This window comes from Diplotaxodon limnothrissa, linkage group LG7, assembly GCF_057381915.1.
Source record: "Diplotaxodon limnothrissa isolate DT_005_m linkage group LG7, D_limnothrissa_male_GT1.1, whole genome shotgun sequence".
Lineage (NCBI taxonomy): Eukaryota > Metazoa > Chordata > Actinopteri > Cichliformes > Cichlidae > Diplotaxodon > Diplotaxodon limnothrissa.
In genome coordinates, this window is record NC_140602.1 from 61,963,307 (window position 1) to 62,032,845 (window position 69,539).

A 69,539-nucleotide genomic window follows, 5' to 3' on the forward strand; every position below is an offset into this window, starting at 1 on the left:
AAGAACTGTACGGGGACAAAACAGCTGTGGGTACCTTGCGTGCCATGTTTTATGACTGCAGACAAAGGCCAGAAGAGCCTATTAGAAAGTTCACTTTACATTTAAGGGAGATCTGTAATTTATTACTTTGGTTTGATTTTTCAGTTTTAACGATGGATAAGCTTGGTGTTAGTCCTTTCCATCAAGTTTGCTTTGTTAAAGCTGTTTTCTGCTTACAGTATGTGAATATCAAATAAAGTCTTATGAATCAAATTATGTCAGTCCTTCATCACATGTATCACTTGTTTTTTTGGAGTGTTTTTTTTTCTTTGTTTTTTAATTTTGTTATCCACATGAAAAATTCCAAAACTGCAGATTTTAGACACTTTAGACCTAAAATGTATATTCATTAGGGGAAAAAACATTCATTTGTGATAGTAAACGTAAAACAACCTGAAAGACTCCATGTGACAGTCAGAACATTGAGCTTAACAACTAAGGTCCAGTTATTTGTTTTAACAAACATTTCAGGCACATCCTCTAGTCTATTTGTAGGATTGTTGGCTGTCCACTCAAGAAGTTCAGAATACAAAAAGCAGAATAAGAGATTTTTGACTACCTGACTTCTGTCTGTATTAAGAGTGGCCTTTGCTGCCCCTGGGTGGGTCCGGGATGGGCGTGAGGTTCTGGGGGAGCTCCGTCTCTGGGCTGGGGCCCGGGCCGGGCCTCGGGGGCTTGGGTCCTGGTTGGTGTGTTGCCGGGGTTGTGGGCGGGTGGGTGCATGGGGGCCCAGCCCTGGAGCAGGGTGCCGCCGGTGCGTCGAGCCACCTGGGGGGCTCTTCAACTGGTGGGGGAGATAGTCACATCTTGCAGGAGCTTTCCTCTCTTCAGGAACTCTCTCTGCAGGAGGGGGAGATACAGGAGAGGTGGAGGAAGATCTCAGCCTGGGCGTTTATTGTCTTATGTAGTCTGGAAGATGAGTGGATGGTGGGGTGGGTGCAGTTTTCTCTGTGGTGGGGTTGGGTGGACTGTCCCGGGCTCTGTGGGGCCGGGAGGCGCTGCTGCACTGGGCCCCGGTCTGGATGGGCCTGGGCCCCCTTTCCCTGGCGGGTCGCGGAGTGTGGGAGTGCCTACTGGGGTCAGCGGGGGAGCTGGCCCCAGGGAGGGGTTACCTGCCCCTCCCTTCCTTCCCTCCCCATCTCCAGCTGCCTCCCTCTTCCCGCTCCACCACAACCACCCACACATGCAGGGCCTTGGAGTAGGGGTATGTCACCAGGGTGCAGAGGAGGCTACCCCCCCCTCTGTCCCCTTCTGGCTGCCTCTGCCTCAATTTTATCCCACAACTTAGACATTCACATTACTCACACTCTCATTACACATACATATAGGATCTTGGGGGTGGGCACGATACACGGAGTCCAAATTACCATCAGGGTGTACACCTCACCCCTGGCGTCGTTGCCCACCTCTCAATTTTAAATACACGTAGACATTGAGGGCTATCAGGAGGGACTATGCGCTTACCTGCTGCTCTCTGGCAGGTAGCTCCATGCCCTCCTGGGTTTTAAATGCACCTTAGAACACACATGCATCAACACTACAATGAGCGGGTGGAGGGAGGTTTGGAGTCTTCTCCCACCCCCATTCTCTGCGGCCTGCTGGAGTGGGAGGGCTAGAAGGAGTTGGCCGTCCGACTGCGGTCTGGAGTGTGGGGCCTCCCTGCTGCTACGGAGTCGGGGCAGTCTGCCTCTCCCCACCGCAGGGAAAAGGGTAACACCACCTGGATCTGGGTGCAGTTCCCCCCTCCAGGGGCAAGGGTACCTAGACCCGGTTCGTAGAGTACGCTTGGGGAGTGTGATCGTGTGTACAGCGTCTCTTTATGTCTGTCTCCACGTTGGTTGAGTGTGGAGTAAGTGCATATGAGAGCATGAGGGGGGGAATGGATGTTTGTGTCTGTGTGTGCCTGTATGTCTGTGTCTATATGTCAGGTTGGGTATCAGACGCCACCTCTCTGGGGACATCTCAGGCCCTCCAAGGTTTGGAGGCCTATCTCCCCCCACCACCACTTCCCCTGCCAGTGGCGGACTCCCTCAGACATCGGTGCGTTGGTGGTTCTTTGTGTCTGGGGATGGGCGTCCAGGTACACGCCGGCTCACTCCTTGGCGGCCGCTTATCGGGGCCTGGGGCCTGGGGCTCGCTTGGGCCACTTCGGAGGTGGGGTGCCCCCGGCCTCTCGGCCTGGGGCTCGGTCACTCAGGCACAGCTGGCTGCCGGCGGAGCTCACGGGCGCGTCACTGCAACTCCCCCTGGCTTCTGCTCCGCGGCTGCTGGGTGAACCCTCATCTGGGACTCTCCTCAGCTCTTACTGGGACAGTGGCGCGGCTGCCCCTCTGTTGGTCTTCCATAGTCTCTTGTGTTCTGGGGGCCTCTGGATGTCTGGAGTTTTGATCTCCTCCATACCTGCTTCATGCCCTGGAGGACGGGGCTGTGGCCCCCCCACACCCTCTAGCAGATCGTTACATGGAGAAACCTTTGGAATACAAGCATGCTGATCCACACAGGTGTACACACGGGTATTCACAGACGCGGACTACAGCTTTCTTGGCTGCTGCCTCAAAGCACATTGTGCGCTGTCTATCTTGCGTGCTGCACAATATCGTTTATTATTTAGTATCTACTGATATCTACTGCTAGCTAGTTTATTGTGATTGTGCCGTTTTTTTTATTATGTTGCTCTTTGCTGTTTGCTTTCTCTTCTGTTTTTTTTCTCCATACAGGTGACCCAGGTGCTTTGTTTGTTTTTTTGTTTTTTGTTTTTTTTTTTCTTTCTTCCCCCCCTTCTCACCCTCTCTTCTCCTCTTTGGTTTTCTTTCTCTCCCTCTCTTTCTTTCATTCTTTCTCCCTGTCCTATCCCCCAGTCATGTCTGTCCCGTTTGTAGCAACCGAAAATAAAATAAATTCATAATTATAATAAAGGTCAATCAAATGGACCAATATGGCAAGGCCATGATGATCCACTTGGTAAAATAAATCCGCTTGGCATCTCTCTTGGCCTTAAGACAACAATTCTGATGGCTAAAGATCCAAACGGGACACAAAAAAAAAAAAAAAAAAGAGTGGCCTTTGGTGTCATATTTTAGCTGCTGCATTGGTTAATTGATTTAATAGACTTTAATATTTGAGACTGCTATTAAGCAGGTCAAAAATGAAGTTTCATGCTCATCTGAGGCTACATATATACAAACCCGATTTACTTCACACCAGATCATTTCTCATATGTAGGAAAAGGTAAGTTCATTGATGAAACTTAAAGGATCTTTGGCTCACGACTTCATCTGGATGGTACATCATAACCAGGTTAAGACATCTCTAAAAAATATATATTTTTGAGTGTTTTTAATTATTTATTTAAATTTTATTTTCCATTGTTCACTGTGGCCTGTTAAGCATTTTATCAAGATAGATTTCGTTAAATATTTACAAGAAATCAGGCATTATACAGTGTAAACTTCAGTCCAGTGTGATTTGGATGCTCAGCAGAAAATGTAGCCAGATATCAGCTGGGTTTAGATACAGTTCAGATAAGTTGGGAAATTCAAATTGTTACTGCAGCAGAGTACACAAGGCAGGAACAAATGAACACATGCAGCATACCTAACAGCAATAATGCTTTGCAAAAATAGAAGAAATATAGACTATGCAGGTACAATGAATAGATATGTACTTATATATGTAAATCACTCTATCTATCTATCTATCTATCTACACATACACACACACACGTACACACACACACACACACACACACACACACAAATACACACACATACATATACAGACATACATATATACACATATATGATGCAATTATACAGATTACTAGTAGAAGAAGAATGAAACATAGTGCAGTGTTTGGGTGTTAATAGTAGCAGGTATTTAGTATTGCACACTGATATATGTAAAGACCCCAGTGTGTTCATATGTGGTGTACATTCACTGCTGTTGTGCAGTGTACAGTCTGACAGCAGCAGCAGCCTGTCACTGAAGGGACTGCTCAGTGTTGTCAGGGTGACCTGTATGGGATGGATCGAAGATGGGGTATTTTAATCGAGTATATAGGGAAATGTGAACTCCTCTGACAATCTGAGTAATTGGATAACGCACTGTTATTGAAATTTCCAACTTCTGAGCCACAGAAAGACATAACAGGCTTCATTAGGTTACCTTCCACTTGTTGACAGCAACTAAATAAAACCAACATATCCACATAATAACACCTTAAAGCAGGGGTGTCAATCTTAAATGAGCTGTGGGCCACTGCTGGTACTGTCATGTCATTGGAGGGCCACTTTAGTGTTCAAGTAGTACAAAAACAAACAAACAAGAAAACACCCACAAATCTTTCAGAAAATGTAGTGTTTTGTTTGTTTGTTTTAAGTTTCAAATATTGTATAACAAAACTGCAAATGTGAATGCAAAAAACTTCTCACTCTTAACTAACTGAAACCTTGTTATTGAACTAACAAATAAAAAGGAAAGATACTCTCTTTCTGGCCAGACACGTGGAAGCATTTCTACAATAGTTTTGTCCATATTTAACAAAATAAAAATGCAGACATAAGTGAACACATTAGTTTTTGACTGCTAGTGAAAATTGTTTTCTTTACATATAACTCTCTCACTGAACTAATACAGCCAATCCCTCAACATGTTTTTACTCTCTGCTCATATTGCCCTCATTTTAAAACATTTTTGCTTTTTAAACAACTTATTTTCAATTTCCACAAAATCCCCCGTAACAAAAACTAACTTCAAAGGCCAAATTGCATTTCCTTTCTTCACGTCAACAGTAGGGGTGGCAAGTAGGGGTGACGTGGGCCGCAGGTGGCCCCTGAGCCGTGAGTTTGAGACCCCTGGTTTACCTACTGTCACTGCAGTGATATTAGCGTTTTTGTTTTGAAAGGTTACTAGGGGATGCTGGCAACAATCTTGGAAGAGAACAATACAATCTGTTATAAGGCCTTCACTGGAAAATATTTGGAATGTAATACCAACATGTCATTTGAAGATAACATGTAGTTAAAGAAGCTTGCAAAGAAAAGCATCTGGACTTCTTTAAGTTACTTGAAGACGTAACTTAAAGAAGTTGCAAGCTCCTTTGACTACGATGACCTGGATGACTGAGAACCTTCACAGACAAGATAACATATAGTATTTCAGTGACCAAATAGTATTTGGGTAAAAGTTACTGAATAGTGTTGGAATAAAGTGTGAAAATTGTGAAGGATTAAAATATCCAGGAGCTCAAATTACTTCACCAAAACATGTTTCAATCATATTTTATCAACACAAATTGCACAGGTTTATTGAATATGAATAACTTGTGTTAATTCACCTCAATAGTTTAAGTTCGTGCCAAAGCAAAACATCTGTGTGCAACCAGTGTCCACTATTGAATTATCTAAACCAACATGTTTTTTTTCAGTGCATAATCACATTTAGTGAAATAAACTATTAAACCAGAATTACATATTAGGATTTAGCCAAGTGTTAGGATGTAATGCAGAGTAGTATTTCTAGTAGGCTTTTTTTGATATGCCTGTTTTCATTTTATTTTCTAATTTTTAAAGAAGGCTTTAGAAAGGTCAAAATAAATCTTCTGTAAGGGAGTATCAGCTATTCTAGTAGAATTTATTTTACCAATGCAAGGGTGCATTAGTACCTTGTAATACAACATATGTATTTCATAAAGGGCGAACACAAATGTCCAAAGAGACTTCCTGGCAGCTGCCATTTTAAGTATAACCTCTGGTACGGGCACGTTCAGTTTGCAGCAGCTATACAACAGTGGCCTCTAGAGGTGTTTACACACTATGACCAAATCAGACAATGCAACACAACACGCAGGTCGCCCCAATGAATTGATTAGGCTGGTAGCAGTGACTTGTTAACTTATCATTTGTCAAGCATATCTCCCATGAATGATATGAAATAATTTAGAGACATAACATTGACATCACAAAGTAGAAGCTGCAATCAGTTTTTAGGAAAGTGAGTTTAATAAGAGTAGGTGAAATAATGCAGTAATTTTTTTAGATTTTATAATCCCTTTATAAATCATGTTGGCTACTGCCTATTTAGACAAACAAACAAATAAATAAACAGTCAGCAAAAACAAAAAAGTTAGTACCCAGGGATAAAAATGTTGAGTATGAAAGGGAAACCTAATGGACAGATGTGATGCCTGAACAGTGGTGGCTTTAAGTGATGTATCAACTTAAACATGCATCCACAGTCTATGTTACATAAGTACGATGATCGGTGGTGACGGCTGGCGCCACTTTGGAAGCAGAAACTGTTGGTTTGAAAGCCTTTTGTGTCTCCTTGTGGCGGGACTCTTATACTGTACTGTGAGATGTCGAGCAGTGACACCCCCTGTCACTCTGGCTCCTACCTCAAAGCACACTGTGCGCTGTCGATCTTACGTGCTGCACAATAATATTCAATATTTAGTATTTACTGTTATATTCACATAGATCATCGCGATGATGTTATTTATTATATTGCTCTCTTTTTTTTTGCTCGTTTTCTCTTTTTTCTTTCCTGACAGGTGATCCAGGTGATTGATATATGTATTTTTTTTGGCTGTTTGTTTTGTTGGTTTTTCTTTTTTGTCCTTTATCACGTTCCTCTTCCCCGCTGTTTTTCCTTTCCTCTTTCTTTCTCCGTTTTCTTTCCCGCAGTCAAATCTGTCCCATGTTTAGCAAGTGAAAATAAAACAAAATAAACAACAAAAGCAAAGGTGAATCAAATAGATCATTAAGGCAAGGCTGGGATGGTCCATTTGGTAAAGTAAATCTGTTGGGCATCTTTCTTTGTCTTTACACAATAATTCTGATGGCAAAAGAACCAAACGGGACACGCAAAAAAAAAAAAGAAGATGTCGAGCAGTGTCAGTAGTATGCTAGAAAGTGATACATTAACATTTCTGGGGTCACCATGAAGAGCTCACTTCCTTTCTTGCTCAGTGTGTAAAATGTGGTACTTAATGGATTGAAAAGAAAAAGGATGGCACCCTTGTAGTTCACACAGGTGGTGATGATTCAGGGTTTTAATTTGTAAGGTTTGAATTTTGAGCCATCGTAAATTTTAAACCAGGAAAGTATAATATTTAACACATGATAAGTCAAAGCTAATATAGCTGCTCATATATAGCTACTTATAATTTGAAGAGCTGCCTACACCAATGAGTAGACTTCCCAGAATGGAAACAGCACTCTTTGTGTGGTTTGAGAAAACAGTCAAGTTGTTAAGAACTCTGACTGAGAAGAATCCGCCTGTGTACAGCAGCAGGCTGCCTTCCTAGAATTTGGATATCCCCCGTGCGCTCGTCTCTGCATTATGTGCAATCCCTTTCTTAGAAAATTAAAACCACAGCAGCTTTTTATAGCTTTTTTCATTCACTATCAGCTTACACCAAAAGTCTACTCTGAAGAAGATTATTCAAAACATGCAACACAGTCACCAATCCCAGCAAATCCACCCCTAAGTCAGACTGTACAATACAGAAAATAAAAGAGCTACAGCTCAGACTCTACAGGCTTCAGTTAGCATGTTAAATGTGAAAGCTCAGTTAGAAAAAGACTGAACAAAAACGGCCTGAGTTTAGCAATTAACCAAAGTGACAAACATTGCTCTAAATAATACTCCCCTAATCCAAGTAGTCACCCAAACCTGGACGTGGATTTAGAGGCCCGAGGGCCATCTCACACGTTTATTCAGAATAAAACAAGTTTCAATTAAAATTAAACAAATCAAAATCTTGTGGACGTATGCCTTTTACATGTTGGTAAAATGTTTAGGATGAGATGGAGATATAACACTCATGCACCCTGAAAATTATGAAGGTCTAAATATGTATCAAAGGGACTCACTGAACATCAGTGGATTTCTATGGGGCAAACGTACTTAAACTAGCCACTGTGACCATTGAGGCAGAGCAGAATGAATGATACTGACGGGAACTATGAGGGTTTGTAGTTAAATTCCTGCTCTTACACACTGTAAAATCGAATTAGTTAGAACTCAAAAAAATTGAGTAAAGCTTAGCTAAAAATGACTAAATTAGGACAACTTATTTATTTTGAGTACTCTGTACAAGCTCATTTGTTCCCAGAACTCAAGAAAATTGGATCAAGTTTACGTAAGTTGACCAAGTTAGGGCAACTTACTCATTTTGAGTACACTGTACAGCCTTGTTAGTTCCCAGAACTCAAAAAAATTAAGGAAACTCATTGCCTCAAAAAAACTAAGTAAAGCTTACTTAAGATGCCTGTTAGGACAACTTATACAGTGCAAGTCTGCAGTATTAAGAATAACTTGATATTTCTGACTGTACAGTGCTAATTGTTTACTTACTGACAAACATTTCAAGTTCAACTAAATGAAAAAACAATTTGTGGTAACCTGAATATGATTAAAAATAATTAACAACACTTTTTGTCATGATGTTAAAATCAGACCAACTTTTATTTTCAAACACAACAAAGTATAACAGCCAACATACTGGACACTGTTCTGCTGAACAACAAACAATTATATTGCCATCACTGTTATAATCTTACAATGAAACAAGGTCGCAGATGTAATTATTCTGAAAATAAGTTTAGGCCTACCACAACTTTGTTTTGTACTTACATTACTTATATAATCAAAATAAAATATTTGTTGTTCTGTCACAAGTGCAGTCTCTAATTTAAACAACACATTTGTTTTGCATTCCAACACATGAGCTGGAATGTTGTAATGTTTTAAGGATGGCTTGTTTCCAGTCCAGGCATTACTGCCTGAATGACTATCATGGATCGAGGTGATCCAAATGTAGGTGCAGAAGAAAGTCTTTAACTTCCCTTAAGTACAGTGGCAGTGGATGTGGGTTGGAGATGCAATGAGCTTGAACCTGCAGGCGACCATCTTCACTGACCACACCATCTGTGACGGAGGACTCATCTCTCCTGGTGTCCTACAAGCAAACAATCATATTTTTTGGAACATGAACTGCTGAATTGCTTTCTTAAAACATTTTTTTCTGCATTTGGTATAAAACAGACTCCAATTTAGACAATCTCAGGCTCCCTCCCCACTGGAGAGGTGACATTCAATGTCCCAATTGTCAGTCTGGATAGCCCTGACCCCCACCCGACACACAATAATGTCATGAAAGCATCATTTTAAAAAGGGCTATGCAAACATGGCCAATAACTTTCATTCTAATGATGTGCAAAATGATTTGGGCACAAAACAAATTTTGCTGTTAGAAAACTTGCAGACTTCACTATATTCAGTGTAGACCCTCTAAACTAAGTTTGGGGGATGTGATCTTTCAAGAAATGCAGACCAAACTGTTGTTGTTTGTTTACTTACACAGCATGTCTTGTAGAATTAACTGGAGTCACCAGCAACAGCCTAGTGCAGTCATATCTCAAGTCTAATAACAGAAGACAGGAAAAGATCAGTAAAGAAACAACTTCCCCAAACCAAAAAACAAATAAAACAATAAGTAAAACAGGCTGATCTAAAGTATGATTAAAGTTCAGCCTGATTAATATAAATGTCACTGACAGTTGCTAATATATTGGAAAACCAAAATACTTACCACTGAGTTGATGTCTTTCTGTCCAACAGCAGGAGTGCTGGTCCCGAGCCTCAAAGACAGTAAGAAGCAAGCAGAGGGAGAAAAAACAGAACATTTTTCAGAAACCGATTTGATCCTTAATGGCTGTGCAATCATTGTAACATAGAGTTTGCTTATGTTGTTAAATAAAGGCTAGATTTGACATTAATAGATGCCACAGATGTTCAAGGTGCCACAAAGCATGAAAAAATGGACATCTCGGAAAACGTCGGGGCATTTTTGCAAATATGTGATGTCTTGATAAATCGAGCAGATATTTGAACTTTCGACAGCTACATTCTCGCCTGAAAATATCTTAAAAGTTGATTTTGTGACCCAGAAAAAGTACTAAGTTTTTTAGCCGCGCTCCTCCGCGCTTACAAGTACGCACAGGCTCCGACAACCGTGGCCGACATATGCGATCCTCCTTTCCCCTAGATTACCCTTTCTGGGTCACAAAATAACCTTTTAAGATATTTTCAGCGGAGAATGTAGCTGTGTAATGCTCAAATATCTACTTAATTTATCAAAATATCACATATTTGCAAAAGTGCTTCCACGTTTTCGGAGAGCTCTGTTACCCAGCTGACCGGGAGGTCAAGGCTTGATAAGAGTCCGCGAGCACAGCTAACTCTTGGCTTATTGTTTTCACACCCCCGAAGAATTTTGTCTGGGCTCTTATCTCACTTTTTTATTTCAAACAATCAACAGAAAATTTCACAGACATATTTTTATATAAGGTTTTTAAGGCTGTGGTGTTAATTTTTAAGTAACATGAGCCTAGCCGCAGCAGCAACGCTAGGCTAACACTAACTAGCTAGCACGATTATAAACCTGGTTCTAAACTAAGAGAAGCCACAAAATCAGTTTGAATAAGAGTAAACATTTACTCACCAAGTCAGTGTATCAGGTAAAGATCCACAGCAATGACAACAATAATCCCTTGAGCTGACGCTTTTCTAGGTTTGCTCAACATATTCCATAAAAAATGCTGGCACCATGAACATGCGGACTGATCCGTGCTAGGGAGGAGGACGGTAGTGACGTGGCATTTTCAAAACACATCTTTCATCCTTCCACACTGAGAAGAAAAACTTCCATCTTACTTAGTTTTTCTAAGTTAAGACAACTCAAATAAATTGAGTTTATCAGCATTTCTGTAGCGGACAGAACCACCTGCTTTAATCTACCATGATGCTCTGTGTTATGTTGTCATGGCAATATGAAGTCAAATAAATACAAATTCATAAAATGCACATTTGAAGGAGGACAAGAAGACAGGCAACTGGAAGAGCTTTTGAAGCAGGAAAACTTTTCTGGATTACTCTTAATTTAACTGGAAATTTTGCGAATACAAGTCAAGGAGGAAACAAGGAGGCAGGTTGGATTATATTTGAGGACAGGACACATGAAGGAGAAGCATGAGGAGAGAGGAAACAGCAGAGCGATGGTGCAGAGCTAATCGTGGGTCAAGTCGAAGAAGCAAGCATCAAAACTGTGAGTAAACATAACACATAAAGACTTAAAAATTACTGTGCTGATTAAGGAAACATTAAATTTGGTTAGTTTGGGGTCTGCAGCTTCAGGTTTGTGGGTTCAGTTGGTCTCAAAATTGAGGAAAGACAAAAAAATTTCTTTTGAAAGGTTGTTGGAGGATTTTTACTGTAAGAAATATCTGGGTGTGCAACTGCTTTTATTTAAAAAAAAAAGTTGCATTTTATTTAGTCACATTGGAAAGGGAAAATTGGAGGATCGGGACAATAATGTGGCCAGTTTTACTGTTTCCTTAATCAGAACAATAATTTTGATCTGAACTACAAATTTTGAAATGGGTTATTTTCTTTCTTCTCTACTGTGTTAAAGGTTGAGTTACTTGTCAGTCTACATTTATGTTAAAGGTAATTTTAAAAAATGCAGTTTATTCGTAATTTTGTAGAAAAAGGCTCCGCACCTGTGAAAAAAAGAAAATGGGTATCCACACCCCCAAAATTGCTGTAGATCAGAGTAGCTAAGCCCTGGTTAACTGCAATTATATAACAGAAGATGAAAAATATTGGAATGATTGAAAGAAACAAAGATTGCTTTAGGGTTTGAAGATTTGACTTTCTTATTGAAAGAGACGAAAACTAATCCATGTGTGACACTGAGAAAAAAACTGAAAGCTTAAAAGATCTGGAGGTCTGACTACTGTTATTCAAATGTGCAAAATTGTTTTAATGACATTAGAAAGAAAAATGGGATGTTTAAAAAGGTAATATATAAAGATGATTTTTATATTACTTGAAAAAATGATGTTGTTTAGCGCTTCTGTACTTAGAAAAATGCTGGGTCACTAGTAAGCTGAGATTTAATGTGATAAACTGAGGAAAGGTAATATAATCTACACACTCGCTATTATTGTTGCAATCCATACACCAGTTAATATTTAATCAATCGTCATTCATAATTGGTGATCTATGCAAGTTTTAAGGAATAATATTTGAATTGAGGTTGAATGATGCTCTGCCTCTGTGGTCAAGTACAGACATAGGCCTTAAGCAACCATGAGCCACTGATAAGTGTGACAGATTAGGAAACATGCATACAGTTCATTAGTTAGACTCCTATGAGCCACTAATAGGAGAAAATGAGCACGCAATAAAGTGGACTTGTTAGGGAGAGATTGCCATCAGAGTTAAAACACTCCAACTCAATTTTGATGATAGAAACAGCTAAAAAATGAGCGTCTTGTTGAAACTGATGACAAAATCCTGATCAGATACAGACAGACACATGCATACAACACACACTACTGCTCAAAGGTTTGTGGTCAGATTCAAACTGTCGTCTTTTTAATTAATAATTTACATTTACTTTTAACATAATATTACATGAAAATGATCAGAAATGTTTTCACAGATGTGTGTTAAATGAATCATTTATGTTAAATCACCCATGATGCATTAGGAAATGTCTACACACTTATACATGGGCCCATTTTTAGTAACCATCACTGCTGTGTGGACAGATCACATGGTTATAAACCAGGTGAAAACTGACTTCAAACCTTTGAGCTGTAGTGTAGATTGCAATGATAGTGTATAGTTATCTATTACAGAAGAATATATAGAAGTCTGAGGACAGGGAGACACTGTAAAAAAGTTATGAGCTGTCTTGCTGCAGAGAAAGTGGAGTCTGTCATCCTTGAAAAGCTCCCAAGATAGGCAGCTGGCAGGTTGAATGATGCTCTGCCTCTGTGGTCAAGTACAGACATAGGCCTTAAGCAACCATGAGCCACTGATAAGTGTGAGAAATTAGTGCACTTAATGCAGCGGTCCCCAACCCCCGGGCCTCGGAAAGGTGCCGGTCCGTGAGTCGTTTGGTGCCGGGCCGCGAGAGTTGAGGCTCAGGTGTGAAATGTATGGTTTTCAGGGTTTTTATCGGTATTCAGCGTTATTTTGTTATCGTTTTTATCGTTAACTCGGTGTCCCTGGGTCTTTTCAAGTGTGTTATGAATAAATCTTCTTTTTTTCCGGTACCGGTACTAGTTTTATTTTGTTGTATTTATCCGCGACACCTTAAAGGCCGGTCCGTGAAAATATTGTCGGGCATAAACCGGTCCGTGGCGCAAAAAAGGTTGAGGACCACTGACTTAATGCATGTTTCCTAATTATATACGTATGAGCCACTAATAGGAGAAAATGAGCACGCAATAAAGTGGACTTGTTAGGGAGAGATTGCCATCAGAGTTAAAACACTCCAACTCAATTTTGATGACAGAAACAGCTAAAAAATGAGCGTTTTGTTGAAACTGATGACAAAATCCTGATCAGATACAGACAGACACATGCATACAACACACACTACTGCTCAAAAGTTTGTGGTCAGTTTCAAACAGTTGTCTTTTAATTAATAATTTACATTTACTTTTAACATAATATTACATGAAAATTATCAGAAATGTTTTCACAGATGTGTGTTTAATGAATCATTTATGTTAAATCACCCATGATGCATTAGGAAATGTCTAGACACTTATACATGGGCCCATTTTTAGTAACCATCACTGCTGTGTGGACAGATCACATGGTTATAAACAGGTGAAAACTGACTTCAAACTTTTGAGCTGTAGTGTAGATTGCAATGATAGTGTATAGTTATCTATTACAGAAGAATATATAGAAGTCTGAGGACAGGGAGACACTGTAAAAAAGTTATGAGCTGTCTTGCTGCAGAGAAAGTGGAGTCTGTCATCCTTGAAAAGCTCCCAAGATAGGCAGCTGGCAGGTTGAATGATGCTCTGCCTCTGTGGTCAAGTACAGACATAGGCCTTAAGCAACCATGAGCCACTGATAAGTGTGAGAAATTAGTGCACTTAATGCAGCGGTCCCCAACCCCCGGGCCTCGGACCGGTGCCGGTCCGTGAGTCGTTTGGTACCGGGCCGCGAGAGTTGAGGCTCAGGTGTGAAATGTATGGTTTTCAGGGTTTTTATCGGTTTTCAGCGTTATTTTGTTATCGTTTTTATCGTTAACTCGGTGTCCCTGGGTCTTTTCAAGTGTGTTATGAATAAATCTTCTTTTTTTCAGTACCGGTACTAGTTTTATTTTGTTGTATTTATCCGCGACACCTTAAAGGCCGGTCTGTGAAAATATTGTCGGGCATAAACCGGTCCGTGGCGCAAAAAAGGTTGAGGACCGCTGACTTAATGCATGTTTCCTAATTATGTACGTATGAGCCACTAATAGGAGAAAATGAGCACGCAATAAAGTGGACTTGTTAGGGAGAGATTGCCATCAGAGTTAAAACACTCCAACTCAATTTTGATGACAGAAACAGCTAAAAAAAATGAGCGTTTTGTTGACACTGATGACAAAATCCTGATCAGATACAGACAGACACATGCATACAACACACACTACTGCTCAAAGGTTTGTGGTCAGTTTCAAACAGTTGTTTTTCAATTAATAATTTACATTTACTTTTAACATAATATTACATGAAAATTATCAGAAATGTTTTCACAGATGTGTGTTTAATGAATCATTTATGTTAAATCACCCATGATGCATTAGGAAATGTCTACACACTTATACATGGGCCCATTTTTAGTAACCATCACTGCTGTGTGGACAGATCACATGGTTATAAACCAGGTGAAAATTGACTTCAAACTTTTGAGCTGTAGTGTAGATTGACTGCAATGATAGTGTATAGTTATCTATTACAGAAGAACATATAGAAGTATGAGGACAGGGAGACACTGTAAAAAAGTTATGAGCTGTCTTGCTGCAGAGAAAGTGGAGTCTGTCATCCTTGAAAAGCTCCCAAGATAGGCAGCTGGCAGGTTGAATGATGCTCTGCCTCTGTGGTCAAGTACAGACATAGGCCTTAAGCAACCATGAGCCACTGATAAGTGTGAGAAATTAGTGCACTTAATGCAGCGGTCCCCAACCCCCGGGCCTCGGACCGGTACCGGTCCGTGAGTCGTTTGGTACCGGGCCGCGAGAGTTGAGGCTCAGGTGTGAAATGTATGGTTTTCAGCGTTTTTATCGGTTTTCAGCGTTATTTTGTTATCGTTTTTATCGTTAACTCGGTGTCCCTGGGTCTTTTCAAGTGTGTTATGAATAAATCTTCTTTTTTTCGGTACCGGTACTAGTTTTATTTTGTTGTATTTATCCGCGACACCTTAAAGGCCGGTCTGTGAAAATATTGTCGGGCATAAACCGGTCCGTGGCGCAAAAAAGGTTGAGGACCGCTGACTTAATGCATGTTTCCTAATTATGTACGTATGAGCAACTAATAGGAGAAAATGAGCACGCAATAAAGTGGACTTGTTAGGGAGAGATTGCCATCAGAGTTAAAACACTCCAACTCAATTTTGATGACAGAAACAGCTAAAAAAATGAGCGTTTTGTTGACACTGATTACAAAATCCTGATCAGATACAGACAGACACATGCATACAACACACACTACTGCTCAAAAGTTTGTGGTCAGTTTCAAACAGTTGTCTTTTAATTAATAATTTACATTTACTTTTAACATAATATTACATGAAAATTATCAGAAATGTTTTCACAGATGTGTGTTTAATGAATCATTTATGTTAAATCACCCATGATGCATTAGGAAATGTCTACACACTTATACATGGACCCATTTTTAGTAACAATCACTGCTGTGTGGACAGATCACATGGTTATAAACAGGTGAAAATTGACATCAAACTTTTGAGCTGTAGTGTAGATTGCAATGATAGTGTATAGTTATCTATTACAGAAGAATATATAGAAGTCTGAGGACAGGGAGACACTGTAAAAAAGTTATGAGCTGTCTTGCTGCAGAGAAAGTGGAGTCTGTCATCCTTGAAAAGCTCCCAAGATAGGCAGCTGGCAGGTTGAATGATGCTCTGCCTCTGTGGTCAAGTACAGACATAGGCCTTAAGCAACCATGAGCCACTGATAAGTGTGAGAAATTAGTGCACTTAATGCAGCGGTCCCCAACCCCCGGGCCTCGGACCGGTACCGGTCCGTGAGTCGTTTGGTACCGGGCCGCGAGAGTTGAGGCTCAGATGTGAAATGTATGGTTTGGTTTTCAGGGTTTTTATCGGTTTTCAGCGTTATTTTGTTATCGTTTTTATCGTTAACTCGGTGTCCCTGGGTCTTTTCAAGTGTGTTATGAATAAATCTTCTTTTTTTCGGTACCGGTACTAGTTTTATTTTGTTGTATTTATCCGCGACACCTTAAAGGCCGGTCTGTGAAAATATTGTCGGGCATAAACCGGTCCGTGGCGCAAAAAAGGTTGAGGACCGCTGACTTAATGCATGTTTCCTAATTATATACGTATGAGCCACTAATAGGAGAAAATGAGCACGCAATAAAGTGGACTTGTTAGGGAGAGATTGCAATCAGAGTTAAAACACTCCAACTCAATTTTGATGATAGAAACAGCTAAAAAATGAGCGTCTTGTTGAAACTGATGACAAAATCCTGATCAGATACAGACAGACACATGCATACAACACACACTACTGCTCAAAAGTTTGTGGTCAGTTTCAAACAGTTGTCTTTTAATTAATAATTTACATTTACTTTTAACATAATATTACATGAAAATGATCATAAATGTTTTCACAGATGTTTGTTTAATTAATCATTGAAGTTAAATCACCCATGATGCATTAGGAAATGTCAACACACTTATACATGGGCCCATTTTTAGTAACCATCACTCCTGTGTGGACAGATCACATGGTTATAAACCAGCTGAAAATTGACTTCAAACGTTTGAGCTGTAGTGTAGATTGCAATGATAGTGTATAGTTATCTATTACAGAAGAATATATAGAAGTCTGAGGACAGGGAGACACTGTAAAAAAGTTATGAGCTGTCTTGCTGCAGAGAAAGTGGAGTCTGTCATCCTTGAAAAGCTCCCAAGATAGGCAGCTGGCAGGTTGAATGATGCTCTGCCTCTGTGGTCAAGTACAGACATAGGCCTTAAGCAACCATGAGCCACTGATAAGTGTGAGAAATTAGTGCACTTAATGCAGCGGTCCCCAACCCCCGGGCCTCGGAAAGGTGCCGGACCGTGAGTCGTTTGGTACCGGGCCGCGAGAGTTGAGGCTCAGGTGTGAAATGTATGGTTTTCAGGGTTTTTATCGGTTTTCAGCGTTATTTTGTTATCGTTTTTATCGTTAACTCGGTGTCCCTGGGTCTTTTCAAGTGTGTTATGAATAAATCTTCTTTTTTTCGGTACCGGTACTAGTTTTATTTTGTTGTATTTATCCGCGACACCTTAAAGGCCGGTCTGTGAAAATATTGTCGGGCATAAACCGGTCCGTGGCGCAAAAAAGGTTGAGGACCGCTGACTTAATGCATGTTTCCTAATTATATACGTATGAGCCACTAATAGGAGAAAATGAGCACGCAATAAAGTGGACTTGTTAGGGAGAGATTGCCATCAGAGTTAAAACACTCCAACTCAATTTTGATGACAGAAACAGCTAAAAAAATGAGCGTTTTGTTGACACTGATGACAAAATCCTGATCAGATACAGACAGACACATGCATACAACACACACTACTGCTCAAAAGTTTGTGGTCAGTTTCAAACAGTTGTCTTTTAATTAATAATTTACATTTACTTTTAACATAATATTACATGAAAATTATCAGAAATGTTTTCACAGATGTGTGTTTAATGAATCATTTATGTTAAATCACCCATGATGCATTAGGAAATGTCTACACACTTATACATGGGCCCATTTTTAGTAACCATCACTGCTGTGTGGACAGATCACATGGTTATAAACAGGTGAAAATTGACTTCAAACTTTTGAGCTGTAGTGTAGATTGACTGCAATGATAGTGTATAGTTATCTATTACAGAAGAATATATAGAAGTCTGAGGACAGGGAGACACTGTAAAAAAGTTATGAGCTGTCTTGCTGCAGAGAAAGTGGAATCTGTCATCCTTGAAAAGCTCCCAAGATAGGCAGCTGGCAGGTTGAATGATGCTCTGCCTCTGTGGTCAAGTACAGACATAGGCCTTAAGCAACCATGAACCACTGATAAGTGTGAGAAATTAGTGCACTTAATGCAGCGGTCCCCAACCCCCGGGCCTCGGACCGGTACCGGTCCGTGAGTCGTTTGGTACCGGGCCGCGAGAGTTGAGGCTCAGGTGTGAAATGTATGGTTTTCAGGGTTTTTATCGGTTTTCAGCGTTATTTTGTTATCGTTTTTATCGTTAACTCGGTGTCCCTGGGTCTTTTCAAGTGTGTTATGAATAAATCTTCTTTTTTTCGGTACCGGTACTAGTTTTATTTTGTTGTATTTATCCGCGACACCTTAAAGGCCGGTCTGTGAAAATATTGTCGGGCATAAACCGGTCCGTGGCGCAAAAAAGGTTGAGGACCGCTGACTTAATGCATGTTTCCTAATTATATACGTATGAGCCACTAATAGGAGAAAATGAGCACGCAATAAAGTGGACTTGTTAGGGAGAGATTGCCATCAGAGTTAAAACACTCCAACTCAATTTTTGATGACAGAAACAGCTAAAAAAAATGAGCGTTTTGTTGACACTGATGACAAAATCCTGATCAGATACAGACAGACACATGCATACAACACACACTACTGCTCAAAGGTTTGTGGTCAGTTTCAAACAGTTGTCTTTTAATTAATAATTTACATTTACTTTTAACATAATATTACATGAAAATTATCAGAAATGTTTTCACAGATGTGTGTTTAATGAATCATTTATGTTAAATCACCCATGATGCATTAGGAAATGTCTACACACTTATACATGGGCCCATTTTTAGTAACCATCACTGCTGTGTGGACAGATCACATGGTTATAAACAGGTGAAAATTGACATCAAACTTTTGAGCTGTAGTGTAGATTGCAATGATAGTGTATAGTTATCTATTACAGAAGAACATATAGAAGTCTGAGGACAGGGAGACACTGTAAAAAAGTTATGAGCTGTCTTGCTGCAGAGAAAGTGGAGTCTGTCATCCTTGAAAAGCTCCCAAGATAGGCAGCTGGCAGGTTGAATGATGCTCTGCCTCTGTGGTCAAGTACAGACATAGGCCTTAAGCAACCATGAGCCACTGATAAGTGTGAGAAATTAGTGCACTTAATGCAGCGGTCCCCAACCCCCGGGCCTCGGACCGGGCCTCGGACCGATACCGGTCCGTGAGTCGTTTGGTACCGGGCCGCGAGAGTTGAGGCTCAGGTGTGAAATGTATGGTTTTCAGGGTTTTTATCGGTTTTCAGCGTTATTTTGTTATCGTTTTTATCGTTAACTCGGTGTCCCTGGGTCTTTTCAAGTGTGTTATGAATAAATCTTCTTTTTTTCGGTACCGGTACTAGTTTTATTTTGTTGTATTTATCCGCGACACCTTAAAGGCCGGTCTGTGAAAATATTGTCGGGCATAAACCGGTCCGTGGCGCAAAAAAGGTTGAGGACCGCTGACTTAATGCATGTTTCCTAATTATATACGTATGAGCCACTAATAGGAGAAAATGAGCACGCAATAAAGTGGACTTGTTAGGGAGAGATTGCCATCAGAGTTAAAACACTCCAACTCAATTTTGATGACAGAAACAGCTAAAAAAATGAGCGTTTTGTTGACACTGATGACAAAATCCTGATCAGATACAGACAGACACATGCATACAACACACACTACTGCTCAAAAGTTTGTGGTCAGTTTCAAACAGTTGTCTTTTAATTAATAATTTACATTTACTTTTAACATAATATTACATGAAAATTATCAGAAATGTTTTCACAGATGTGTGTTTAATGAATCATTTATGTTAAATCACCCATGATGCATTAGGAAATGTCTACACACTTATACATGGGCCCATTTTTAGTAACCATCACTGCTGTGTGGACAGATCACATGGTTATAAACAGGTGAAAATTGACTTCAAACGTTTGAGCTGTAGTGTAGATTGCAATGATAGTGTATAGTTATCTATTACAGAAGAATATATAGAAGTCTGAGGACAGGGAGACACTGTAAAAAAGTTATGAGCTGTCTTGCTGCAGAGAAAGTGGAGTCTGTCATCCTTGAAAAGCTCCCAAGATGGCAGCTGGCAGGTTGAATAATGCTCTGCCTCTGTGGTCAAGTACAGACATAGGCCTTAAGCAACCATGAACCACTGATAAGTGTGAGAAATTAGTGCACTTAATGCAGCGGTCCCCAACCCCCGGGCCTCGGACCGGTACCGGTCCGTGAGTCGTTTGGTACCGGGCCGCGAGAGTTGAGGCTCAGGTGTGAAATGTATGGTTTTCAGAATCAGAATCAGAATCAGAATACTTTATTGATCCCTGGGGGAAATTATTTTTTGTTACAGTGCTCCATTATAACCAACATTAAGACAAGACAGACAATACACTAACTAAGAATAGTACAATATATACATATATATACATACATACATAAGTCACTCATAAATAAATAGCTGGAAAAGAAACATGTGTAGTTGTAGCAGTAAACAGTGTGTTAAGTGGATGCGTTGTACAGGGAGATGGCCACAGGCAGGAAAGATTTCCTGTGTCGTTCAGTGGTGCTTTTGGGTAATCTCAGTCTCTCACTGAATGTGCTCCTGTGACTGACCAGCATGTCATGGAGTGGGTGGGAGGTGTTATCCAACATTGTCTTTATCTTGGACAGCATCCGCCTCTCCGACACCACCTTGAGGGAGTCCAGCTCCATCCCCACAACATTGCTGGCCTTACGGATCAGTTTATTGAGTCTGTTGGCATCTGCGACCCTCAGCCTGCTCCCCCAGCATGCAACAGCATAGAGGATCGCACTGGCCACAACAGACTCGTAAAAAATCCTCAGCATTTTCTGGCATATGTTGAAGGACCTCAGTCGCCTCAAAAAATAGAGACGACTCTGGCCCTTCCTGTAAAGTGCTGTGATGTTTTTAGCCCAGTCCAGTTTATTGTCAATGTGTACTCCAAGGTATTTATAGTCCTCCACAATGTCAACACTGACCCCCTGGATTGAAACAGGGGTCAAGTGTTTCCTGGTCTTCCTGAAGTCCACGATCAGTTCCTTGGTCTTTGCCACGTTGAGCTGCAGATGATTCTGCTCACACCACGTGACAAAGGAGTCGACCACAGCCCGGTACTCTGTCTCATCATCCCTGCTGATGCATCCAACCACCGCAGAGTCATCAGAAAACTTCTGAAGATGGCAGGTCTCTGTGCAGTGGCTGAAGTCTGTGGTGTAGAGGGTGAAGAGGAAGGGGGAGAGGACAGTCCCCTGTGGTGCCCCTGTGTTGCTGATCACCTTGTCAGACACACACTGTGGGAGACGTACATATTGTGGTCTTCCTGTCAGGTAATCAACAATCCAGGACACCAGAGAAGCATCCACCTGCATCGCTGCTAACTTATCACCCAGGAGGGTCGGCCTGATGGTGTTGAAAGCACTGGAAAAGTCAAAAAACATGACCCTCACAGTGCTCGCCGGCTGGTCCAGATGGGTGTAGACACGATTGAGCAGGTAGATGATGGCGTCCTCTGTTCCGAGACGAGGCTGATAAGCGAACTGAAGGGGATCCAGATGTGGTCTTACTATGGGTCGCAGCTGGTCCAGGATGAGCCTTTCCAGGGTCTTCATGATGTGGGAGGTCAGTGCCATGGGCCTGTAATCCTGGGGGCCACTGGGACGTGGCGTCTTTGGTACAGGGACGAGGCATGATGTCTTCCACATCACCGGGACCCTCTGCAGACTCAGACTCAGCATAAACAGTTTATGAAAGACTCCACACAGCTGGGGGGCACAGGTCTTGAGGACAAGGGGACTCACTCCGTCTGGTCCAGCAGACTTGCCTGAGTGAAGTCTCCTCATTTGCATCTCAACCTGGTATTGAGTGAAGGTGATGGGTGGGGGAGGGGTGTCAGGAATCTCACAGGAGGCAACATGTGAAGAGAGAGGCTGGCACAGTGGTGTGGTTCTGGATTCCAGGCTGACTACAGGTGCGGTTGTGGGGGTGTGAGCAGACACTGTGGTGTCGAATCTATTGAAAAACAGATTCAACTCGTCGGCTCTATTCTCACCTCCCTCAGCTCCCCTGCTGTTGGTTGGCCTGAATCCAGTGATGGTCTTCATGCCCCTCCACACCTCTCTCATGCTGTTCTGCTGGAGTTTCCACTCCAGCTTCCTCCTGTAATTGTCCTTAGCCTCTCTGATCTTGTCCTTTAGTAACACCTGGATCTTCCTCACCTCCTCTTTGTTGCCCCCTCTGAAAGCCCTCTTCTTCTTGTTGAGGAGGGCTTTGATGTCCTTAGTCACCCACGGCTTGTTATTTGGGTAACAATGAACAGTCTGAGCTGGAACAATGGAGTCGGTGCAGAAAGTTATGTAGCCTGTGATACACTCAGTAAGCCCATTGATGTCCTCAGGGTTTTTTCAGGGTTTTTATCGGTTTTCAGCGTTATTTTGTTATCGTTTTTATCGTTAACTCGGTGTCCCTGGGTCTTTTCAAGTGTGTTATGAATAAATCTTCTTTTTTTCGGTACCGGTACTAGTTTTATTTTGTTGTATTTATCCGCGACACCTTAAAGGCCGGTCTGTGAAAATATTGTCGGGCATAAACCGGTCCGTGGCGCAAAAAAGGTTGAGGACCGCTGACTTAATGCATGTTTCCTAATTATGTACGTATGAGCCACTAATAGGAGAAAATGAGCACGCAATAAAGTGGACTTGTTAGGGAGAGATTGCCATCAGAGTTAAAACACTCCAACTCAATTTTGATGACAGAAACAGCTAAAAAAATGAGCGTTTTGTTGACACTGATTACAAAATCCTGATCAGATACAGACAGACACATGCATACAACACACACTACTGCTCAAAAGTTTGTGGTCAGTTTCAAACAGTTGTCTTTTAATTAATAATTTACATTTACTTTTAACATAATATTACATGAAAATTATCAGAAATGTTTTCACAGATGTGTGTTTAATGAATCATTTATGTTAAATCACCCATGATGCATTAGGAAATGTCTACACACTTATACATGGGCCCATTTTTAGTAACCATCACTGCTGTGTGGACAGATCACATGGTTATAAACAGGTGAAAATTGACATCAAACTTTTGAGCTGTAGTGTAGATTGCAATGATAGCGTATAGTTATCTATTACAGAAGAATATATAGAAGTCTGAGGACAGGGAGACACTGTAAAAAAGTTATGAGCTGTCTTGCTGCAGAGAAAGTGGAGTCTGTCATCCTTGAAAAGCTCCCAAGATAGGCAGCTGGCAGGTTGAATGATGCTCTGCCTCTGTGGTCAAGTACAGACATAGGCCTTAAGCAACCATGAGCCACTGATAAGTGTGAGAAATTAGTGCACTTAATGCAGCGGTCCCCAACCCCCGGGCCTCGGACCGGGCCTCGGACCGATACCGGTCCGTGAGTCGTTTGGTACCGGGCCGCGAGAGTTGAGGCTCAGGTGTGAAATGTATGGTTTTCAGGGTTTTTATCGGTTTTCAGCGTTATTTTGTTATCGTTTTTATCGTTAACTCGGTGTCCCTGGGTCTTTTCAAGTGTGTTATGAATAAATCTTCTTTTTTTCGGTACCGGTACTAGTTTTATTTTGTTGTATTTATCCGCGACACCTTAAAGGCCGGTCTGTGAAAATATTGTCGGGCATAAACCGGTCCGTGGCGCAAAAAAGGTTGAGGACCGCTGACTTAATGCATGTTTCCTAATTATATACGTATGAGCCACTAATAGGAGAAAATGAGCACGCAATAAAGTGGACTTGTTAGGGAGAGATTGCCATCAGAGTTAAAACACTCCAACTCAATTTTGATGACAGAAACAGCTAAAAAAATGAGCGTTTTGTTGACACTGATGACAAAATCCTGATCAGATACAGACAGACACATGCATACAACACACACTACTGCTCAAAAGTTTGTGGTCAGTTTCAAACAGTTGTCTTTTAATTAATAATTTACATTTACTTTTAACATAATATTACATGAAAATTATCAGAAATGTTTTCACAGATGTGTGTTTAATGAATCATTTATGTTAAATCACCCATGATGCATTAGGAAATGTCTACACACTTATACATGGGCCCATTTTTAGTAACCATCACTGCTGTGTGGACAGATCACATGGTTATAAACAGGTGAAAATTGACTTCAAACTTTTGAGCTGTAGTGTAGATTGACTGCAATGATAGTGTATAGTTATCTATTACAGAAGAATATATAGAAGTCTGAGGACAGGGAGACACTGTAAAAAAGTTATGAGCTGTCTTGCTGCAGAGAAAGTGGAGTCTGTCATCCTTGAAAAGCTCCCAAGATAGGCAGCTGGCAGGTTGAATGATGCTCTGCCTCTGTGGTCAAGTACAGACATAGGCCTTAAGCAACCATGAACCACTGATAAGTGTGAGAAATTAGTGCACTTAATGCAGCGGTCCCCAACCCCCGGGCCTCGGACCGGTACCGGTCCGTGAGTCGTTTGGTACCGGGCCGCGAGAGTTGAGGCTCAGGTGTGAAATGTATGGTTTTCAGGGTTTTTATCGGTTTTCAGCGTTATTTTGTTATCGTTTTTATCGTTAACTCGGTGTCCCTGGGTCTTTTCAAGTGTGTTATGAATAAATCTTCTTTTTTTCGGTACCGGTACTAGTTTTATTTTGTTGTATTTATCCGCGACACCTTAAAGGCCGGTCTGTGAAAATATTGTCGGGCATAAACCGGTCCGTGGTGCAAAAAAGGTTGAGGACCGCTGACTTAATGCATGTTTCCTAATTATATACGTATGAGCCACTAATAGGAGAAAATGAGCACGCAATAAAGTGGACTTGTTAGGGAGAGATTGCCATCAGAGTTAAAACACTCCAACTCAATTTTGATGACAGAAACAGCTAAAAAAAATGAGCGTTTTGTTGACACTGATGACAAAATCCTGATCAGATACAGACAGACACATGCATACAACACACACTACTGCTCAAAAGTTTGTGGTCAGTTTCAAACAGTCGTCTTTTAATTAATAATTTACATTTACTTTTAACATAATATTACATGAAAATTATCAGAAATGTTTTCACAGATGTGTGTTTAATGAATCATTTATGTTAAATCACCCATGATGCATTAGGAAATGTCTACACACTTATACATGGGCCCATTTTTAGTAACCATCACTGCTGTGTGGACCGATCACATGGTTATAAACAGGTGAAAATTGACATCAAACTTTTGAGCTGTAGTGTAGATTGAAATGATAGTGTATAGTTATCTATTACAGAAGAATATATAGAAGTCTGAGGACAGGGAGACACTGTAAAAAAGTTATGAGCTGTCTTGCTGCAGAGAAAGTGGAGTCTGTCATCCTTGAAAAGCTCCCAAGATAGGCAGCTGGCAGGTTGAATGATGCTCTGCCTCTGTGGTCAAGTACAGACATAGGCCTTAAGCAACCATGAGCCACTGATAAGTGTGAGAAATTAGTGCACTTAATGCAGCGGTCCCCAACCCCCGGGCCTCGGACCGATACCGGTCCGTGAGTCGTTTGGTACCGGGCCGCGAGAGTTGAGGCTCAGGTGTGAAATGTATGGTTTTCAGGGTTTTTATCGGTTTTCAGCGTTATTTTGTTATCGTTTTTATCGTTAACTCGGTGTCCCTGGGTCTTTTCAAGTGTGTTATGAATAAATCTTCTTTTTTTCGGTACCGGTACTAGTTTTATTTTGTTGTATTTATCCGCGACACCTTAAAGGCCGGTCTGTGAAAATATTGTCGGGCATAAACCGGTCCGTGGCGCAAAAAAGGTTGAGGACCGCTGACTAGGGATGGGTACCGGTGTCCGGTGCCATGATGGCACCGGTTCTGACATAAACGGTAGTAACCAGACCGAAAAGCAGCGCACATTTCGGTGCTTTATTTCGGTGCTTTTTTTTTCCTGAGCTGTGATACACTTTAGATTCTAGCCAATCATTTTAAGTTTCCGAGGATAGTAGGCGGGGCCAGGTACGTACGTTCTTTTAAAGCAGAGCTACAGATTAAAAATGCCCAAGGCGAAGGGTTAACACCTCAAATCCGATCAAACACCTGGCGACGCATAGCGTTTTTTTAAAAGCAGAGAAATGCGCCGTATTTGATGGCAGCAGCAACTGTTCTTCTCTGCGTGAGTAGCTTAATGTTGTTCGTGTGTAATTTACGTTGAGTAAGCTAACCACGTTATTACATTAATGCATGTAAGGTGAACTAGCAAACATCATCATAGCTACATGCGGCTGTCTTCTTGTTTGATGGCAGATACTCCCTTCACCCTGGCCAAAAAGGCTAAAAAGACCAAAGAAGAAGTGGAAAACAGTTAAACATGGGAGGTTTTTGGACAAAGTTTGTGTTTTTTCCATTGTTTAAGCACTGCTTCCAGCCAAGAGTGATACCATATATGCCCCATAGCTGCAGAAAAGGCTAACATTGTTATCTTTTTACAAAAAAAACAGCTGAACATGAGAGGTTTTTGGACAAAGTTTGTGTTCTCCATTCTTTAAGCACCGGTTTGAGCACCGTTTAAGCACCGGCACCGTTTCAAAAGTACCGATTTGGCACCGATATCGGATAAAACCTAAACGATACCCATCCCTACCGCTGACTTAATGCATGTTTCCTAATTATATACGTATGAGCCACTAATAGGAGAAAATGAGCACGCAATAAAGTGGACTTGTTAGGGAGAGATTGCCATCAGAGTTAAAACACTCCAACTCAATTTTGATGATAGAAACAGCTAAAAAATGAGCGTCTTGTTGAAACTGATGACAAAATCCTGATCAGATACAGACAGACACATGCATACAACACACACTACTGCTCAAAGGTTTGTGGTCAGTTTCAAACAGTTGTCTTTTAATTAATAATTTACATTTACTTTTAACATAATATTACATGAAAATTATCAGAAATGTTTTCACAGATGTTTGTTTAATTAATCATTGAAGTTAAATCACCCATGATGCATTAGGAAATGTCTACACACTTATACGTGCGCCAAATTTTTGAAACAATCACTCCTGTGTGGACCGATCACATGGTTATAAACCAGGTGAAAATTGACTTCAAACGTTTGAGCTGTAGTGTAGATTGCAATGATAGTGTATAGTTATCTATTACAGAAGAATATATAGAAGTCTGAGGACAGGGAGACACTGTAAAAAAGTTATGAGCTGTCTTGCTGCAGAGAAAGTGGAGTCTGTCATCCTTGAAAAGCTCCCAAGATAGGCAGCTGGCAGGTTGAATGATGCTCTGCCTCTGTGGTCAAGTACAGACATAGGCCTTAAGCAACCATGAGCCACTGATAAGTGTGAGAAATTAGTGCACTTAATGCAGCGGTCCCCAACCCCCGGGCCTCGGAAAGGTGCCGGACCGTGAGTCGTTTGGTACCGGGCCGCGAGAGTTGAGGCTCAGGTGTGAAATGTATGGTTTTCAGGGTTTTTATCGGTATTCAGCGTTATTTTGTTATCGTTTTTATCGTTAACTCGGTGTCCCTGGGTCTTTTCAAGTGTGTTATGAATAAATCTTCTTTTTTTCGGTACCGGTACTAGTTTTATTTTGTTGTATTTATCCGCGACACCTTAAAGGCCGGTCCGTGAAAATATTTTTGGGCATAAACCGGTCCGTGGCGCAAAAAAGGTTGAGGACCACTGACTTAATGCATGATTCCTAATTATATACGTATGAACAACTAATAGGAGAAAATGAGCACGCAATAAAGTGGACTTGTTAGGGAGAGATTGCCATCAGAGTTAAAACACTCCAACTCAATTTTTGATGACAGAAACAGCTAAAAAAAATGAGCGTTTTGTTGACACTGATGACAAAATCCTGATCAGATACAGACAGACACATGCATACAACACACACTACTGCTCAAAGGTTTGTGGTCAGTTTCAAACAGTTGTCTTTTAATTAATAATTTACATTTACTTTTAACATAATATTACATGAAAATTATCAGAAATGTTTTCACAGATGTGTGTTTAATGAATCATTTATGTTAAATCACCCATGATGCATTAGGAAATGTCTACACACTTATACATGAGCCCATTTTTAGTAACCATCACTGCTGTGTGGACAGATCACATGGTTATAAACCAGGTGAAAATTGACTTCAAACCTTTGAGTTAAAACACTCCAACTCAATTTTTGATGACAGAAACAGCTAAAAAAAATGAGCGTTTTGTTTACACTGATGACAAAATCCTGATCAGATACAGACAGACACATGCATACAACACACACTACTGCTCAAAAGTTTGTGGTCAGATTCAAACATTCTTGTTTTAATTTTAAAATTATATTTGCTTTAACATAATTTTTCACAACGTTTACCAGTAATGTTTTCACAGATGTGTGTTTAATGAATCTTTTATTGGTTAAATCACCCATGATGCATTAGGAAATGTCTACACAGTTATACATGGACCAAATTTTAGTAACACTCACTCCTGTATGGACACATAGAACACATTTGATTTAACCAGATTACAAACAGAAAATTGGATGATCCATCACAAACCTCCATAATTTACTGTTTTTAATCCGCACAATGATTTTGGTTTGTGCTGATATCTTTGGAAAAAGATTTCTTGACTGACAAGTTGGGATCTAACATCACAAACTGACATCTGGTGATACGATGTATCAAATAAAAATGGGCCTCAGTAGATGTCATGGTTCCCTTGCCCTCTTTCTCTGGCCTGCTTCTTTCTCTCTCCTCTTTCGGTGTATGCCTGTGTTGTTGTCCGTGTGCTTGTCTTTTTTAGGGGATGCTCCTCCATCTTCCCGTCCCTCAGTCACTTGTGAACAATCAGCTGATTACTCGCCTGCTCCTCACGAGGTCTTCATGCTGGCTTCTAAACAACCAGATCATTGCAGTACCAAGGTAACGTATTATGCCACAGTCATGTCACATTTTCCATCAGTTCTTGCCTTTGCTCACTCTTTGTTTCTGTGCAGACGTTTCAGTGTTACGGATCTCCATGACCTTCTGTGACAGTGTCTGAGTGTGCCTCCAGACAACCTTCCCTACCTCTGCCCCGTCTCCTGGAGCCCACAGTGTTTATCCTGTATTGATAACTATCTGCAAATATACCTGTAAGACTTTACCACAGTGTCTCATCATCATTCTGTTGTTTTCATAACAGTACACTGTAGAAATAATGGACTGTCTAATAGGTATTGAGGTCATAGTGAATGTAGTTTATTAGTGTGTGTCGTAGTATGATTTTGTTGTTTATAGGATTTAAGATTAGAAAATAGAAAATAGTCCTGGGATGGGAACAAAGAACTGGGGTGCAGGGAAGTGGGGCAATTAACCCCCAAACACAGGACAGTAGCAAGATTTACTGAGGGTGAGGGGCAGACAATTGCCAATGTACAGTGGGGCAAAAAAGTATTTAGTCAGCCACCGATTGTGCAAGTTCCCCCACCTAAAATGATGACAGAGGTCAGTAATTTGCACCAGAGGTACACTTCAACTGTGAGAGACAGAATGTGAAAAAAAAATCCATGAATCCACATGGTAGGATTTGTAAAGAATTTATTTGTAAATTAGGGTGGAAAAGAAGTATTTGGTCAATAACAAAAATACAACTCAATACTTTGTAACATAACCTTTGTTGGCAATAACAGAGGTCAAACGTTTACTATAGGTCTTTACCAGGTTTGCACACACAGTAGCTGGTATTTTGGCCCATTCCTCCATGCAGATCTTCTCGAGAGCAGTGATGTTTTGGGGCTGTCGCCGAGCAACATGGACTTTCAACTCCCGCCACAGATTTTCTATGGGGTTGAGGTCTGGAGACTGGCTAGGCCACTCCAGGACTTTCAAATGCTTCTTACGGAGCCACTCCTTTGTTGCCCGGGCGGTGTGTTTTGGATCATTGTCATGTTGGAAGACCCAGCCTCGTTTCATCTTCAAAGTTCTCACTGATGGAAGGAGGTTTTGGCTCAGAATCTCACGATACATGGCCCCATTCATTCTGTCCTTAACATGGATCAGTCGTCCTGTCCCCTTGGCAGAAAAACAGCCCCATAGCATGATGTTTCCACCCCCATGCTTCACAGTAGGTATGGTGTTCTTGGGATGCAACTCAGTATTCTTCTTCCTCCAAACACGACGAGTTGAGTTTATACCAAAAAGTTCTACTTTGGTTTCATCTGACCACATGACATTCTCCCAATCCTCTGCTGTATCATCCATGTGCTCTCTGGCAAACTTCAGACGGGCCTGGACATGCACTGGCTTCAGCAGCGGAACACGTCTGGCACTGCGGGATTTGATTCCCTGCCGTTGTAGTGTGTTACTGATGGTGACCTTTGTTACTTTGGTCCCAGCTCTCTGCAGGTCATTCACCAGGTCCCCCCGTGTGGTTCTGGGATCTTTGCTCACCGTTCTCATGATCATTTTGACCCCACGGGATGAAATCTTGCGTGGAGCCCCAGATCGAGGGAGATTATCAGTGGTCTTGTATGTCTTCCATTTTCTGATGATTGCTCCCACAGTTGATTTTTTCACACCAAGCTGCTTGCCTATTGTAGATTCACTCTTCCCAGTCTGGTGCAGGTCTACAATACTTTTCCTGGTGTCCTTCGAAAGCTCTTTGGTCTTGGCCATGGCGGAGTTTGGAGTCTGACTGTTTGAGGCTGTGGACAGGTGTCTTTTATACAGATGATGAGTTCAAACAGGTGCCATTCATACAGGTAACGAGTGGGGGACAGAAAAGCTTCTTACAGAAGACGTTACAGGTCTGTGAGAGCCAGAGATCTTCCTTGTTTGAGGTGACCAAATACTTATTTTCCACCCTAATTTACAAATAAATTCTTTACAAATCCTACCATGTGAATTCATGGATTTTTTTTTCACATTCTGTCTCTCACAGTTGAAGTGTACCTCTGGTGCAAATTACTGACCTCTGTCATCATTTTAAGTGGGGGAACTTGCACAATCGGTGGCTGACTAAATACTTTTTTGCCCCACTGTACATTACCTTAAAAGGAGATGGTGTCATGGTCCTGAGTCTGAGGACTCAGTGTTTTGTGTTTCCTTATGCTTTTGTTCATTCCGAGTGTGTATTCTGTTGTTATTTTGCCATTTGTTAGGTTTCTGTTCTTTGCCTGCCTGCTCCCACTTCTCTGTGTTCCCTCTGTCTGTCCATGGTGTTATTGTGTCTGCTCATGAGTCTGCCTGTCAAGTTCAGTGTCCTGTCTGGTTCTCTGTCTGTTAATTTCCTGTTTTATTCTGAAGGTTCATGTCTGATGTGAGTGTGTTCAGTTTACATTTCCCCTGTCCCGTCAGCTCTGATTTCTCCCAGCTGTGTTGCCCTCCTGTCTCTTATCCCCTGATTACTGGTGTGTGTATTTAAGCCCTGTGTGTTCTCCTGCCTGTTGCCGGTTCGTCTGTATTACTCCATGTAAGTCCGCGCTTTTCTGCATTCATCTGTGTCTCTCTGCGTTTTTGTATCCTCCGTCAGTCTGCGTCTCTCTGCCTTTCACCCCGTGTCCTGTGGATTTCTAGTTGCTCTTTAGTTTTCCCAGTTTAGGTTTCCGTTAGTTTGTCTCATTATTCGTTTTCTGTTCCTGCCACTGACACCTTGTAAATAAACTCCACTAATCTTTTCATACACTGCTTGCTCTTGGGTCCTTTTTCCAACTCCACACGGCTCGCCTCGGCAGCCGTGACAGTACGAACCGGCCACTATGGACCCAGCAGCAGTCAACCCGCCCAAGGAGCTCCGGGAGGACATTATGTACTCAGTGGACAAATTAATTAACCTATGGCTGGAGCATGAGGGGAGAGAATTCCGCCAAAGCATAGCTGTTCGGCTACAGCGCTTACTTTCTGGTCTCCCCTGGTTGCTCAGCTCACTTCACCCGCTCACACAGAATTTTGTTCTGAACGAGCTTCATCTTCTCCCCCTTGCTACCACCCACCCTGCAACTCATGCTTCACTCCCCGACCCGACGGAGAGTGTCCTGCCCGGCCCGTCGGTCCAGCCTTCAAATGGGGATCAGCACTCACGCCGTCGACGCCCCTCACCACAGTTGGACCCCAGGATATCAGAGCGGCCGACTGAGGTGAGTAGGAAGGATAACAGTTCCAATTCGGACCTTAAGACTTTTTCTTCCGGGATTGTTCGGGGTGTGTCAGTGGGAGCTAATTCGCTAAGCCTACCTACCTTCGTGGTAACCGATAAGATAAGATAAGATAACCTTTATTAGTCCCACACGTGGGAAATTTGTTTTGTCACAGCAGGAAGTGGACAGTGCAAGAGTTATGAGGCAAAAATTAGAATACAATAAGAATAAATACAGTACACAACTGTACAGAATAGAATAAAATAAAATACTATATACAGTAGAATAAAATAAAATAAATATACAATAAGATAAAAATAGAATACAAATACTATATACAACTGAGTAAAAATACAACGATGACAGAAAGGATTATTGCACTTAGTATTATTGCATATGTATGGATGTGTGTGCTTGATCAGTTAAAGTCTTTATTATGGAGTCTGACAGCAGTGGGGAGGAAAGACCTGCGAAATCTCTCCGTCCCACACCGTGGGTGCCGCAGTCTCCCACTGAAGGAGCTGCTCAGTGCTGTCACAGTCTGCTGCATGGGGTGGGAGACGTTGTCCAACAGGGATGACAGCTTAGCCGCCGTTCTCCTGTCACTCACCACCTCCACTGGGTCCAGAGGGCATCCTAGAACAGAGCTGGCCCTTCGGATCACCCTGTTCAGTCTCTTCCTGTCCCCAGCAGAGATGCTGCCGCCCCAGCAGACCACGCCATAAAAGATAGCAGAAGCCACAACAGAGTCATAGAATTTCTTCAGGAGTGGGCCCTCCACTCCAAACGACCTGAGTCTCCGCAGCAGGTACAGCCTGCTCTGCCCTTTCCTGTAGAGGGCGTCTGAGTTATGAGTCCAGTCCAGTCTATTGTTCAGATGAACACCAAGGTACCTGTAGCTGTCCACAGCCTCAATGTCCATACCTTGGATGTTCAGTGGTTGCAGTGGAGAATGCTTGTGCCTGCGGAAGTCTACCACCAGTTCCTTGGTTTTACTGGCGTTGATCTGGAGGTAGTTCAGCTGGCACCAGTCCACAAAGTCTTGGGTCAGACCTCTGTACTCCTTGTCGTCCCCATCAGTGATGAGGCCGACTATTGCAGAGTCATCAGAGAACTTCTGCAGGAAGCACTGGGTGGAATTGTGGGAGAAGTCTGCAGTGTAGATGGTGAAGAGGAACGGAGCCAGAACCGTTCCCTGTGGGGCCCCCGTACTGCAGACGACCCTGTCCGACACACAGCCCTGAGTCCTCACATACTGTGGTCGGTCGGTGAGGTAGTCCAGGATCCAGGTAGTGAGGTGATGGTCCACTCCAGAGTTCACCAGCTTGTCCTTTAGAACCGAGGGAAGAATGGTGTTGAAGGCACTGGAGAAATCAAAGAACATGATTCTCACAGTGCTTCCAGCGGTCTCCAGGTGAGCGAGGGAACTATGTAGGAGGTGAATGACGGCATCATCCGCTCCAATGCCAGGCTGGTAGGCAAACTGAAGTGGGTCCAGTGATGAGCTTATTAGGCGCCGAAGCTGAGCCAGGACCAACCGCTCCAGGGTCTTCATCAGGTCTCTCCCAGGTTGGCATTTTTAAGACTTCAGTGAAAGCAAAGGGCTGTTGTTCTTCTGAAACTGTTAAACCCGTGTCAGCCAACCCAGGGTCTGCTAAAACTGTGACATATAACCCAGAGACCATTAACACCAGCTCTGATAATACTAGGACTGTTTATTCATTTGAACCGCGGCCTCAAGCTCAGTTAGCCGCACGGCCTCAAGCTCAGTTAGCCGCACGGCCTCAAGCTCAGTTAGCCGCACGGCCTCAAGCTCAGTTAGCCGCACGGCCTCAAGCTCAGTTAGCCGCACGGCCTCAAGCTCAGTCTCTAATTCCACCACCGTTGTCATCACAACCACTATGTCAGTCACCCTCAGTTCAGCCTCCTGTTCAGCAGCCACCAGCCCTGCATCCTGTGTCAGTTGTTCCACCTGTAAAACCATACAAGTCAATTCTACCCGGAAGACACTGCTCCTCGCCCATCCACTCCAAGCAGAGAGACAAATCTAACAATACTGTCAACAGTCCTCAAAAGCTGGCCAGTTCTGAGACTGCGACACACTCCAGGGCCTCCCCAGAGGCCGGGGTTCAGCCCCCAGCTGACTCTGGATCCCTGGAGGTCAAGAAGCCAGCTGAGGACTGCACCCAGCTGTCACTGCCTGAGCAGAGTCAACGCTCTGGGCAGCTGAAGTCTGCTATGTGTTTGCCAGAGGTCCCCGCGCCTGCTGGTCCTGTCCTGTGCCTGCCAGAGGCCCGTGTGCCTGCTGGTCCTGTCCTGTGCCTGCCAGAGGCCCGTGTGCCTGCTGGTCCTGTCCTGTGCCTGCCAGAGGCCCGTGTGCCTGCTGGTCCTGTCCTGTGCCTGCCAGAGGCCCGTGTGCCTGCTGGTCCTGTTGCCTTCCTGCCAGAGGCCCGTGTGCCTGCTGGTTCTGTTGCCTTCCTGCCAGAGGTCTCCGCACCTGCTGGTTCTGTTCTATGTGTGCCAGGGGCTCCAGTGCCCACTGGTTCTGAGACTGTTTTTGCTGGGGGGCCCGAGGAGCCCGTCCAGCCATCTGCCTCGTCAGCTGGGGGGCCCGAGGAGCCCGTCCAGCCATCTGCCTCGTCAGCTGGGGGGCCCGAGGAGCCCGTCCAGCCACCAGCTGCAGTCTCATCACCAGCTGCAGTCTCATCACCAGCTGCAGTCTCATCACCCTCGCCTGCTGCGGCCTCAGAGTCTTCGGCCTCGCCTGGTCCGGTTTCAGCATCTGCTTTGGCTTCATCCTCGTCGCCTGGTCCAGCGTCTGCTTTGGCTTCATCCGGTCCAGCCTCTGCATCCTCGTCTGGTCCAGCCTCCGCATCCTCGTCTGGTCCAGCCTCCGTGTCTTCATCCTCGCCTGGTCCGGCTCCAGCATCCTCATCATCCTCGCCTGGTCCAGCTTCTGCTTCAGCGTCCTCATCAGCTTCGTCTGGTCCAGCCTCCGCCTCCGCCTCGTCTGGTCCAGCCTCCGCTTCGCCTGGGGCTGCAGGGGCCACGCAGCCTTCAGGTCCCCTACTACCACCTCTACATCGTCGGTCATCTGCCAGGCCGCTTGTTGGGCATCTCCGCCACCGTGGACGCCCTCCTGAACGCCGCCACTACCTTCCACGTGGCCGGCCTCCGGACTTGTTTCCACGCCGCTGTTGCCGTCCGCACGGTCAGCCCCCAGAGCTGTTTCCACGCCGCTGTTGCCGTCCGCACGGTCGGCCCCCAGAGCTGTCCCCACTGCCGCTGCCTTTCACACGGTCGGCCCCCGGAACTGAACTGTTTTGGCCTCCGGGTCGGCCCCCTGACCTTGTCCGTCTGGGCCTTTTCGGACTGCTTTTCTGCATTCATCTGTGTCTCTCTGCGTTTTTGTATCCTCCGTCAGTCTGCGTCTCTCTGCCTTTCACCCCGTGTCCTGTGGATTTCTAGTTGCTCTTTAGTTTTCCCAGTTTAGGTTTCCGTTAGTTTGTCTCATTATTCGTTTTCTGTTCCTGCCACTGACACCTTGTAAATAAACTCCACTAATCTTTTCATACACTGCTTGCTCTTGGGTCCTTTTTCCAACTCCACACGGCTCGCCTCGGCAGCCGTGACAGTTGGGGGTCAGGGTGTCAGCACCCCAGGCCACTTTACCAGTGTTTTTCCATTGTGGGGGATTTACTGTAGAAATTGGAGACCAGAGACTATAACTGTAGCTGTTGTGTGAAACCCTTCAGATCAGCCTTTAGAGTAGGACTGCACAGGATGCAGTGTGCTGATCTCCAGATGCATCTGTAAGGAAAATGGGTAATAAAAGGATTGTGTGAAATTTGGAAACATCTCTGCGTGATCTCTACCGAGACAAAAAGAATCGGAGAGACCGACGTCTCAACAACACTAAGTAGATATTCCACTAAATCTCATTTGTGATTTATGATAAATGTTACCGTTAATTATTTATATTTCTTTACGCTTCTGATTAATTTAGTAAAACATCTAAACGATTTTTACTGTTGTCAGAAAATAAGACATTTCTAATTCTCTACAGACTTTTGAGCTGTAGTATAGATTGCAATAATAGTGTATGGTTATTGTTGATAGCAGATGAAATAGAAGTATCAGGACAGGGTGTGAATAAAAGTTATGAGTAGTGTTGCTGCAGAGAAAGTTGTTCACTCTGGTGAGGTCTAATGAGTCTAATGGGAGGCTGACCCTTCAGCTTTCCTGTCCCTGTCCTGTTTAACCAGAAATGCTCTCGTCTTTTAACATTAAACTCATAACTTTCCTTTTTGATCAGTCTTACAGCTACAGCTGGATCAGCTGACCCTGTCCCATCCTTTAGTTATGCTGTTATAGGCCACAACTGCTCATTAACTTCCCATCATGCACTGAGCACTTCTGTCTTTTACTCAGTGTGTTAATATATCACTACTGCGTGTCAGTAACGTTGGTCCTCTTCCTCCCATCATGTGTTTTGTCTTGTCCTCGTATGCTCTTGATTTTTTTCTTATTTTGTCTTTTCTGTCATCCCCAACCAGTTGCTCATCCTTGAGCCTCATTCTGCCGAACATTTCTTAAAAGGGTTTTTTCTATCCCACCATCACCAAGTGCTTGCTCATAGGGGATTATTTAATTGTTGGGGTTTTGTCTCTATTATTTTTAAGGTCTTTTATTTATTATATTTAACAATTATTATTTTAAAATGCTGCTACATAAATCAAATGTATTCAAATTAAACTCCCATTCAAACCTAAAGTCGTCTCACCCAATTTGGACGTCCAGCCTAAAAGAATACTACAATATCAACCAGAAATTAGAAGCATAGCCAGCAGCTGTTATATTTAGTTTCTAATTAAATCATTTTGGCTGGTTTAAAAATAAACACTCATAAAAGATTGTTTCATTGTCTGGTTTATTCTTTTTCCATTTATCGATTATCCAAGTCCTTAAAACACACACATGTATATATGAATAATTCAGTCATAGAAATATTAATGTACTGAGATCCTGAGCTCTTACATGGAGATATAAAACTGTTTTTGTTAAACAATGACCTCTTTATTGCTTGATAGTATAAAATAAAACTTTTTTGTCCATACTTTTAAAAAACAATGTAATGGCACCAAAGTAACAACTTTCTGTTCAAAAGAGAAGTTTAGTTTTTAGCTTTATGAAAACGGCTGTGCTAGGTATATTGTTGTCACTGTACACTCGCTCAATCATGATCCTTTTCTAATTTAGAGATGTATCCTGTTTAATGGTGCCAATCTGAGGATGTAGCAGTTGTAGCTCCAACTGTCAGAAAAAAGGGCTTTCACATTGCATGAGTTATATGAAACGAGGTAACTGTTGAGTGCAGAGTTGAAAGCTGGTCTGACAGACACCGGTCCTGCAGCAGACAGGCTCACAGTGGGATTGAGAAATAAACACTTCTCTACCAGACTGAAACTGTGAGAAGAACAATAACCTAGTCCCCCACTAACTGTACAAATATAAATGCATTTTTTAATTGTTTATTATCGAGTTCATGTGCATAAAAACATGTACTGGCGCTCTGTGCATGTACAGCGATGCTGATATAACGCAGGAAGAATTGGACCTTACAGCGTCCGTGGAAGTGCTGTTTGTGTAGGACTCACAAAGCAAACATGTAGGCTACTAGAGAATGAGCTAAAGCAGCTCAAATTAGTTTCAGTGTTTAAACTGTCATTTGTATTTTTTCAAAGCAAAAGCCAATGCTGTCGCCATGAGTGAGCATCAGCGCACTCTGCAGTTTGTGTGTAGAAGCGAAAAAGCTTACAGCACCTGATATTCCCAGGCGATCTCCAATCCAAGTACTGACCAGGACCGACCCTGCTTAGATTCCGAGATCAGACGAGATCGGGCGTGTTCAGGGTGATATGGCCGTAAGCGAGAGCAATTGCGTGTAGAACGCGTTTTGTGGGTGGCAAATGTCACACAGTTTGATATACGCTGTCGTGTTTTACAGCGAAAACATGCAATCCTTCGTTATAAACTGCAGCTTCAACATTGAGCTACAATAATGCTTTTCCCGCAGTAACATCTCAATAATAACACTTGTTAGTTTATTACAGCACAGTGTTAAAGGGACAGAGAGCATACAGTGTGTTAGGACGATTTGTGACATCTCCTAATGCGTTTTTATGAAGGTACGTCTGTGTATATCAATGATCATTATATAACTAACCTAACAAACTGCTTTTACGTTGCTTTTATTTTCTGATTTTCCATCATCTCTGCCTACCTTGGTGTTGCTGGACCTCCCTGCATTTGTCTCACGTCCCTCCTATGGGCCACCCCATTTTAAAAATCCTGCTAATTTTTTCTTAACGGCTCCTTAATTAAGTTAAATGTAACTTAATATCAAGGACACAAACATAATTATTTATTTTCTACATTTTGTCTTTCTTTTCTGGTGTGCAACAAGCATACGGGTTATTTATTGTTTTCGACTAAATAGTGTAGTAGAGTGTAGAGTGCTATCATGATAAAGCGTGCAGAAGACAGGGGCAATAAATGCAGTGGGAAACTATTTTACAGATATTGTTTTTCTTATGGCGCCCAATCGCGATAATTCCGTTAATCTTGAGGTCTTTGTCGTCATCTGCTGTGCACAATGCAGTACTACAGTCTCTCATTTCCGTCAGGCACTGTGTAGGTCAACTCTTGCGACGGCGTGTTTGGCTGGCAAAGGACCCACCAACGGCGGTTCAGCGTCGGCTTCTCAGGGTTTCAAGGAAATAGTTTTCGTAAATGAAACTTTATCCATCTGAAATCAGAGTCATCTTACGAAACACACCGGTAAATATTATATCTTGCAGAACTGCATCTCTTCCGCAATTAAATAGATGTTTTATGTGTGTGAAGTTTGCACTAGTTAAAGTAATATAGCAAAAAAAAAAAAGGGGGGGGGACGTTAAGCAGAAGTGGCGCTTTGTATGAATGGGCCATGTTCTCATACTGTTGGATTGATGTAAACGATCGTTTTGAGTAGTTTAAATTCGTGTTAAAGGAATTCTTGACCCCTATTGCACGGTTTACAAGCACAGAGGTAGTAAATAAATGTCCGGTGAACGTTAATTTTCTCACAGCTAATGTTTAGCTAACGTTAGCGGCGCCGTAGGATTTTGTGTACAGCAAACGCTACACCTCTCCACCAACTTTTCATAGCAATATTGTGATGAGTGCAGTCGCTATATATTGCTCCACAGTCCCACTACAGCTGACCTCAGTTTGAAGAGCCCTCATTTGTCACCAGTGCGACCGCGTAGCTTATTGTGACTTTGTCCAGTGGTCTCCAACTTCTTGATTCCTTACTGTAAATACACTTTTGGTTTTCTTTGTTTACAGTTTTGAGCCGGGTTAAGCGCTCTTTCAGCTTCCTCTGAATAAGATTCGAGTGGAAGCCATGTTTCTCTACAACATCACCCTGCAGCGTGCCACCGGCATCACCCATGCCATCCATGGAAACTTCTCAGGTGAATTTGCGCCAGATGTCACTGCTTTATGTCTGGTTAGGTCATGGTTAATTTATCAAAGCTTGGTACCCCTCCTTTATTGTCAAAGAAGCCTTTAACTGCAATTTCTATGAGAATTAGCACTAATTAGCATTAATTGTTTTATTTAAGTATATTTTCTTGTGTTTGTATAGTCCTTAGAGTTTATCCTATCATGGTGTTTCACTCAGTATGTTGATGGAGATAATGTAAAGCATAGTTTTCTCATGGTTAAAAAATACATAAAAGAAATATCACAAAATGCTTTTTTAAAAGCAGGATTCAGGGAAAACCATAAAAATATCCACATCATATGTCTGATATTATGTTTTGGTAGGAACCAAGATGCAGGAGATTGTTGTTTCCAGAGGAAAGATCCTGGAATTATTACGGCCAGATGCCAACACAGGAAAGGTGCACACTCTTCTCACAATGGAAGTGTTTGGCATCATCAGATCCCTGATGGCCTTCAGACTCACTGGAGGAACCAAAGGTACAGAAATGACATCATATGCACTCACATACATGTGTTTGTAACTCTAAACATGGATTGCACAGATTAAATGGTATGTATTAATAATTTTCTTTTAAGTGGTTTTTATTAAATCTTTTGTCTGACACTAATGTTTTGTTTGTAGTGCATTCTTTTTTTATTCATTTACAATTAGAAGGGGAAGTTGGCCTCCATTGGCTTTCATTACCTAAGCTTTAATTACATGACCGTATCATAATTAATATAATGTTGACAGGCTGGCGTCGTTTCTAAGTGATATTTATGTATTTTTAGATTACATTGTTGTGGGGAGTGACAGTGGTCGTATCGTCATCCTGGAGTATCATCCATCAAAAAATATGTTTGAGAAGATCCACCAGGAAACATTTGGGAAGAGCGGCTGCCGCCGTATTGTTCCTGGACAGTTCCTTGCTGTTGACCCAAAAGGCAGAGCTGTAATGATAGGTGAGAATTTTATGAAGTATGCATGAAATCAGCATTAGACCATTATGTAGAGTCCATCATATCAGACAGAATCCAGATGTTTGTGCACTGTTTATTTTTTATATTGCTATTTTCCTTCTCTCGTAAGATGAGCACCCTTTCTTTGACGAAGGTGAACAAGAGCAAGAGCTCAATGGTTTTTTTTTTAATCATACACACTGCTAGGATTTTGTGTGTAATCTGCTGTGGTGTGTTTAGCGTTGGATGTAGTCACCACGAAAAAGCCAGTTCAGTGCCAGGAAAAACCCTTACATTACAAACCAACACCAAAAACTATATACTCCAAAAGAGTCCATCAGTTAAGACTGATGTGTTTTAAAGGTATTTATTCTAATGTACTTTTTTTTTTTTTTAGGGTTATACAGTGTGTGTGAATCTGCAGCTTTGAAACTGCATGAAGGCTTTGCAGCAAGACTTTATACAAACTGGCCTGTAGTGATTTTTAAATAACTTACTGTGGTATTTAATTTATTTGTTGTTAAAATAGGCTGTGTTTAATTTGAATCCTTTGAGTCCTACTTGCATTTGAGCAAAGTGGGCCTGGATAGCTTTGTAACATCTATGTACCCAAGTAGGCCTAAACATACTAACAGATGCCTCTTTTGTTTTTTTCTCCCCCAATTCAAAATTGTTCCATTTGGTGATAAGTTACTTTTATGATCTTACAAATACAATAAAACATGACATTTTAAGGCGACCGTGGCTCAGGGGGTTGGGAAGCGTATCTGTAACCGGAAGGTCGCCGGTTCGATCCCTGGGCTCTCTGTCCTGGTCGTTGTGTCCTTGGGCAAGACACTTTACCCTACCGCCTACTGGTGTTGGCCAGGTGATGGCGCGATATGGCAGCCATCGGCCTTCTGTCAGTCTGCCACAGGGCAGCTGTGGCTACAACCGTAGCTTGCCTCCACCAGTGTGTGAATGTGAGAGTGAATGAATAGTGGCATTGTAAAGCTCTTTGGGTGCCTTGAAAAGCGCTATATAAATCCAATCCATTTAACAAACCTGCAAAGTTGATAGGTTTTATAATATGTTTTGTGGCTCCATACAGTTATTTATTTATTCATTTATTTATTGGCAAAGACAGAGGTTGTCAGCTTAGATGGTAATTTGGTTTATAGACTGATGATTATTTTTCTTTTATTTGGGCCTTGGTGTGTTAGTATAATGTCAGTGGTGTAAATATTGCTATAATTGACCTAACCCCAAGAGCCTTACAGGTGCTTAAGATAATAAATCAGCATCAAATGCTATAAATTTTGTAGTTCTACATCAGAAAATTTTACCTTGATAGAAGTGTTTTGTGGAACAATTATGATGTTAATTAATGTGTGCTGAGTTACTATTGTTTAAATCCTGAAGAAAATTTATATACACACACATATAAATAGTTGTATTAAACCAGTTAAATGAAGCACACAATATGTTTTGTCATTTATCTGACTAGGAGCGATAGAGAAACAGAAGCTGGTGTATATTCTGAACAGAGATGCTGCTGCGAGACTGACCATCTCCTCTCCACTGGAAGCCCATAAAGCAAACACACTGGTCTACCATGTGGTTGGAGTCGATGTTGGGTTTGAAAATCCCATGTTTGCCTGCTTAGAGATGGACTATGAGGTAAGGACACAAAGCACAAACGTGCAGGGCTGCTGAATTTCACATACACTGAACTGTTGTTGTGTGATGAGTTTTCATGTCTCTTCTCTGACTGTCACTGGAGAAAGATTTAACTTCTCTGACCTCAGCATGACTTTAATTGAAAAAAAACCAGTCATGTTTTGTTTGTTTACCAGAATAATCAAGTGTGTTTAATGTCTACAGGAAGCTGACAACGACCCAACAGGAGAAGCTGCTGCCAACACACAACAGACGCTCACCTTTTACGAGCTGGATCTCGGCCTGAACCATGTGGTCCGCAAGTACAGCGAGGCATTGGAAGAACATGGAAATTTCCTCATAACTGGTGAGTATTTGAGTAGTGTTGGTCATATTTAAAGGAAACAACAGTAGTGTTATTCATCAGGTAGGGAGTAGTTGAAATATCAACATTTTTACAAATTGATTTGCTTTCAGAAGATAATCATTGCAGCGAGGTTACAAAGAATTGTTACATCAATGTGTTGTAGATGTGATGAGTTTGTCATGTCTCTTCTCTGAGAAACACTGGAGAAAGATTCACCCTCTCTGATCTCTACAAAAGTTTACCAACGCAATAACACAGCGTTAGATGTCGTATTAAAAGAAAGCATTATGTTGTAAAATAGAGATTACTGTGCTTTTTTGAAATTCTTACTCCTTCATCATTATGTTTTTTAAAAATGACAACCCTTCTAAATGCTTCCAGTTCCTGGTGGTTCTGATGGGCCCAGTGGGGTTTTAATCTGCTCTGAAAACTACATCACCTACAAGAATTTTGGAGACCAGCCTGACATTCGCTGTCCCATTCCACGGCGTAGAGTGAGTCCTTCTTACAGGAATGCACATTAAAAAGCAAATATTTATAGTACAGGATTTCCTGTGCAGATTTTAAGTGTGTTTTGATGCATCATAACATCAGTACACATCATGAGACTTTACCTGATTTTAAGCTGTGAGTCACTAAGTAGATTTTAAACATTTTTTTCTCTGTTCATGTGGAATTTTGGTTGTTTTGCAAGTCCCACATTGTTCTTTGCATAAACATCTATTTTTATCCTCCCTCACATTCTCTTCTGCTCCACCCCACAGAACGACCTGGATGACCCAGAGCGTGGCATGATATTTGTGTGCTCAGCTACCCACAAGACCAAGTCCATGTTCTTTTTTCTGGCCCAGACTGAGCAGGGAGACATCTTTAAGGTTACTCTAGAAACTGATGAAGAAATGGTAAGGATGGATGGAAACTAGACATTTTTAACAAATTTATTTAATGGGACTAATTATGTTCACTTCCAGCTTCTGTTTTTTTTTCTTTATTTTTTTCTTTCTTAGAATCACAGTTGCTTGATTAACAAACACTAGATAAACATGTCGTATTTATCTTATCCTGCCCAGTTTATGTAATTGCTCAGTTTATCCAATGTCTGAAAATAGGCTTTTTACTCGATTTCTTTTTCATGGCTCATCTTATTAAAAGCTCACTTTCAATTTGATTAGCTCCCTCAGCTTCTTCAAAAAGAGCCAAATGCTTATAAACTCACTCTTTTACTTTTATAGGGAAATCTGTAGCGTGTTGACATTAGCTTAGCAAGAAAGTAGCAAACGCAAATACTCTTGTTCTCAGCAGGGATTACTTTTAAATTCTTCATTAACATTTCTTGAACTTTTGTCATTATGTGTGTTAATGTGTGTGTGAATGGGTGGATGACTGAACGTGTAAAGCGCTTTGGGGTCCTTAGGGACTAAGTAAAGCGTTATACAAATACAGGCCATTTACCATTATTGGTTTTCTATTCCTCCCACCGTCCAAAGACATGCAGCTTGTGGGGATAGGTTATTTGGTTAATCCAAATTACCACTAGGTGTGAATGTGAGTGTTGAATGGTTGTTTGTCCCTGTGTGTTGGCCCTGCGACAGACTGGCGACCTGTCCAGGATGTACCCCGCCTCTCGCCCTATGACAGCTGGGATAGTCTCCAGCGCCCCCCGCGAACCTGAAAAGGATAAGCGGAAGTGGATGGATGGTTTTCTATTTATGCTCATTATAATACATATTCCCGTAATAAAAAACGATGCTTGTTTTGTCTCTTAGGTCACAGAAATTAGGCTGAAGTACTTTGACACAATTCCCGTTGCAACAGCGATGTGCGTCCTGAAGACTGGCTTCCTCTTTGTGTCTTCAGAGTTTGGAAACCAGTAGGTTGCAAACAGAAACTCAAGTGTTTCTTTTCGTATCTCTCAGTCTTTGATTAACCTCTATTTCTCTTTCCCTTAGTTACCTTTACCAGATTGCCCACTTGGGTGATGATGATGATGAGCCCGAGTTCTCATCGGCAATGCCGCTGGAAGAGGGAGACACCTTCTTCTTTCAGCCACGCCCACTTAAAAATCTTGTGCTGGTGGATGAACAGGAGAACCTGTCACCAATCATGTCCTGTCAGGTGAGTGTCCTGTCAGATGAACATGGGGACTAATCTAATTGCCTGAACTTGTTGCGGTGTGAGACAGATTTTTTTCTTAAATCTTAAACCAGAACATTTCTGGCTCATTGACTACTCTCTTCCTACTTTCTTCCAGATTGCTGATTTGGCCAATGAGGACACACCTCAGCTTTATGTATCATGTGGACGAGGACCCCGGTCCACTCTAAGGGTCCTTCGGCACGGACTGGAGGTACACACACTGTTTTTTTTCTAACGTAATTAGAGAAAGCCAACACATGTACTTTGCTGGCTGTGAAATTGATGAGTTTTTTCATGTCTCTTCTCTGAACAAATACTGAAGAGTCTTTTACTATCTCTGATTCCAGCAAACACACAAAGCCTTCTTTTCATATCACATTTTGAACGACTGTTAGCTTGGTGTCACGTTTTTCCCAGCCTTTGAGTTACGCTCACAATGTTGGCTGTACCCTGTTAATGTCTTACTTCCATTACTGTGAAGATGATCTTTTAAAAATGGTTTGTTGTGTTTGTCTTTGTAATGATGATAAACTTTCAATTTTCTTTTTCTTTCCCTCACCCTGTCTGTTCCCCTCTCTCCGCCTCTGTCAGGTTTCAGAGATGGCTGTGTCTGAACTGCCCGGTAACCCCAATGCTGTGTGGACTGTACGCAGACATGTAGAAGGTAAGAATATTCTTGTTCCAGGATGTGTGTGGCTAATCAAGGTTATAAAACATGCTGAAAGTAAGAAAAGTCTGTGAAACATATTCCTGTTATGTTAATGTACATCACTGGTTAGCTGTTTAGTATAAGATGTTAGGGAGCCACTCACCACTAGTTGGAGCAGCTGCCCTGACAGACATCCCTATGTTTGTGATGTGACAGCCACATGAAGCAGTGTGGCGCTGCAGTACATGCATGCAGTACATGCATGCAGTACATGCATGCAGTACATGCATGCAGTACATGCATGCAGTACATGCATGCATGCAGTACATGCATGCATGCAGTACATGCATGCATGCAGTACATGCATGCATGCAGTACATGCATGCATGCAGTACATGCATGCATGCAGTACATGCTGGAGATGAACATTTCTTTGCTGACTCTATTAAAGTAAACTAACATATAAACACCTACTGAAACAGTGTGCAACCAAACTTGTGTTTTCGATGCCATTAGTAATTTTTTCTTCTGATCATTACTGTGTTTACTCTGGTTCTTAGATGAGTTCGATGCCTACATTATTGTCTCTTTCGTCAATGCCACTCTGGTTCTGTCCATCGGTGAGACTGTAGAAGAAGTGACAGATTCTGGTTTTCTGGGAACAACACCCACTCTCTCCTGCTCACTCCTGGGTGAAGATGCACTTGTACAGGTGCGTAAATGTACCTCATCTGCACATCACCTTTGGGTATTTTCACCACTGTGCCATTTAGTCCATTTAAGTCAAACTGGCTTATTTTCTTACATGGTGGGGTTCGTTAGTTGCGATATTAGAACAGGTGTTCTCTGCCCAGTTCCGAGTGAACTTCAGAGCAGTTTGTTTATTGTGTGAACATGATTCAATTTTGAGCTGCTCAGGTGCACATTACAAGTTTGAGCTTCCCATAGCCAAATATGCTTTGCATTCTGGGATGTGGCAGGGTACCGTAGACGTGCAAAGGTCAGTATGGGTTTGCAACCAGCCGTGAAATGAATATAAATTTTCCATGTTCTCAAATAGTTCAGAACACAGCACTTCCTGTATTTTGTATTCTTGTTGCTCCTGGTCCAAACACATGAGCTGGCCAATAACTTCACTGAACGTTCTCAAGTGGTTTGTAATGACTCGCTCTGTGTGAGGAGAAACCAGACCATGGGTAAAAGCTACACGTGTAAGAGTAAAGAGTAAACGAAGTATAGGTGTAAAAACACCCTTAGACATTGCAAAGAAATTTCAAAGTAATGCAGATGCACATGAGCAGCTTTGATAATTGCATTTTATCACAATTCCAATAATTTCTAAAAAACTAAACGAAAACCTTCCTTTGCATCAAAGGAAGCATTTCGAAATTCGAAATTTTTTTTAGTTTTTGTTCAGCAGATGATGTACATTTTAAAGGTTATGTTATCAGTTTCTTTTTGTGTGTTAAGCACAAATAATTAATACAGTTCATGCATTAATTCATCTAATTACACAAAGATGGCCATTTATTCATCATCAACCCAATCTAGTACTTTGTCTTTTCTCTCCATCTTACCTCTGTGGCTCTTTCACTCCCTCCCCCATACAGGTTTACCCAGATGGTATCCGTCACATCCGAGCAGACAAGCGTGTGAACGAGTGGAAAACTCCTGGTAAAAAAACTATTGTCCGCTGTGCTGTGAACCAGCGGCAAGTAGTCATCGCCCTCACTGGTGGGGAGCTGGTCTACTTTGAGATGGACCCGGTAAGGAAGTAGATTATTTTTGTGTTATCTGATCATCCTCTTGTGCCCCTCTGACATTCTGTTAGGCCTCCATAATGCTTACAATGTGGCATGTGCACGGAAAATAAAACTGTTGGTGGAGTGAAGAAATCCAAAACTGAAGAGTCTATTTCATCACCTCCAGCTTTAAGTGAGACAACATAGGCTATAACAGCTTTCTCCTTGTTCAGAGCAATGAGTGATTTGGGCTGCTGTAAATAGTGGTCATAAGAGAAAATTCCTCTTTTTTTTAAAAATGTTTTTTTCCTTCGGCCTATAGTTCGATTATCTTTACTGTGTGAAATAGATCACCTGTTTCTGCTCCGCACTGCACTGTCTTCCCTACACACGGTGAAGTGTTTCATTGACAAGGTTACAGTTATACTGCGTACTAATTAAAAAGCAATACAATAGACAGAAATACTGCCATCAATCCTCAGGAATATTGTCCATTGGCAGAATCCTAGTTTCCACTTTCATGCTGTGTTTAACAAGTATTAGTTGTGCTTTGTAGTAAAAGGTTTTCACAAAAGTACTGCGTTGAGCTTTATGTAGACTATGTGAAGGCCCAGTGCGCCCCCCCCCCCCCCCCCCCCCCAAAAAAAAAAAAAAATTATCTTTTTTTTGGGTTAATCAGTCAAATTATTCAGCACTTCATTTTATAAAAGGCAATTTCACAAATGACTGCACAGTTAAATTGCCTTATCATTAGCTTCACTTAATTTATTTTCCTGCAGAGTATCTGATGACTTAATTCTAACACTAATATTGAATATCTCAGGTTCCATATTGAATAGAGGAAGATGACTGAACTGAGGTGACTGAAATTCTGTTTATTAATCCTGCTGCTGTCTTTGTTTCACTTTTGATTTTTTTCAGTCTGGCCAGCTGAATGAGTACACAGAGAGGAAAGAGATGTCTGCAGATGTGGTTTGTATGAGCCTGGCCAACGTTCCTCCTGGTGAGCAACGCTCCCGATTCCTGGCTGTTGGGCTGGCTGACAACACTGTTCGCATCATCTCCCTGGATCCTTCGGTATGAGCTTGACACAGAGATTATCAATGAGACCCTTTTTTGTTTCGAATTGGAGGTGTTGCTCAGAAATTGCTTTTGCTGGTTTATCTGCTGGCATGTGATTGAGCCCATGACAGCTTGTATCCGAACAAGATGTCATGTACTTTAGTTTTGGGTATGTCTTTGCCATCTTTGATGTTTGTTCCTATAGAGGTTTGTTTTGGTCCTAGTAACATTTGACCGTTCAGTTTATTGTTGATTGACAGCAAAGACTATTTTCATGCTCTGAGGGGACAGACATGCAAATTTTGGCACTTGTGTTCACTTTTGAAAGCTAGTATCCATTATCTGCTGCACTACAGAAATTCGTTTGCCAGTCATCTTCACAGTATGTGGAGTCAGAGTGTGTACTCACACGCGCGCACACACATGCACATGCCCTTTCAGGCTAAAAATGAGGACGTCATGTTGCTTCTAGTTTCTTAATTTATTGCCCTTGCAGTGGTAATGGGTATTTTCAACTGTTGAAAAGTTTTTCTCATATTCATAAACCAAACTGTGCTGCTCAGCCAAATTTGCACATTGTCACTGTACTCTCAGGTCTTTCCCATTGTGCAGAATGAGTAACAGAATTTAGCCTGTGTTTAGCACCCAAGTTTGAAGGAATCCATTGTTAACCACTTAAAAATTCCTGGTAAACTTATAAATGTAAAAATGACTGGAAATATACTTCAGCTAGATTTTTAATTATAGGATTTCCCTGAAGGCTCGGGAGCGTCTGAGATAAATATTAATTTAATGTCAACAATTTCAGCAGCCTTCTGCAGAACCTGCTGAAAGTAAATAATCCCAAAAAACAGAGATGTTTTAGCTGATTAACTTCTACAGAACTTAGTTTAGACAGTGATGCTCAGTGTGAAAATACAGTCCCTCCAAAAGTCCCTACTATCCAGGAAAGGTTCCTGTGGTGGGAACTTAATTAATGATTGGCATAAATCCCTTTAAGGCTAAATTAATCTTAGTTTCTTATTAGGTCAGTACAAAGTAATGTTGTCATGTTTAGGAAACAATTACATCCTTCTTTTAGGGAAAACTTTGTACAACATGAAAGTTGTCTGACCTCTTTTACTGCCTCTTAAGATGACCAGTAACCTTAAAATATTCATTGGACATTAACTGGAGATTTCTGCTTCCCTGTTTAAAACGTGTAAGCCAGAAAATAATGCTTTGGGTATTCAGTAATGTGTTCCCCCCCCCCCCCCCCCCCCCCCCCCCCAAAAGGTCTGGATTAAAATATCTCATCTGCCTTAACTATTTCAATAGAAGTGTAAATTTTAAAAACTTTAAAAACGATTACAGGATAAGAATCTTTTTTGTTTACGTGCACGTTTAAACAATTGAATGGTGCTGTTACACAAAAACATAATGTTCGGATTCCTTTGCATGTTGCTATTTTTCTGACCCCCTGAAACTTTACCATGTTTAGGACTGCCTGCAGCCACTGAGTATGCAGGCCCTACCAGCCCAGCCAGAGAGTCTGTGTATCGTGGAGATGGGAGGGGTGGAGAAACAGGATGAACTTGGAGACAAAGGAACCATAGGCTTTCTCTACCTTAATATTGGGCTTCAGGTATTCTTTCACATTTAAATATCTCAGGTTTCATGTTGAAGTTGAAGACATTTTACTTTTAAATCACAGCTCTGTAAAACCAAATGTAATACAGGGATTGTGTACAGGCATGAGTTCAGATCGATCTTGTACCTAAAATCCAAACTGATAATGTTTTTCATGCTTGATCAATTAGCAGTCAGGGAGCACAGTCCAGAGCAAAGATTGTCACAATTGTTATGTTAGTTTATGTTGCTATACATTTCAGCTTATGTAGAGGTTTTCTGCTAATGTGTTTTTGCTCCTCTTTCTCAGAACGGTGTGCTTCTGAGGACTGTCTTGGACCCAGTGACTGGAGACTTGTCAGATACCAGAACACGCTACCTGGGATCACGACCTGTTAAACTGTTCAGAGTCAGAATGCAAGGACAGGAAGCTGTATGTAACTCGAACGCTTACTCAGAATCAGCTCATAAATACAAATATGTGCATTTACAAAAATATTGTTTGTTTTGTCAGTTTTTATGCTTGTGATCATATTAAGTCAGAAATATTTATATCAAACCTTAAGATTTAAAAATAAATTTGTGTTTTTCATCACTGATTATAAATTAATTGATTAATTGATGTCTTTTCTCTTGCTGACAGGTGCTTGCAATGTCCAGTCGCTCCTGGCTCAGCTACTCTTACCAGTCTCGTTTCCATCTGACTCCTCTCTCATATGAGACTCTGGAGTACGCCTCTGGTTTTGCCTCTGAGCAATGTCCAGAAGGCATAGTGGCCATCTCTACCAATACTCTAAGGTATGGATGCACTTAGAGCATTTTTTTTGTAAAACATAGGCATCACTGTTTGTGTAATGGAGTTCAAACTGAAGAAATCCAGCATCTGTTATGTATTATCGCAATTTAAATAACTCTAAACGTCTTATGTTCAAAGTGTTTATAAATCTGCAGAAAGAAAAGTTTATTGAAGGGCGAAAAATATATTTTTATATAAATCTCACCTGTGCTCGTCTGCCTGGTAGAATCTTGGCTTTAGAGAAACTTGGAGCCGTCTTCAACCAAGTGGCCTTCCCACTTCAGTACACTCCCAGGAAATTTGTAATCCACCCAGAGACCAACAACCTCATTTTGATTGAAACTGACCACAACGCCTACACCGAGGCCACCAAAGCTCAGAGAAAGCAACAGATGGCTGAGGTATGACTATATCGTTGTGACCCAACTAGTGGTGTTAACATCTGTCTGCGGTTACTCTCAGTAATAAATTTATTAAGGGCAAGAAGTCGGCATGTCGGGTATAAACAAGAGAGAACAGAAATTTGTTCCTGTGTGAGTTATTTTTCCAGGTTAGAGCCTAAAAAAGTAGGTTTATTAAATTATAAACCTACTTTTATATTTAGGAATTTTTCCTGACATCCTTTTACTGTTTTTTCATTTTTCTCACTGATAAACCCAACAGTAGAAATAATGAGAAGTAGAATTTGGTAGTTTAATGGCATTTTGTCCCTGATGATAATTATATTATGAATTAATAATCTTTGTGATGGCAGACATTCCCATCACAGTTTGTAGTCTAGAATATCATTTTCATATGGCTGGTTTTATTCAAATAACAGTTGCCAACATGTCATAAACAGAAAATCACATCCCTTCTTTTGCCACTGTAGGAGATGGTAGAAGCTGCAGGTGAGGATGAAAGAGAACTGGCTGCTGAGATGGCTGCTGCATTCCTAAATGAAAATCTTCCAGAAGCCATTTTTGGTTCACCCAAAGCCGGCGCAGGACAGTGGGCCTCACTAGTGCGGCTGGTTAATCCCATACAAGGTTCAACACTGGATCAAGTGCAGCTGGAACAGAACGAAGCTGCGTTCAGGTGAGTAGTACTCATGATGGGTGGGTGGGGTTTAAGTGAGGTTAAACAGTCTGACCCTGGGCTGTTTCTCATTTATTATGCCTTTCTCTTTGATGGACAGTGAGCCTCCCAAATTCCAAGCCCTTCATTAATACTCAGTGTTGTTTCTTAATCAGCCGTTGACATAGTGAAAATAGTTTGGGCTGCCATTGTAGAGGTTCTTCGGTTTCACCTGGTGACAAATTAACCTTTTTCAAAACGACACTTTGTGTCGATTTGTATCAACAGCTGCTGAAAACAGGCACAGTATTTTTTTTAATGCAGCAAAATGCTTATTAAGATTAAATGATGCCCATAGTATGGAATTAAAAGGTAATAAAATTTGTGATTTTGGAAGGCAGGCTACTGGATCCATCAAAAGCATCACTTTCTGATATAAAACAGTATTGTTGGCCATGTTTTGAAGGTTATAGCTAATATTTTGTGTTAATATATTTCTAAATGATTAGCGTGACTAATCTAAACTAGCAATATAGTATATAGGTGGGTCTGATGTTGTACTTGGTGTTTTTCAGTGTGGCCGCTTGTCGATTCACCAACACGGGTGACGATTGGTACGTCCTGGTCGGTGTTGCCAGAGACATGATTCTCAACCCAAGGTCAGTGGGTGGCGGCTTCATCTACACATATCGACTCGTCAGTGGAGGGGAGAAGCTGGAGTTTGTGCACAAGGTGGGTTTCAGTGACATTAGGGGTTAATTTTATTAAGCTTGTTTCTCCTTGAATATTTATTAGGCTGAAGCTGATTCACTCTCATCTTTTGCTGTTTATACTGGGGAATACTGATGTAAACGGCATAAAAGTGCTTGTCTGTGTCATATTTGGCTTTAGTTTGATTCATAAAGCAAATCAACATTTCATTCTGTAGGCTCTGCAACAATTTAATGCTTAGGTGCTGTGCTTTGTTTTTTGGCCTTCTGGTGCAGCTGCACGTGTGCAGGTTTCAAAAGATTTCCGCCGTCACTCTGCTGTAACAGTACTCAGAGCAAGTCAGCTGGAGAGGACGTTCAGACCTTGTAGCAAGTGCAGCTCTATCATGAAAGGCTGAGTAAATAAAAATAATTCACAGCCCAAGGGAGTTTGAAGAAAATAGTTAGTGTGACAGGCGACTTACAGATGTCAGAAAGATGTATATACGGTTTCTTTGGGAGATGTTGGCTTTTATCACCTTTGCGCTTACCCAGGGACTGTGTGCAGGCCATGATTTGAGACAGATGTTAAGACGAGGACTGGACTCGAGGAAAGTCTATTCAGAATGCATGAAGCAAGACAGACTGATACAAAATTTTGATGATGGGATGAAACACAGCTGTTGCTGTCCCAGTTGTCACAGACTCGCTGGGCAATTCCCCAAGAAACCCCACCAGGGTGGAGACGATCAGGGTGAATCAGCCCACATACGTTTGTTACCTGATGTGGATTAACAGGGGAAATGACTCATGAGTGTTGTGTTTCGCAGTGGTATCAGGAATTTCCCGACCACTTAACCAGATTTGATATTTTAGATGATTCTATCAGGTCACAACTCACTTTTTTCCCTGTTTGTTATATAACCAGAGATATCAGAGTATGCACAATAAGATGACACATTTCTGAGTGCAAAGTCATGACAGCATCTTGGATGTAGGCAGACGCACTTTTCTGAGATGGCTGTGTCGTTGGGTGTATGTTCCAACAGGGCAATAAACTAGAAATATCCATCAAACTGTGACAGGCCCGCTGAAGGCCACGGAGAAAGCAGAGCACCGGGTTGAAAGGTTTTTCCTGTCCAGGATGTCTGAGCTCACAACACACTCTTAGTCACTCTCCAGAGGGGAAATTTGGATTCTCAAGTTGCGTTTTAGTTGTAATTTGGGCATATCTTAGACAGGGAAAGTATTGACGATGTCTGACTCATGACTGGTGTAATCTTATTTGAGAAATATAATTTACCAAAATACTTTCTTAATGTTTCAACAGGTAAAGAGTTTGTTTATGCGGTTGTTCAGAAGTGCTTTTCTAAGAAAATCGTTAAAAAATTAACATGTTAAAAATAAACAGCTGGGATCTGTAGTAAATCTAAAACCACAGGCAGATTTCACTGTAGCTGTCTTACAATCTCTTATGATGACTAAAACTGTGTTTAGTGAGACTTCCTTTCGTCTTCTTTAAAAAGCTCTGTATCTGTTTCAATCTTTATCTGAACCCAGATTGTTTTGTTTATTTCTAGACCCCAGTAGAGGACGTGCCTTTGGCAATCGCACCATTCCAGGGACGAGCCCTAGTTGGAGTGGGAAAACTGCTTAGAATCTACGACCTGGGGAAAAAGAAGCTGCTACGCAAGTGTGAGAACAAGGTAAGACAAGGACGTCTGGACACAAACATCTATACACCCTATATAAATATTCTCTCTTCCACCTGCGAATCCCACTTTCTATCAAAGGTTCTTTATAGAGATGATGAATATAGTTGATCTGAAAATATAGACGATGAAGAATTAGTCTTTAAAGATTTACTAAAAGGAGCCAACTTTGACCTGACCCATGATCAATGAGTTGATGAGCAGAAGCATCCCGATCCGGGATGTAATCAGGCTTACATCATAAAATTATTAATTTCAGAATAAGAAACAAAAAGTGTCATCATGAAAAATAAATAAATAAAATCCAGTTCACTTTTTACTGGACACATCTGACTATAGCTTTCACCAGACGGGCATGGTTTAAACAGATATTACAGCTTTCACAAAGCTATCTAGCATAAGAAACATCAGAAGATATTGATATTCTATTTGAACATGTGCTGTGTAACCAGCACAACAGGTGCTCAGTACAGTGACACAGAAAAAACGAATCACAATACAAGACATTCGTACTACAATAGTTACACTGCTAAATGATAGTCAATAATCTCAATTGCAGACCTGCATCTTTATTAATTAATCTTGTTAAAAACAACACTGTAGTACAGATGATTATTTATTAAAACTTTCAAATATACTTTAACTGGCTGGTAAATAGTTTTTATCTCAACTCTTTGAAACCAATTTCAAAAAAAGTTTCATCTGTATGTGGATAGCTTTATCTCTGTTTGCACTCTGGGTTTTCCTTCCTGTGAAAAGAAAAGAAAAGGTTTTATCTAATGGTGCATGGCCGATTTGTTCCAGATTAGCCATCAGGGAGTTTTTCAAAGTTCCTAATGGCATGACACCTTTATCTTTATTAACCAAAGCAAACTGCACCGTTTTGTAAGAAGCAGAGGTGCCTTTATATAAAGAACAAACCACCTGAAGGGTGTTTTCAATGCAGCAAAGTAATTGTTGTAAACAGGGTCAAGACTGAGTGTGAGGGTGTCTAGTTTTTGTTTGCAGACACTTTGTGTTTAGGTTTTAGAGGTTTGAAGCACCTGTTGTGCTGTAGAGCAAATCTTTTCATGAGTGTATGTGATGCATCACGCTTTTGCATAAACATTTTTCCCAGAATGTTTTGGTTGAAATTAACAGCCTGCCTTGAAACTTCTCTGTGTAACAGGATATAAAAATAGTGCGGTCTGTTTTGAAACGTAAGATTTGGACGTGTTTAAGGGGGAAAAACATTGCACTCCTTAAGTTTGTGGGGCTTTAACAGTCACACAGAACAACTTTACTTTAACGCGTAAACAGTAAAGACCAATGTTGTATCTAATTAATGAACAGCTGATGTGCAGCAGTGTTGCTGCCTGAGTGTTGTGTTGCAGATAAGATGCATGTAGCTGACAGTTGAGTTAATACCATACAGTACAGTGCATACATAAACACATGTGCATTGTATAGCCCCTCTGGATTATACTTTTAACAATTGTTTCCAGTCTATTTAGTCCCTCCCTTAATCGTTACATCCTGTAGTGTGTAACATGAGAAGTTTTAATGAGTGTGAGCAAGTCATTTTTCACAGCGCTGCACAGGACACCACTTGGGGAACATGTCCAGATTGCATTATTTTCTTTTAAAACACTTGACTGAGTGTACCTCACTGCTCTCCCTAACTCTTTGTAGCACGTTCCCAACCTGGTGACTGGCATCCACACCATTGGCCAGCGTGTCATCGTGTCTGATGTCCAGGAGAGTCTGTTCTGGGTTCGTTACAGACGTAATGAGAACCAGCTCATCATCTTCGCTGATGACACATATCCCCGCTGGGTGACGACGGCCTGTCTGCTCGATTATGACACCATGGCTGCTGCTGACAAGTTTGGGAACATCAGCATCGTAAGTAAAGGGCGAGAAGTGTTTGGGGGTGTGTATTGTATTTTTGTGGGCGAATAAAGCCAGAAAACATCAAGACCATCAGCCCTAAACAAAATTTTCTGCAATGACGTAATGTCTCCATGTTTTGTCCTTGGTTTGCTTAGGTGCGTCTCCCCCCTAACACAAGTGATGATGTGGATGAAGACCCCACTGGGAACAAGGCTCTATGGGACAGGGGCCTCCTCAATGGAGCATCACAGAAGGTACACATATGCTTCACCTTTTCACGTTTCTGGAATTAAACAGTGTGTCTGAGCAGATGAAGCATAGACTCAAAAAAGAGAAGTGAGTGAATTAAAAAGGACATTGTCTCTCTGGATGCCAACAGATAATAAATAAAAGTGAGGTTAAAGAGGTTTAAGGGAAAGACGTGGCTCTTCGATGAGTTTGTGTAAACATCAAGGGATGGGGAAGTTCTTAATGGTAAACCATTCCATACTTTTGGACCAATGACTGTAAAACTTGGTTTCAAGTCTGTGCGTGGGATGGAGAGCAATGGTTGGTAAGCAAATTTGAGGAATCTGGAGGTGGGATGGAGGGTAAGCAGTTCAGAAATGTGATGTCGTGCCAGTGCCTCGCAGTCCTTTAGAAACAAATAAATGAGTCTTGACAGCTGTTGCTGCCCCGGAGCAGAGGTCTTCAGCTTGACCTCAAAGTGAAAGAACAATTTAGATTTAACATGCATTGTCTGTTCAGACCTGCTTCAGGCTTGTGCATCGGGTTAATGCTTCAAATTTTAAAAAAAAGCTTAGAGTTACTTAAACATTTAAACAATCGTTCATCATTTTCTGTGACTGAGCAGTATAGGCCACAAATGATATCTCAATATATTTTTTAAAAGGGGATATAAGCCAGTATTTTATAAGGTAACCAGAAGTGAGATTATTAAAATATTAATAATAAAATATACAGTAAGTCATGTAGAAAAGAATGTAGCAGGGGCTTCTGCATTTTTGAAGAAAATATCAAAGCACTTTCACTTTCCTGATGTTTAAAATAATAGGACTGGTTCAGATGAGATGTTAAAGGCTGTGTATGTAAAACGTATATTTTAACATTAAGTAAATGTATACTTTGAAACTTCATTCATTGTTGGGCTTGTGCTGTTTCGCTCTCTTTTAAACCAAATCTGAACTGCAAAAAGAGAAACTGAAAGCTGCTGCAAACACAACCCTTACTATACTAAGAGCTTTACATTATGGCAAAGTATATTGATGCAATGGATACTGTCTAATTCTACATCTTTTGAGAATATGTTGAATTATTTAAAAAAAAAAATTACCTTACCATTTGTTTAGAAATTAGTGTAGATGTTAAATGTGGTATTTTAATATTGGTTGCAAAGTACAAAGATGTTTATCCTGCAAGTAGCAAGTGTACACTTTTATGAGGCAAAGCAGAAAACTGTGGCTTTAGGTGGGATAACTGAGACAGACCTCTGCTACATCGCATTCATCCAGTGCTGAAATCTGGCCCGGTGTACTAATCTGCCTCCCTGGCCACTCCAACCTCCGCAGACACACCACCATCAACCACAAGTTTAACCTACTCTCAAATGCAACCAACACAAGCCGCGCACACACAGGAGAAACACACCGGATCACTCATCCCACATTTTAAATCCTGGTCAGAAACTGTTTAGGTAGCACATAGACTGGGAAAGTCCCTCCAGTGTAGTCATTATGAGCTGGTCCCAGTTGCCATTGTGACACAGTGTGTGCTATTTCTGCTTGTGCACACTGCACGCATAGATTCATTTGAGTTTGGAAATGTACCGTATCTATATATAGACATGGGTGTGGATGTCTTGACTTGTCTTTATGCAAAATGATGTCTGTCTATGCGTCTGTCCAGCCGGCAAGTCACGTGGCTCGGCCAAAATGCTGCCATACATGATATATGCCATACAAAGTAGAGGCTTTTCTACTCTGAGCACTCAAAGCGTTTTTCCTTACAAGGCTCATTCACCCAATCACGCAGATTCATATAAGCAGTATTTTCTATACCTAAGATTTTATATCAGTTGCACACTCTAACATCTTGCTTAAGGATTCTTTGACATGCAATCCAATAGCCAGGGAATCGATCCATTGAGCTTCCCTTTGATAGATGACTCGCTCTGTCCATTGCCTGGTGAATCACTATACAAGAAAGTTGATGTCAAATTGACCTGACATCCATTGTGCATGTGTAGATTTTTGTAATCCAGTGTACAGCTGGGGCTGCAGTGGTCAAACACTTTGTATGAAACATTTTCAGGTGAAATAAACCGTTACAGGTTCAAGTAAAGGGAAGCTGTTGTCTTCTTTGCACAGCTTTCTGACTTATTTGTGGAGTACAGAGGTCATTTCGACTCTGCTTGTCCCTCCTTAGTCCCAGATGTGGTCTAATTAGCCTAATATTGAGGTTTTATTACTACACAATGCTCCCTTGGTATTCACAGTACCTTCTGATTACTATCATCATCATTGGTTTGGTGGTTTCTGGACGGTTATCAGATTAAACCATCAGGACCAATTTCATCCAGACTGGCAGTTAATGTGCTTTATGTGCACATGCAGCCAATCTTCGGAAATAAAATGGCCTCAGGTGACATATCTCTCTCTCTCTCTCTCTCGCTCTCTCTCTCTCTCTCTCTCCAGGCTGAGATAATAATGAACTACCATGTAGGAGAGACAGTGTTATCTCTGCAGAAGACTACTCTGATTCCTGGTGGTTCAGAGTCCCTGGTCTACACCACACTGTCTGGAGGCATCGGCATACTAGTCCCATTCACTTCACATGAGGTAAAACACTAAGATCTCATTTAAGTGAACACACATGCACACTTTGCATGATCCTAAAGTAGTATTGTGTGGCTCAAATGTCCTCCCGATTTCTCTTCCTTCTCTTTTTAACCCCCCGGATTTCTTTATTTCGTCTGACAGGATCATGACTTCTTCCAGCACTTAGAGATGCATATGCGCTCAGAGTTTCCTCCTCTTTGTGGCAGAGACCATCTCAGCTTTAGATCCTACTACTTCCCAGTCAAGGTTGGGATTGTTTTTACACATCCGTCTTATTTTTATAATATAGTTTCAACTGCGGAACCTGTTTATTAAAAAATATTTGAGGATAACAAAAACAAATTCTGTCATTTTCTCCAGAATGTGATTGATGGAGATCTGTGCGAGCAGTTTAACAGCATGGACCCTCACAAGCAAAAAAGTGTGGCAGAGGAGTTGGACAGAACACCACCCGAAGTCTCTAAGAAGCTGGAGGACATTCGCACTCGCTACGCTTTCTAACCTCACACACGGACATTTCGCACAACACACATGAATTTTACCAATGCATACGTTTCAGGACCCACAGATCGTTGCTTTTCCCAGCTGCGAGTCATCTTTAGTGATTCAGAATGAGGTATTATGCGGTTTACTGTGAGCAGACACCAGCTTACATGGAAACCTACAAGAAGCCACTCGGCTTGTAAGTGTCTCACGTTGACCACCTGTGATGTAATAACCTGCTTTCAAGTGTGTGAGCATTTAGCTGCTGCGTGAACAGGAATGACACACATACTTTTTCACGGGTCAGTTACTGAGAATTTGTCAGGTTTTTGTCACCTCCAACTACAGAAACCATGCATGCAGCACCACAAAGACACGTTACATGGAAACATGACAAAGCTGTTGTTTCTCTAAACATTGAGCAGTAGCTTTGGTGTCTTTCACACTTACATCTGTGCGAGCAGAATTTGGCACAGCTGTATGAGAGTTCACACGCTTGATCGCTTTTTCTGTTCACAAAGAGATCACAGTTAGAAAGTGTCAGTCATCGTGGAAGAAAATCTTTTTTTTTTATTTAAAGAGTTTTTGCATTCCCCCTAGTAGGAAAGGCTAGTTGATGTCTAATGTACACAAAGCTGTCTCTGAAATATTTCATTTTTGTGTATCCTCCAGCTTTGACCACAGGAAACTTTTTTTTATAATGATATCATTTTAATTTGTGCTAATTGGAATAATTTGTTGTGACACATACATACCATTGTCCCAGATGGTATAAAATTTCCCAGCCCCAAACCCTTCCTGTCTTTGTGATGTCATGTTGGCCCCCAGGCTCATTAAAAAGCACATTGCTTACTCACACCTGGGAGCCTAACACAAGCTGACACCTAACAGTGTGTAAGCTGCAGCCTGCAGTCCAACAAGTGCCGCCGTTCTGTGGAGTTGGTGGAAAAATACTGAAGGTTTGCACTGGGTGTTGTTCTTGTCAGTCCAGTAAATTCCCAACCTCAGCCACAGACATAGCAATCCACAGTAGTCACTGAATTTAGGGGGATTGTGGGACAGGTCAGTGGTCTGTTTTTGTAAATAAAGTTGTTTTTGTTCTTTATAATGCCAAGCGTCTGTATCATTTTATTTTATTCTCTTCACCTTAGTATGTTTGGAGAGCGTCAGTTTGATAAAGGATGTGTGACTTTAAATCTTTGTCATCATCAACACATTGGAGGCCCGATATTAAGATTAGTCATGACTGCATATACGCACAGCTGTAGTTGATGTGCCGATCAGCTGACGGCTTCTGTAAACGTGTAGTACAGACTCAACAAGGTGAAGCTGCTCAACTTCAAGGTGAGGAGAAAAGATTTAGATGTTGCAGCAATTTAAGTCAATCAAGTCCAGTTATGTTGCATTTAGATTGACTTGACAAACATAATGGATTCTAGTTTTCAAAAATAAATGTGTATATTTTTTGGCACTATTGGTTTCATTTCAAAGTCAAATTTATTTATGTATTTTTTCCATATTACAATAAAGTCTCCTTTACTAATTCTGCTTAGACTGAGAAAAATGTTTAGTTTAATGTACAATTGTAAAAACCTAGCTTGGTTTGGACTCGCCTCTTCTTCACATGCATAAATCCAGGACTGGGGCAATCAGTTGAAAGACTTTGTTGTTGCGATGCAGAATAGCTGCTAACCACCACATGATTTTCCAAGCTGTTGATTATTTTAGAAAACTTGATGTTTTAGTAATTAGACGTGAACCTTTTATTCATTCCCTTCCCTGTCATAAATGGTGCCAACATAAAAATCTGCAGCAAGAAAGAAAATAACTACAATATATGCAGTTAGTGCCATATATTTTTGGATTCTGATCAATTTTATAGTTTTGACTTTTTTACAACACTGCAGTGGAATTCAAATAAAACAATAAAATGCGACCTGCAGACTTTAAGATTTAATTATACCAGTTTAGCATCCTGAGAATTATAGCTAGTTTTATACATAGAGGCTCAAAACTAATTGGACATGTACAATTGGCTCATTATCTTACAGCTATAGAGTTAAATCAAGTTTTGAACATTTGGTGGCTTTGCACCAGAACTCTCGACGTAAGATCCAAGATATTGCAACTAAAAGAGCTTCCTATACTGTAGTGATTAAAACAGACGCCTCATCAATAGTCCTGACTCCTCAAATATGGTTCTTTATTCTCTGTAGAGGTTTCCATCAAGGTAAGAATACAAATAAGGCTGCATGTATTTATTCCTTCCACGGGTGTACATAGTGCCACATAGAGCAGTGAGGCTGCTGTCAGCTGAGAATCTCCCTACGGCAGCTTGTTTAACTTGCATAGCAACAAGACTATAAAGATTTGTCACATTAAAGAATAACAAGTGCTAAGCTGCTGCAGAGCCACATCTGGACCAGCGCTTCTGCATGGGGATTTGCCTCTGTGGGAGAAAAGCCAAGAACTCAACCAGACTAAACTTTCCCACTTAGAACAATGGCTCTGTAGGGTTTCATAGAAGTGTAACCACATGGGCAGGTTTTTCAAAATATGTAAAGTGCCTTGTGGTGAAATCGAGAAACCATCTGAGCAGAGTTCACAAGGCACAGGAAAGAAAGTTCAGAATGTATGAAAATGCCCAATGCTAATGGAAATCAGTGGTTTCCAGCTGGAGTGTATGCTGTCATTAAAACCATCAAAATCCAAATCAAAGACATTCTCAGGGATTATTTTAGCTTTTCATAGTTCCAAGGGTTCATGTCTAGTTTGAATCAGCAAAGATTCAAGCAATGAGAAACTGATGGATTGGCGATACTTCCTGTTTCCTGCCTCTGCGTGGAGTTCATTTATCAAACACTGTCTGCTTGTTGATGGGGCAAGCTGTTCAGTAACATATTGCATTAACCACTGATGAATTACTGCCATCTTTACTCAGATTCCTCTATTTTGGGGGATTCAAATTTAATTTGATAAATTAGCACAGTCTGAAGTGTGAAACACATGGACATCATAAAATAAATGTTCAACTTTGTGAAGCTCTGGCAGGGTTTTCTGCAGCCGTCTGTTTGTTGGCAAATGAGTTGATGTGGGAAAACTCCTGAGTTTGTGCTGCAGAAACAAAGTGAGGTATTTGATTGAATCAGAACTGAAATTAAATCTCTTCACACTTCAGAGTTCCTCACCACTACATAAATCTTGTTACAGGTGATTCAAGCTTTAAGGTGTCACTGAGGTTTGAAAGGTCAGAAAGCATCTGTAGCATCTCATTTTCTGTGTACTTTATCACCAAGAAGTGGTTGGTAAAAATGTTTTGCTTCCTCTTTGGTGTCTGTTTCAGTCACAATGCAAGTTGCAGCCTTCAAATTGCTTAACTGCACTGTGATGAAAGCATTCACTGTAAGGTCAGACATGACGTATTTGGTGGAATCTGAACTGAACGTAAAGCTTTTCACACTCTTCATCAGGCTGATTTTTTGACTTTTTGTCCCGTCATGTTCAAACACTAGTGGCACAGTGCAGTTGGAAGCTATGCATGTCCATGCATGTCCATGCATCTCTATGTCTTTTTTTCCACCATGTTTTTTACAGGTGATGTTGCACACGCTGCGATGTGCACGATTACAAGCCTGGTCCATGTTGACCTTTTCTGCAGCTGCTCTAGCTTTTTTGGATGTTTTTTTTTTGGCAGACCTGGATAATCATGCGCCTACCTTTTCTTAAACTTGACTAAATGTTCCAAAGAAGCTTTTCTTTGCTATTTAAATGATTCTCTAGTCATCTACCACAGTTGTCTGCTCTGGATTTCATGCTCTTTTTAATGTTGCAGAGCTCATCAGTGCCAGATTGTACTGAAACTGTTGATTTGTGCTATCGTAATGTTCCTGTCGTCTCTTTGATTCATTGGTTTCGTTTTGTTTTCACAGCCTAAGCAAGCGCTTACTAAGGAAGGGCCACTCCTGTCCTTAAAACAATTTTGATTCAGTTGCCCAATAACAACTCAGCACCCAACGTAGGGTACAGTGTACGAAAATGACAATAAGTGTCAACCTCTGAGAGTCTGGACTTTAAGTCCATATTTAGCATATACATGTAAGCTGAATATGTTTTGCTACACAGAACAAAATAAAAATTGTGTTGGCATTGTGTCAGTCCTTAATAGTCATAAATAACTAAATAATAACAGTTATATATTAATCTTTCCATTTTTTAAACTGCGTGTCCATTTCAGGAATGCGAGGGAGCCTATTCCTGTCATGATCCTGGGTCATTTGACCCAGCGTTTTGAGTTTTAATATATTTTGAGGTTTATGGGTTATGTTTACATTCTTTAGGTTACCTAAGTTCATTTCTTTTATGCCTAGGTTGCCGTTATAGTTCACTGTCTATTAGATTCCCCTTGTGTCTTCAACCCCTGTGTTTAATCTCTGTCGCCCCTCATGTGTCTCATGTCTGTGCTTTATGTTGTCAACTTCATGTTGTCATGTCTGCGTTTCATTATGGTTAATGTTTTGTTTTGAAGAGGTCTTGTGTTTCTATGCTCAGTGTGTTTAGTTTTACTCTTCCCCTGTGACATTGTTATGTTCATTTTGTCAGCTGTTTCCCCGTGTGTGCATTTCCCCTGATCGCCTCTTGTGTGTATTTAGCCTGTGTATTTTCATTCATTCCTCGTCCGGTTGTCTGCTTTCATGTCATGTTTCCAGGTTTTTCTGTATATCATTGCTAGATCTCCATGTTCAAGTTTTTTTTCGTGTTTTAATGTTAGTCCACCCAATTTAGGTTATTGTTTAGTTTTCGTCCTTGCCCTTTGTATTTATTTTGCCAGCCTCAATAAACGACTCTTTTTCTGTTAAGATTAAGTTTTGTTCTCGTGTGGTCCTCTTTCCGACTCCACACAGGCAGCTTCTCAGCCAGACTGTGACAATCCCAGCTGTCAGTGGGTGAGAGCTGGGTACAATCTGTAAAGGTCCATCACCGGGCAAACGATGACAAACGGACAATATAATATTGTGTAATATAAATATATATAAGATATTTATAATTAGATGTATTTTGTGATATTGCAGAATGTAAAAAATATGTATTATTTAAACTAGACACTGTTCTCACTGTGTTGGAACAACTGTGATCACATCATTTCTCCTGGGATCAATGCAGTATCCTGACACACTTACACCAGTGGATTTGAACCCAGAACCTCTTTGTTATGAGGCAACAGTGCTAACTCCACAACTGTACCACTGTCATAAATAATTCATAAATATTTATTGCTTTTGTCACAGTGTCCCCTGTGGCTATTAGGGTGTTATCAAGAAACTGTATATACTATAGGCATGCGGAAGAGGAAAAATCACTCACAGTATGTCTAAATTACCAACAAATAAACAAAATAGTAATATGCAGAGCAGAGATTTTTTCAATTTATTTATCTCTGATATATTAAAAGCTATCATGCTTTACTACTCTTTTCACACTGAAGAGCCATTTGGTAATTATTATGTTATCTTATGAAACTAAGATTCAAGCCAATCAAAAATGTGATTTCAAAAATGTAGCTGCTGTCTTCACAGGGTCTTGATTTTTGCGGTTTATCCCAGTGTGTGAATAGGACTGGACTCTCACTGCACTGCCCTGATGATATATGTGAAGGGTATTTTGTGCAAACTGCCAGATGGAAAAAACGTCAAAAGGGAGCTTGTTGTTACATCCAAAAGAAACGTTTAACCATTATCAGTAAATCCAGTTCACATCAACAATATAAGTTGCTGTAGTAGCACTTTGGGCTGTCTCGGCCATCAAAGGTCACAATTGGGATGACAGTGGCTCATTTATCATGATACATTCCACTGCCAACGTCACATAAATCTTGTTACAGATGTTCTGGACATTAAACAGTCACTGAGGCTTAAAAGTTCAGAAAGCGTCTGTAGAAGCTCATTCTGTGTACTTTTTAACCAAAGAAGTGGTTGGTCTCTGTTTCAGTTGCAATGCAAGTTGCAGTCTCGAAATTGCTTAACTGCACTGTGATGAAAGCATTCATTACAACGTCTGACCCCCAGTTTGTTTGTGTTTGGTGAAGAGTTATTGCCTCAGGGTCATTGTTCTTGCAGCGTTAGACCGCTATAACTGCTGAAACCTGTCTGAAAGAAAGAAAGATGGGGCTGTGTGTAGCATCTCGAATGTAGCTGAAATCGAGACATTTTGTCACAGAACATTTTGGGAGCCCCAAAGTATAAAAGGACAATGTTCAGTTTATATCATCGTTTCAAAGCAAAATAATATTTTTTAAATATTTCATATTTATAACAAGAATGATCAGAATTGACTTTGGGTACTCTGCCCTTCTCCCACAGTCCATAGACATGCAGTTAGTGGGGCAACTGCATGTCAACTGGCAATTCTAAATTGCCCGTAGGTGTGAACCAAACGGTTGCCTGTCTTTTTTAGTCCTGCAACAGACTAACATTTTCTCCAGGATATGCCCTGCCTCTCACACTATGGTAGCTCCAGGCCCCCACTTACCCTGATAGGGATAAATGGAAGAGAATGGATGGATGGATGGATGGATGGATGATATGTGCATCATATTGTATCATATGCTAAATTACACTCATACACTGATATGCTGAATAAATGACAAGAAAAGGCTAATTTTCTTTATGTTATTCATGTACTGTCTCACAGTTAATTGCAGGTGCTGTTTTAACATGGAACATATGCTTGCCTGTGGGATATGTTAAAAAGCCAACAGTTTTCCATGGAGTTAGCCCATATGAGCTTACTGTACAGTGATAAATACACCCTGTCATCGGTGACATGGCTGTTGAATGTTGGATCCTGCGTGTTAGGAAAGCAAAGAGTTGTTTGTGGTCTCTGTGTCATTCTGTGGTTTACTATTATTCATTGCTAAGTGGTTTGTTGTGTCCCAGCAACTTGAGGTCTAATTTAGTGCCTTATTCATTTAGCAGACCTCTCCCTTGGTTTCCCCACACATACGTTGTTTTCCCACACCACACCACTGCTGAAATGAGTGCAACCTCAACATTAGTTAAATTGTGAATGAACGGCTGGTCCTGCGGTCCAACGGTTCAGAGAAACCACACATGATCAATTAGTGCCTAAGAGTATGTGGTTTTCAGCTTCCCCTTCTTCCTGATTATTATTCTAATATACAACAAAAGCTGCTGTGATGGTTGTGAGTGGTAGAAATACACATGGGGAAAGGTGTACTTAACAGCTGATAGCCTTCTCTCTTCCTGCTTACTTGAGGGGCAATTTATCACTGTTTTCTAAAAATTCTTATATAAACCTTTGTTTTTTTTCTTTTTCTGGTGTTAAATGACCTCAGAGTTTGTTTAGTTGCAATTCCAGCCTCTATTTTGATTGGCAATGTTGTGGCAACGTTTGTCAAATCAAGAGCTAGGGTGTGATGCACTCGGATATTTCCAGTTTCTTCGTGCTTTTTCAGGCTTTGTCACGCTGAGTTTCTTGTTCCTTCACATAAAAACATCTGTTTCTTATTGAGGTCTAGCTTCTTATTTAGCACATGTGGTCAGCTGTTTTAGAGCCTTATGAATAAGACTGTATTTTGGCTCTTTGTGTTTTATGTTCCTACACCCAGATAGGATGGTTGTACCCGGGTTGCAAAGTCTACTTTTTATGACTTGACGTTAGTGTTTCAGCTGTTCTCATCTTTTGTCTTTGAGATTGGATTAGGGTCTAGTACAACTGAGCCAGTTGAGCAGAGGAGAAGCACCGATACTTGCCTGTGTCAGCATCCACCCGTCACACCCATCACCCTATTGCCTGCCTCATGTGGCTGGTAGAGGAACTGCAGTTTTTGGTAATTCTGTGTTGGCTTCAGATTTTTAGCTTTGGCTGACTCAAGTGTGATGAATTTAATTAAGAGTGTAGTCCAGCACTTAATAAAAAGCATAAAACATAAGCACACTTCCTCATTGCATGGATTGTACACCAGTATGGGTCACATAAGTTAATCAGCTACAGGGAAATAAACAGTCCAGGCCCACTGAGTATCTGATAGCTGAAGACTGAGAGTGAATTGTGCCCACTAAGTTAATCGTGTTCACATCAAAATGTGTTCACTTGTCCTTTTCCCCTTGTTTTCCTTTTTTCACATTTTTTTGCCCACATTTCGACTTTTTGTTTTGTACTTTTCAATAAAATGACTGAATGTCACACCAGATCTAACAGATATATGCAGAATCCTAAGCAAGTCTGTTAAACATGGAGGCCAGGTAATCAGGCAAGTAGAAGAGAAACTGAAAATAAACAAAATAAATTAAAAGATCTTAAAAGATCCCGGGTAGATAACTGCCAGACCTGTTGAAACAAGAAGTTACTTAAATAAAACCTGTCTGACAAAGTGAAGCGAGATCTCAAAAAGCAAAACCTCATTCCATAATATAACGACTTCTTTCAGTCTGTAAGGGATTACAGATGAATTCCTAAGGCTTTGGGATTCCAGTGAGCCACAGTGAGAGCCATGGTACTTATCAAGAAGGTCACAAAAGAACCCCTAACAGCATCTAATGAGCTGCAGACGTGTATGCCCCAGTTAAGGTCAGAGTTAATGATTCAACAATAAGAAAGAGACGGGACAACATGGGAGAATTCCAAGTGAAACCCACTCCTGAACAAAAAGGGTCGGCTCATGTTTGCCACAAAGCGTGGTGCTGGTTGCGTGATGGTCTCCGGCTGCGTTGCTGCTTCAGAACCTGGACCACTTGCCGTAATTGATGGAACCATGAATTCTGCTGAAGGACAATGTCCAACCATCAGTTAGTGCCCTGAAACTCAAGCTCACTTGGGTCATGCAGCAGGACAATGGACAACGTCAAGTATAATCTGTCTGAGAGCTACATCATCAGTCAGAATAACAAATGACATAGGATTTAAACTGTGTGGCTTAGGTTTGTAGGGATTTCTGGAACCTACTTTCAAAGTGTATGGAAATGAGGAAAAAGTCGGACAAGGTTCATACTGGTTCCAGCTGGACTTTCAGTTGTAGTTGCCTTCCTCTGGGTTGCAAAACACATGACAGTGAAACATTTAAACAGGATAATGGTTTGGTTTAAGGGATTGTAACACATTATTTAATTTACTATTCTGTTCTTATGAGGCACCATCCGGTGGTGATGTATGAGATGGAAAAATTCTGCTATGTCTAAGTGTATAAATCCTCCTACACTGGGCAGTATAGCTTGTAAAAAAAATGAAGCTGCAGTGTTCATCAGAATCAGAATCAGAATCAGAATGGGGTTTATTGCCAGATGTTGAGGTTTACAACATTAGGAAATTGCTGCGGTGCTTCAGTGCAAACATAGTGTCATAAATAGCACTTAAATAGACATGAAAAAAAATAAAAGTAAGAATAAGAATTAAAAGTGCTATGTAGAAAGATATGTGCATGGGATATACATGAGATATATACATGAGAATAAGAATTATGAGTGCTACGTAGAAAGATATATACATGATATATACATGAGTGCAGGTGGTGATCAGTGCCAAACATGGAATGATGCAGTGAACACAGCGTAGGGTCATGTGTTAGTGGTGGGAACAGTCATATGGTTATTGTTCATGTGTCCAACAGCAGAGGGGAAGAAACTGTTCTTATGGCGAGAGGTTCTGGTGCGAATGGACCGGAGCCTCCTGCCTGAGGGGAGCAGGTCAAACAGACTGTGTCCAGGGTGAGAAGGGTCAGCTGAGATCCGAGCTGCACGCCGCAATGTCCTGGAGGTGTACAGGTCCTGCAGAGATGGGAGTCTGCAGCCAATCACCTTCTCAGCAGAGCGCACAACACGCTGCAGTCTCTGTTTGTCCCTGATAGTGGCTCCAGCGTACCACACGGTGATGGAGGAGGTGAGGATGGACTCGATGATTGCAGTGTAGAACTGCATCATCGTCCGTGTTGGCAGGTTGAATTTCTTCAGCTGCCTCAGGAAGTACATCCTCTGCTGGGCTTTCTTGATGACGGAGGTGATGGTGGGCTCCCACTTCAGGTCCTGGGTGATGGTGGTACCCAGGAAGCGGAATGAGTCCACAGAGGTGATGGGGGTGTCAGTCAGGATGATGGGGGGGAGTGGAGCT

At 41.3% G+C, this 69,539-nt stretch overlaps 1 protein-coding gene and 1 pseudogene across 1 annotated transcript; one reads left to right on the top strand and one right to left on the bottom strand.

Annotated features, from left to right (window-relative positions):
* Positions 1 to 38,094: 38,094 nt before the first annotated feature.
* On the bottom strand, positions 38,095 to 38,213 carry LOC146629462 (5S ribosomal RNA; annotated as a pseudogene).
* Positions 38,214 to 39,023: 810 nt separating this feature from the next.
* Positions 39,024 to 60,477, top strand: sf3b3 (splicing factor 3b, subunit 3). The gene is made up of 27 exons (XM_085358616.1): positions 39,024 to 39,123; positions 39,673 to 39,800; positions 40,156 to 40,311; positions 40,606 to 40,776; positions 42,260 to 42,432; positions 42,637 to 42,778; positions 43,160 to 43,272; positions 43,543 to 43,680; positions 44,545 to 44,648; positions 44,728 to 44,893; positions 45,030 to 45,125; positions 45,506 to 45,578; positions 46,124 to 46,275; positions 47,174 to 47,329; positions 48,227 to 48,382; positions 49,848 to 49,991; positions 50,286 to 50,408; positions 50,619 to 50,773; positions 50,998 to 51,172; positions 51,643 to 51,848; positions 52,403 to 52,559; positions 54,097 to 54,222; positions 55,900 to 56,112; positions 56,256 to 56,354; positions 58,794 to 58,937; positions 59,079 to 59,183; positions 59,298 to 60,477. The coding sequence occupies exons 2-27, from the start codon at positions 39,731 to 39,733 to the stop codon at positions 59,436 to 59,438; spliced, it is 3,654 nt and encodes a 1,217-aa protein (XP_085214742.1). The 5' UTR covers positions 39,024 to 39,123; positions 39,673 to 39,730; the 3' UTR covers positions 59,439 to 60,477.
* The last annotated feature ends 9,062 nt before the right edge of the window (positions 60,478 to 69,539 follow it).

Excerpts from the sequence above, each read along its gene's own strand:
- sf3b3 (XM_085358616.1), top strand. The coding sequence starts at position 39,731 with ATGTTTCTCTACAACATCACCCTGCAGCGTGCCACCGGCATCACCCAT. Across the intron at positions 45,579-46,123 it reads TGTACGCAGACATGTAGAAG|ATGAGTTCGATGCCTACATT; the intron begins GTAAGAATATTC and ends TCTGGTTCTTAG. Across the intron at positions 56,355-58,793 it reads TCAATGGAGCATCACAGAAG|GCTGAGATAATAATGAACTA; the intron begins GTACACATATGC and ends CTCTCTCTCCAG.